Source organism: Silurus meridionalis, chromosome 29, assembly GCF_014805685.1.
Source record: "Silurus meridionalis isolate SWU-2019-XX chromosome 29, ASM1480568v1, whole genome shotgun sequence".
In the NCBI taxonomy this organism is placed as follows: Eukaryota; Metazoa; Chordata; class Actinopteri; order Siluriformes; family Siluridae; genus Silurus; species Silurus meridionalis.
The window spans coordinates 1380308-1452396 of NC_060912.1; the positions used below are offsets into that span (position 1 = coordinate 1380308).

A 72089-nucleotide genomic window follows, 5' to 3' on the forward strand; every position below is an offset into this window, starting at 1 on the left:
TGGGAGTCCCAGTCGGGTGTCACAATACTTTTGAAAGTCCAGCGTGGTTAAGCCTATTATATTATTTTGCATTGATTCATGTACAGTTTATACTACACACGGCTGAGAAGATTAAATACCAAATACAGCCCATTTTATTATTTTGCATTGATGCATTTACAGGTCATAACCAGAAGATATGCATTTCAGTAAATCCCATGAGACTGACGAGATCTTTCGACCATGCTGTACCCCGCTTTCCCACCGATCCCGCCAAACCCAATAAGGATTAATCTGACCTTGGGAATGAAGCAGCGTCAAGTACTCACGACTCAGAATTCAGCTGAGGCAGTCACTGGCGGGCAGGCAGCGTGGAAACTTCACAAATGAATCATTCATCTCATCCAGGGAAAGTTGGAGTGACGTGCGAAGTCTTCGTTTCTGTCACCTGTAGCGAGCACAATGGGCCGTGGAGGCAGTGATTTTTTTTTTTTGTTTGGTATAATTGGAACCAATATGATTGGTTGCTTGGTATTCGACAGGGTTGCTCTTGCGTACGAGACGAGCTCTGGCTCTCTGGAGGGAAACTGGCCTGCAGGAGGTCCAAAATACTTCACACTGAATTCTGACATGACTGCATGAATAATGGGACGAGAGAATAAAACGAGGGAGAGACCTGTCGGTTTCCAGTGATGGAGGAAAATAGGCAGAGGGGATGCATAAATGACTGATTTGATTAAACAAATCACACATAAATATACAAATTTTTCCAATGTTTGAATTTGAAATTGGGCTCATAAACTGTGACTAAACTTTGGATTCATCTTATGATAAGGACTAGAACACAATGGAGTGTGGATGGACCCCAATATTGGCCCATCCAGGAGCAATTTATTCTTCTTCTACAGCAAATTGTACGTTTTCTCAGTCTGGACGTTGTAGAACAACGTCATTACCTTCACGTATCAATTATTAGCTCTTGAAACATCTGTTCAATCGCTAAAAACCCATATTCCAATAACGACTTGAGAATAAACGGAGATGGAACTACATTGTCAGGCGCTGAAAAGCGATGTGGTGTGAGCGCTGAAAATGCTTTCCATTTTTTATAATTCATTCCTCCTCACTTAGAACTTTATTCTGGTCAGGTTTGTGGTTGATCTGTTGCCTATTCTAGGAACACTGCATATAAAACAGTACAGCAGCCCATCACAGGGCATCCATCTCTATTTTCTCTCTCTCTCTCGCTCACACACACATACCTAGGGGGAATTTAGAATAGCCAATCCACCTACTGGCATGTTTTTGAGAGGTGAGATGAAAGTCGGAGAAAAACCCATGCTGACACGATGATAACTTGAAAATCCTCACGAACAGTAAACAAGGCTCAGGATGGTGTACACACCCAAAAGCAATGTTTCACACCACCTTATCTTTTTATCTTGTTTGTTCTCCATTCTCCCGTTCCCATCACATAATACATCATATTGATGCTTCTCTGAATAGGATCTCTCAATTATGAGCCGAGTGCAAATTTCCCATCACCTGAACCACTGTAGGAGATCCAAACCTGTTCCAGCATGACGCGAGGTGAAAGATCTGCTGCTATAGAGCTCTATTGAACACCCGAATCAAGACACCAGGCTCCATCATTGTTTTTTTTTTCTGTTTTACGTTTTTTTTACAAACGTTTCGCAAAGTTCACAAACTTGAAGGCTACTTCTTCCAGCATGACAATGCCTTCATACACAATGCTAGCTCCATGAAGATATACTTTACATGGGTTGGAGTGGAAGATCTCGAATTGTCTGGAGCAATGATCTGAGAGAATGTGAACATTCTGACTGCACCCCAGGCCCACTCACCTTCTCCCCTACATCAGTATCTGAGTTACAAAAATCTGTACAAGCACACTCTAAAAATCCAGTGGAACATCTTCCTAGACGAGTGAAGGTAAAAGCTAATGGGGAGTAAAAGTGGAATGGAATGCTCAAAAAGCACAAATCATGCACAAATTATGCTCAGGTGTCCACGAAATTTTGTATATTTTATATATCATGCATTGAAATGCACTGTTTTGAGTTGTTGAATGAGTTTTGACCTGCATTAACACCTGCTCATGGTTTGAAGGATAAGCTGACCCTGCACTCCATATTCCTAATTGTAATTTGCATAAATAATAAGGAAAACTGGTCCAACCAAGGTCTGGGATGAAGATGCAGCGTCCTCCATGTGAAAAAAAAGCCAGTTGATTATCGTCATAGTTACAACTGATTTTCAGACCGGAATAGTGCTGGAGTTGATGCACAAATTCAGTTTCAAATGACGAACGTTATCACGTGTATGTGAGACGTGATACTGAAGCTCCTTGGCTAACATCTGAATAGTGCATGAGTCTGGAGTTTTGCCTGAAGATCACCTATGTGTCTCTCCAATCAATTCCAATACAACCCCAAGTGGAGTTATATACAAAACCAGACGTCACTTCCGCATAATTCCTTCAAAATCACGTTTATTTGTGGAAATCCAGAAATCTGTGTATATTTGACTTTATTTAGATAAAATATTCGCTTGATATGCACGCTGTGCTTCCAGCTCCCAATGCAGCATTCCATACATTATTCTGCAGAATGTCATCTGAACCCAGATGAACAGATGAAAGCAAGAAAATCCTCTTGTTTTTCAGCATCATAGGGCCTTTTATATTTACGGCTTCTGAAAGCCAGGGGATCTACTCAAAGCTGTGTAAGTTGTTTGAAATCCTGCCGGTCAGCCTGTGTGTGTGTGGGGGTGGGGGTGGGGGAGGAATGACCTTCATCCAGCACAGGTGAAGGTCACTGTGTGTGTGGGGGTGGGGGTGGGGTGGTTTTGGTTAGACATAAGTGAACACCTGCTGTTTGCTTCAGCTGAAAACCAGCGTGTATTCCGAGCGAAAACTAAAACAAACGCTTTGATTTGTTTTTTTGTTTTTTTCGCTCAGCGGTAAAAAGAATACTTTGTATCGGCGACGCGTGATGCCATTGTGCACCTCAGAATAACGGCATTGTTGTCATGCCTTCTGGGAGACACAACATTTCAATATACAGGGAGTGCAGAATTATTAGGCAAATGAGTATTTTGACCACATCATCCTCGTTATGCATGTTGTCTTACTCCAAGCTGTATAGGCTGGAAAGCCTACTACCAATTAAGCATATTAGGTGATGTGCATCTCTGTAATGAGAAGGTGTGGTCTAATGACATCAACACCCTATATCAGGTGTGCATAATTATTAGGCAACTTCCTTTCCTTTGGCAAAATGGGTCAAAAGAAGGACTTGACAGGCTCAGAAAAGTCAAAAATAGTGAGATATATTGCAGAGGATGCAGCAGTCTTAAAATAGCCAAGCTTCTGAGCGTGATCATCGAACAATCAAGCGTTTCATTCAAAATAGTCGACAGGGTCGCAAGAAGCGTGTGGAAAAACCAAGGCGCAAAATAACTGCCCGTGAACTGAGAAAAGTCAAGCGTGCAGCTGCCAAGATGCCACTTGCCACCAGTTTGGCCATATTTCAGAGCTGCAACATCACTGAGTGCCCAAAAGCACAAGGTGTGCAATACTCAGAGACATGGCCAAGGTAAGAAAGGCAGAAAGTCGACCACCACTGAACAAGACACACAAGCTGAAACGTCAAGACTGGGCCAAGAAATATCTCAAGACTGATTTTCTAAGGTTTTATGGACTGATGAAATGAGAGTGAGTCTTGATGGGCCAGATGGATGGGCCCGTGGCTGGATTGGTAAAGGGCAGAGAGCTCCAGTCCGACTCAGACGCCAGCAAGGTGGAGGTGGAGTACTGGTTTGGGCTGGTATCATCAAAGATGAGCTTGTGGGGCCTTTTCGGGTTGAGGATGGAGTCAAGCTGAACTCCCAGTCCTACTGCCAGTTTCTGGAAGACACCTTCTTCAAGCAGTGGTACAGGAAGAAGTCTGCATCCTTCAAGAAAAACATGATTTTCATGCAGGACAATGCTCCATCACACACGCCCAAGTACTCCACAGCGTGGCTGGCAAGAAAGGGTATAAAGAAGAAAATCTAATGATATGGCCTCCTTGTTCACCTGATCTGAACCCCATTGAGAACCTGTGGTCCATCATCAAATGTGCGATTTACAAGGAGGAAAACAGTACACCTCTCTGAACAGTGTCTGGGAGGCTGTGGTTGCTGCTGCACGCAATGTTGATGGTGAACAGATCAAAACACTGACAGAATCCATGGATGGCAGGCTTTTGAGTGTCCTTGCAAAGAAAGGTGGCTATATTGGTCACTGATTTGTTTTGTTTGGTTTTGAATGTCAGACATGTATATTTGTGAATGTTGAGATGTTATATTGGTTTCACTGGTAAAAATAAATAATTGAAATGGGTATGAATTTGTTTTTTGTTAAGTTGCCTAATAATTATGCACAGTAATAGTCACCTGCACACACAGATATCCCCCTAAAATAGCTAAAACTAAAAACTACTTCCAAAAATATTCAGCTTTGATATTAATGAGTTTTTTGTGTTCATTGAGAACATGGTTGTTGTTCAAATTAAATCCTCAAATAAAATTAATCCTCAAAAATACAACTTGCCTAATAATTCTGCACTCCCTGTATATATGTGAATTTTTTCATGAAAATGTCAACAGGTTTGGGTCGGAACGGTTCACGAAAGATTGGCACGTGGCAAAAGTATTGGGACGGCGCAGTAGGTGTGTAACGACGTTAGGTTTCCGTTCGAAAGAAGGTGTTTTACTGAGCGATAATGCGATAAGGCTTGTGTTAAAGTGCGGGCCTGAGATATATGATGTTCTCTGATGATTGTGTCTAATCTCTAATGTTCACATGAACCGACAAATGTGAATTATTCACCAAAATGAACCTTGATAATGTCACATCATGGTTTTATTGGTGGAGCCCGAAGCCCACTGTCCTCTCATTATGTACCGCTGTAGTCACGAAACATTATGCATTCTGTACAGCGCTTATCTGTGAGTCAGACGCTCATAAAGTGAAATGGTCTGAATAATCTCACTCCTGGTGAAAATCAATTCGGAGCCGGCGGAAAGCGGTTTACTTATACAGGGCCGAACATCTATTGTCTTTGTCTTTGTCGTCGTCGTCCTGTTTCACGCTCGGACACAGACGCTATCGATTCATGACGCTTGTCTCAAATGAGTCATGGCATAAAAACAACTAAAAAATGAAACAGTCTAGACTCTAGTCTAGAAGACTGGTAAAAGCTCTTTGTGCTTTGATTATAAGTGCAACTCAACAGCTCACTGAAGGTCTAATTATGTCACTGATGATTAGAACTTTGGCCCATGACTTAAAAGCAGACCTGCTAATATTAAAGTGGCCGTGAATTCACTCGAGAGCTGTCATTAGTATTGTGGGGTGACGTGTTAAAACGACGAGTCGACGTGCCAAAAGGCTCGGAACCAGTCTGACGATGGCGTCTGAATGGTTAAATAAGGTGCAGGGTTACTGTGCAGGGTTTTGCAGCGTCAGTCTGATTGGTACGAGACCATGTGTGATTTATTTTATTTCTGTTTTGATCCTTGTATACACCGCAATTAACAAATTCATTTTATGATCACAATTTTTAATTAGAGTTCAGACAGGCTGAATTTTATTTTTAGATAAGAAGTTTTAGATAGAAGTATTTATAAATCTGCTATTATTTTTTCAGGATCGCTTTTAGCAGATTTTTTTTGTTGTAATGTTTATTTTATTTTATTTTATTTTATTATTATTATTATTATTATTATTATTATTATTATTATTGTTTTGGAATTTTATTTTATATTTTTATGTTTGGAAAGCGCTAGATATATAAAAATATATTATTATTATTATTATTATTATTATTATTCTTTATTAAATTTTATTTCCTATATTTATGCTTGGAAAGCGCTAAAAAAAAAAAAAAAAAATAAAAAATAAAATAATAATAATAATAATAATAATAATTATTATTATTATTATTATTATTATTACTATTATTATATTTCTCTAATTTTATGTCCTATTTCTATGCTTCGAAAGCACTAGATAAACAAAATTATTATTATTATTATTATTATTATTATTATTATTATTATTATTATTATTATTATTATTATTCTTTATTGGATTTTATTTCCTATTTTTTGCTTGGAAAGTGCTAAAAAAATTATCATTATTATTATTATTATTATTATTATATATTATATAATATAATCTTCATTATATTAAAACATAATGTAAAACAATTTATATTATGTTTTAATATAACAAAGATTATTGTAAAGGTGAATATCATTAATAATATTTTTATTTAAAGACATTGTTCTAGACTTTATGAATGAACTCTCCATACAAACCTGTGTAAATTGTTTCATTAATGTATTTCTTCATATATTGTAGACTTTATCTGTTATTGTTTTTTCATTATGCAGTTTGACTTTAGAGCTTATTAGAGAAACAAGATAAGAAACTAACACTATAAACAGATGCACATTCTGGTACACACACAGGGGAAGTCAGACAGGTGGAGAAACGAGACACACAGGCTCAGAGGAATAATATGTAATTAGCTGCCACTTGTCGCTTATTAGCAAAGATTTAGAAGCGAACGTTAATGAGTAAATTACACTTTCGACGTTCGAACTGTTTAAACCATCTATGGATCGTGAATCATACAAACGTTTCGGAACACGTGACTTTTCCAGACATATGCAGTTCTTCTCCAAACATTTAGCACAAAAATGGAAAGAAACTGTTGTGAAATGAAATTTGGCTTTTGCTTGAAATAGGAGACCCACAAAATCAGCTCCTTCAAGATACTAACTAATGGTTACTCCACAAATCTCCATGTATCTAATGGAACATCTTTTCAGAAGAGAAGAGTGGAGCTTATTATGAAGAGCAAACGGAGACTAAACGTGGAAGGTCAAAAAAAAAAAAAGAACATACCAATCTAATGGTCAGCTGTCCACAAACTTTTGGAAATATAATAAATGTCTATGTCTATCTTTTTACCGGAATTTGAGCTCCAGGATATTTTTCTGCTCTATTTATAAAAGTGAATCATAGGAGTGAATATAAACTGTGTACTCACCACCCAGGACATCTGGAACAGCTGTACATTGAAATTCAAACAATGGCAGCCATCATGTTTTTTGTTTTTCGCACCACCCTGTGTGTGTAGAGTGTGTGTAGAGTGAGTGTAGAGTGAGTGTGTGTGTGTGTGTGTGTGTGTGTGTGTGTGTGTGTGTCTGTGCAGAAAGTGTGAACATCCTGGGAGGTTAGTGGTCTCTGAAACACTCACAATTTTGATGTTTGATTTTGGACAAATGGTGAAAAATCCCGACTCTGTATTGTATCTGCATTGTTCTGATTGGCTGAATTGATGGTTGCATTGTAGGAGCTGTTCCTATTAAAGTGGCGAGAGCGTATACGTATAGACCTCCAAGCTGATGGTGATCCTCAGCTGACCTACATCTCTACATCTCATCACCTGGTTTTTTCTTGTTGTATGGGTTCTCCTCCTGGTTCTTGATGGTGTGAAATTTCCAGCCATATGTCGTTCCTCACCAAACTGTTACCCCAAAGTTGGAAGCACACCACTGTATTGGATGTCTTTGGAAGTGGCAGCATTGAATTCTCCCTTTTTCTTGAGCTACGAGACTCAAACTTGTTCCAGCATGACGATGCCATGAAGATCTGCTTTACATGGGTTGGATTGGAAGATCTCCTGCTATAGAGCTCTGATTGCACCCAAAGCCTCCTCACCTCACATACATCAGTACATGACTTTACTAACTAGCTGAATGAGCACACATCGTGGAATAAGATGTTCAGAAAGAGGTGCACACCAACCCACAAACCTTTGGTATAAATATATAGTGTGTATGAGCAGGATATGTCTTATGATTCTGTTTCTTTAACAATATCACACTACTAATAACTGATTTCAAGTTATTACTTTAAACCGGAATGTATTACTTCCTACTTGTAGATTCCTACTGCGGATAATAAAAGAGGAACTTGGCCTAGCAACCAGGAACTGGGTTTTTTTTTTTGTATGACTCACGAGTTTTGTATTGTCATTTATTGCATTATTTTATGTCTTAGTAATAGTTGTGATGAACCTCATAAATATTGTTTCCAGGCTCGACTTCAGGTCCAACACAACCCTACTGAAGATAAAACAACCACCAAAAAGGGTTTGATGAATAATAATGATAGAAATGAAATAAACACCCTTGCAGTTCCTCGAACGTCCACATGGCGGTGACACAACCCTCCGAATCACAGGTTTAATCCGAGCAACTATTCAACCCATTACTCCAGTAACATCCAGTGATTTGAAGATACAGAAGAATCCATGACTTTTACATGATTACGCTTGTCCACAATGTCCCAAACTTCATTCCAAAGTTCCTCCAATCCAGGACACGCATCCATCATATATATTGGGATGAATGTGATCGCTGACTGCACCCCAGAACCTCCTTAACTTCTCACCTCCATCAGTACATGAGTTTACTAACTGAAGCACAAATCTCCAAAAATCTAAACATCTTGAAAGAAGAGAAGAGTGGAGGTTATTATGGGAACGAAATTTGGAACGGGATTTTCAAAAAAAGGCACATGCTAATCTTCTGGTCAGGTGTCTACAAACTTTTGTCCATATAGTGTATGTCCACTAGATCTTCTTCTGATTGGATTTATGGAAGATGCTTGATGGAACTCTCCAGCGTTGTAAAGACACACTATTGTTTCCTCACCTTTCCTCCTTCTGAGCTGTTCTCCTTTCTGTACTCATCATCATCTAAGCCACTGCGGGTTCACCTTTTGCTTGACCTTACACTATTTCGCCAAAAGTTTGCGGACACCTGGTGTTTTTTGAACATAACATTTTATCCCAATTTGCTCTTCTAATTCCCTCCACTCTTCTGGGAAGATTTCGGATTTTGGAGTGTGCTTGTAGACATTTGTGTCCACAAGGGTGTAAAGTCGAGTACTGATGTATGTAAGAAGGTAAGGAGGAGGTGCTGTCAGCGTTTTGCATTCATCACGAAGGTGTTTTTCAGGGCTGAGATTAGAGCTCTATAGCAGGCCACTCGAGACCTTTCTTCAGATCTTCATGACGCTCGATTTGTTCAAGTGAATGCAGTTTCGGAGAAGAACCACATATATCAGAAAAGGTCAAAAGTCCCAATACTTTTGGGGACTCAGGATGGGATTCTTGGTTTAAAAACCCACCAGGGGGCAATTAATTACATTATATGGACAAAATATTGCAAAGTGAACACCTAAGCATGAGACTTGGACATCTAATTCCACATCCAGTCTCCATTTGCTCTTCAGTCAACCAATTTTCTGTCTAGATGTTCCACTAGATGTTTAATAGGGTTTAAAGCTCTACAGACGTGCAATAAAGATCATCCACTCCAACACGTGTAAAGCATATCTTCATGGTTTTGCGGCTTTGTGTACAGGAACATCATCATGTTCAAACAGGTTTGGGTCTCCTAGTTCACGTGAAGGGAACATTTCATTTTATACAGTTGTGTTGGTGTTAACAGCTGCAAGAAGAAGCCTTTACTTTGGACCAGTTGTGTGAATTTCACCATCTGAACCTTTGGAAGGAGTGAGAAAACCTCATGAACCCAGAGGAAACCCACACACACAAACATCAGGGAGAGAATGTGGAACTTCAGTAATCTGAGCTTAGGATCCTGAAGCTGTGATGTGGTTACACTACTCTCAGCACCAGCATGAAGCCCTCAGGCTACAATTACACAGGACCGCTGTGCTGAGACGTCTCTTCCTGGATCGTTCTGTCAGCAGTTTTTTTTTGGTTAAAGAGACGATAATATTCGTTTGAGGGATTTATGTATATATGTACATGCTTTAGGCAGTAAGGAAGTGAACGTATCTGCACTTCACTGAAGCGTTTCCATTCAGTGAGACTTTGACTTTAACTTCATCAAGTCAAATCTCATACTTTTACTACTTTTATGTGAAATCGGTTGTTCCTTTTTATTCAGGAGGATAAAAACATTAAGTTCAGCATCAGTTCAACATCAAGCAGAACATTTACAGAGGAATGAATGATGAAGAAACTCCAGACTCGAACTCACCACGACACACGTGACCTCGTTTACACGAAGCGGTTGAAAAGAAGGTTTTGGGCTCATGATCATCGTAATAGAAATCGATCAGACTCGTTAATATTCTATTAATAGATCAGTGTGCTGAGAGTCACATTCGAGTTTCACCTAAGTTGAGTTGATTAAGTAAAAATCTTGTGTCAGAAATGATAATAGGAACATTATAAAAAAACTTTCTTTTGGCTTCTCCCATTAGGGGGCGCCACAGCGGATCATCCGCATGTTTGATTTGGCACGTTTTTTTATGCTGGATGTCCTTCCTAACGCAACCCTCCCCATTTATCCGGGCTCGGGACCGACACTAAGGCTTGTGCAACTCTAATGGCTGGGGTCGGTTCCTGACTGAGATCGAACCCAGGCCGCAGCGGTGAGAGCGCCGCATCCTAACCACTAGACCACCAGGGAACCTGACAATAGAAACATTATAGTTATAATAAATCGAAGGAGTTTGTAAAAGTAAGCACAATTGCAGGATTTTGTACTTTTCTAACGTTTAAAAGGAGCATTTTCACTTTTACTGGAGTCGAATTCAACTCAAATACATGGGTTGTGTATTTCATCCACCAGGTTTAGGTAAAAAGAAATGGAAAATATGACATGCACATTCTCCACAAAGCCAGGAGTATTTGAGTTAGATTTACGTTTGCCCTGAAAGTTATCACCTAAATCAAAATAATATTGCAGTCGTTGAGGTGTTAAAGTCGAGGTGTTTTAGCGTCCAACAAACGCCTGCCAACAAGTCCTGATTTACTGCACACACTCACATTTGTCTTTCTATCCTTGTAAGGACTTTCCATAAACGTACCTTCAACCTACACCTACGTTTAACCCCGATGCTAACGTCAGAAACCAAATAAAAGCTATCTGATGCACAATTTCCACAAAATATGTTCTACTTTGTGAGGACATTTGGTCCACAACAAGCTATGAAAGCATGACCTACACACAAGGAGCGTACGCATCATCTAAAGCAGGTCGTGACACGTTTCCAGAGTTGTGTGGCGTGAGACGCTGCCTGGCAGCCTCCCAGTAACCATAACGCTACGCTTTAATCTTGATAGCTAATCCCGACCTAATCAGCTGCTCACACAGCCGCAATAGATTTCTGCAGATACCTGACTCCCTGCATCATAAACCAAGCCAAGCGTTCGCTTTCAGTCCCCAAGCGCTTCGAACAGGACAGACTTTCACCTGCCCTTCCTTTGACACCTGATCCAGGTGAGGCCCTGCAGGCGAGCGAGCAAAAAAACTTTGTGTTTTAGTCACAGGATGTCGAAGGATCACCGGCATTTTCACTCTGATCACAGGATGAAGTTGCATCCTGAATTCTTTCATTCAGTAGCAGCGAGATCTGGAACTGAACTCAACTCATGGTGGATGTCAGAAATCAGTCTAAATAAAATGTGGTGATTTTATTTCATTCATTTCATTTCACTGATGTTTGTGCATCACTTTCAGCATCACAGCGCAGATTAAATATGTACATTTTTATAGTCTTTTAGAGTTTATACTCATGTAGGAGTGAGGCAGAGGCCACAGTGGTGAGAAAAGATCCCTCACGAGACAATGAGATTAATAGGAACTTCAAATTAAGGAAAAAAAAGAGGCTAATTTAGTAATAAGAAGAAGAAAAGGAAGAAGGAAATGAGGATCAAGAAAAAGAAAAAAAAAAAGAAGAAACTGAAGATGTTGAAAATAAAATGAATAAGAGGAACAAAATGAAGAAGAAGAAGAAGAAGAAGAAGATAAAGATGAATGAAAATGAAGATAAAATGCGACAAAAAGAAAGAAAAATAGGAAGAAGAGGAAAGAAATGTAGAAAAGGAAAAACAAGAGGGTAAAGAAATTGAAGAAGAAGAAGAAGAAGAAGAAGAAGAGGAACAATAGGAAAGAAATTAAGAAAAGGAAAAAAGATAAAGAAGAGAAAGAAGAAGAAGGAGGAGAAGAAGAAGAAGAAGACGTAGTAGAGGGGAAGAATAGTACAGAAACAAAGAAAAGGAAAAAAATCAATATAAAGAAGAAGAGGAAGAAAAAGAAGATAAAAGGAATGAAAATGAAGAAGATGAAGAAAATGAGAAAAATAATAAAGAAGAATAGGAAGAAGTGGAAGTAAATGAAGAGGAAGAGAAAGAAGAAGAAAACAAAGAAGGGGATGAAAAGGAAGAAGATCAAATGCAAAAGCAGACGAGGAAAATGAAGAAGATAAAGAAGAGGAGGAGGAGGAAGAAGAAAACGATGAAGAAGAAGGGGAGGAGGAGAAAGAAAATGAAGAAAAGGATGAATAGAGGAGGAAGAATTAGAAGGAAAGACTGGAAGGAAGAAGAAGACTATTGAAATGGGTTTAATCCAAACCCTCGACAACACGGGAAACAAATAAAGTGTTCATATACACAAACAGTCGTCATGACAATTCATTCCCAGAAGCTCCACCCACATCACAGACACCATTGTACATTGTACTATTGGGTCGCCATGCCAACGCACAAACCGATACTAGTCACTGGTGTCACTAGTAACAAACTATAACTGGAATTTGATGATCATCAGCACTGTTTTAAATTCCCAATAAAAATGTTTTAATGAATGAATTACTCATTAATGAAGGAATTTCATTACAGTCTCAACTGTTATATTCCGTTGCCAGAAAGTCAAAATATTGCAAGAACAACTTACTCAATGATGCCAATTTTTTCTCCATTTGGCTCCACACATGCATTAATATTTGTGTCTTGATCTTGAGCCAGAAGCCAACAGGGGAACATGGTTCTTTATTAGAACCTAAAAAATGGCTACTTACTTCCTCCTAGACTTAATTGGCTGACTTGTTTTGATCATCATTGTTATGTTTGTTGAGAAATGATCTCCAAGAAACTTTGAGATCTTCCAGGAACAAATGTATTTATAATTAGGTCACATGCAGGTTCACGCCCGATCATGTGATTTATGATAGTAAATGGTTGCGCCAGAGGTAATTTCAGGTGTTCGGAGTGATAGAAAGGGTGAATAGTCACAAACACATAGTCAATTATTTCCCTTTAATTTAATATGTATTTAATATAAAATCTTGATGTGGTATAAAACTAAAGAATTTACTGATTTCCAGATGTGTGTGTGTGTTAAAAAGCTTATTGTCAGAAAAGCCAGATATGAAAAAAGGATTTCTTTATTCATTCTCTTCACACACACACATATATATATATATAAAATGTACATATTTACACTTTTTTTTTGTCTTTCACAAACAGTATTTCGTGGTTTAACCCCGAGGCCGTGTCACGAAATACAGAATTCACAGTGCGATATGAACTTTGTGCACCCGTGTCGCCGCGTCGTTTTTTTTTACAACCTCGCGTTGTTCCGAGCCGGGGCGCTTGGCCTCGGAGCTAACTTACAGTACGACTTCCCGCAACACACAGAGGGGGGAGGAAACATTAGAGCCTCCAAAAATAGGTTCTACCCTTTTAGCAGAGCTATTGTGGGTCTCTTAGTCACCTTGGATTACGATAAAAAAAACAACAAAAACAACAACTAAAAAAAACCCCCACATGTAGTCATAATCCGCTTCCCTGTCAAGACTCCACACGACTTTGTCTGTTGTGCTGAAGTCATTCAAGTAATGTTGCATTTGCGAACAATATGGATACGTCCTTCAGTGTCCTTCAAAAGTCTTGAAAAGACTGTGCAGAATAAATGTGCTTACTGGCTGCAGTTTAACATAACATCACATAACGTAAAGCTTGGGTCAATTAAATATGATTTTTTTTTAAATCCTGTATGGGTGACCTCATCTCAAAGGTCAGAGACTGGCCTTGTTATTTTGTATTTCACTCCTTTGGAGAGTTGTGATGTCACAATTTCGACGTAGATCCTCAAATCTGTGCTCTTTATTTTGCGCCGCTGTTCTTAGCTACTCTTCAGGCTTATGTTTCCTCCCCACTTTGCTCATTTACTTTGAAACGTTAGTCCTCAGGACTCGGAGGAGGTGATCAGCGCCTTGTATTTTCCGCTCACTTCAACATAATAAAGCACCAAAATACCGGACGAGGGCATGCGCTTTAAAAGGGACCGTAAATAATTGTTTAGTATTAAAGCCTCCCTAAGGGCATGTCGAAATTTTGGCCCAAGACTAAAAACCCGTAAGAGCGCATCTTTATCTCGAAGCCAAAGCGATGGCGAGATCTCATCAGCTACTCGTGCCTTTTCTAAATTAAACAACCAGAGTTCAATTTCAACCGTCGGAAAAAAAAAGAGCTGCTCGATTAAAGAAACCTTCAAATGTTGTTCCTAATCAGAGCCTTTCAGAGAGCAAGAGAGCAGGAGCTTTTGTCAGCAGAAGAGATGCTCGTTCAGCTCCATGTGCACCTGAGGCACCCTCTGCTCTGCCGAGCCCACATCGTGTTCGTCGACGTCGTGTTCGTTGGCGCCGTGGAACCATGGGTGGAGGAGAACGTCGGCGGCGCTCAGCCTCTCACTGGGCTCCCTGCGCAGGAGGCTCCGCATGAGGCAGCGTGCCCGGGCTGAGAGGCCCTCGGGCAGGCTGTAGGCACCACGCCGTATCATGGAGAACAGTGTAGCTGGGTCTGAGTCATGGAACGGGTAGCGGCCTGCCAGCATTGTGTAAAGCATGACGCCTAGGCTCCAGGCGTCCGCTCGCTTTCCTGAGTAACTGCCTCCACCGCTCAGGATTTCAGGGCTGACATAAGCAGGGCAGCCGTGCGTGTCCGAAACCGAATCGTCCTCACCAGGCAGGATCTTACAGTCCTCCAGGCCTCCCAGCTTTAAATGAGACCTGTAATAAAACCAATGCAGGTTATTATTAGTGTAGTACTTTTAATATCCCATTCTAACATCCTACCATGGCAAGTGACTGGAAAAAGAATCCATAGAGTTTAAAAGTGCAGTCAACATGACTCAGGAGTTTCTCCTGAGGACCCACTAGAGAGCACTTAGTCAATCCTGCACCAGGAGTTTGTAGCCATCAGCAACAAGTTACATTTCCCAAAATATATGCAAACTAAATAAAACATTAAACTTCCTGCCGAGATTATTAGCATCCATTTAGAACACATAATACGTCCATTCCGAATAACAAATTCCCGGTCGCTCTTTTCACTACAGCATAGGTTCACTGTTTGACCTCTATTTGACTTTGTCTACACTACCTCATCACACAAACCCGTTATCCTGTAAACCCGTTATCCCATATAGTTTATTTTTCAGCACTTTGGTAACGGACAGCAGATCTATTATTAGACATGTGGTGGCTCTGTAGCTAAAGCTTTAGTTATATATATGTATATATATGGAGTCTATATTCACATACGTATACATGTGCTTCTTCACCAAACTGTTCCCAGGCACACAATTGTGCAGGATTGTGCATGGGTTGGACGTTGTGGAAGATCTCCAGCTTTAGAGCTTTAAACCCTGTTAAACAGCTTTAGAATGATTTTTAAAGGTCCCTGACTTTTCTAACTGGTAAAAGAATCTACACAAATGTCCACAAGCATGCCCCAAAATCTAATCTAAATCTAAAGGAACATCTTCCTAGAAGAGTGATTACAACCATATTTTAGATTTTGTGTAACTGTGTTTAAATCAAGGCACCCTGGAACACACCGTTCTCTCAGCAGCCCGAGAAGCAGAACAAGTGCAGGGCAAATCATTGTGCAATTATGGCCTTCTGTTAAACAAAGATGTGCACAACAGCATGCGGAGTGAACATCTCGCTCTGTCACACACACACACACACACACACACACACACACACACACACACACACACACACACACACACACACAGGGTCTCATCAACGCTTAACGATGCTCGGCCCTATTTCCAGTAGCAGAGGCTGGGTTTGATGATTTGTGTCTGCGTTGTAAACGTGTGTATTCGCTCTCCCGCCTGGTGAAAGCCGAGCTGCAGAGCAGTGAATTATGTTTCATCACCGACTGTCAGACGTGCAGTCTGAGGGGTTTGCAGATGACACGAGAGCATAGCGCCAGAGAGGTGGAGAGAGTGACTCATAGCTCTCTCTTTCTGTGTGTGTGTGTGTGTGTGTGTGTGTGTGTGAGGCAGAGAACTGACTGTACAGAACTAACACTGCTGTGTCCTCGGTGCATGCTGCAGCTGGGGCTGTGCTCTCAGCATACATCTGCCTGGGTTTAATTACCTGAGGATATCTGCTGCCAGATCAGTGACGCAGGAACAGCTGGTGTCTTTCTAAGATGCATTCCAAGATGTTGTGTATGCATGCATATGTGTGTGTGTGTGTGTGAGGGGTCATTTCGGTCATCGCCAATTTCAACCTTTCCTGCCTGCTCTTATCACATCTATTTGCTGAGCTACTTGAGGTATGCCAATGTGCATCGCACGTGAACTTTATCAGGAGATAAGAAAAAAAAAGTACAACCAGGTTCCCCAGGTGAAGTAAAGATCCCTCAACAAATGGAACGAGGATCCTTCAGGATCCTGAGTCGCAGATTCTCCTGCTCTTCCTTCTCCTCATCTCCTCTTTGGAACAAAGTAATGACCTATGAATCACGTATCTAAACCTGGTGACGATGGCAGGCGTGACCATTTCTGATTTCTCTGACCGATTTAAAAGGGCTGTGCCTCAAAAAAGTATGTAGGGAATCTGAATTAGTTTTAACTGCAGCTTTAGTGGAGCATCACTGGTGTAGACGTTTCTACGTGTCTACACGTACATGTTTAAACAAATGAGCATTTCAATGGAATTTCCAGGAACAACACTTATTGTTCTGTTTCGTTCGTTTTTTTTATTTTTATTGGATTAGTGTGTGCTGTATAACATCAGGTGTTTTTTCTTATTCCTCCTTTTGTTCTGCATTCCATTCCCACTCGTCTGGTGATTTGTTTCAAATTTGTTTGAGGTTCCTGCAATTAATCGGTTCAGGCAAATCGGATGAATTTGACATATCGGACCATTTTTGGTGTTTTGTGTGCTGACTTCGGGAAGATTCACGTTCCCCGGCGTGAGTCACCGTTCCGATTTGTTTGCACGCTTCCTGTTCTGTAGAAATGTGAGTAAAGCGATCTGCCCGAGAGACTCGGAAGAAGCACCTGAGGCGTGTGACAGAGGGAAGTGAGAGGTGAGTGAAAACAGAACTGACACTATTCTGAATAACAGATCCCACCTGGCCCACCTTGCAGCTTTCCCTCACACACACACACACACACACACACACACACACAGAGTCTCTCGAACACCGCTCACCGATTCTCATCCGCAAACATGAACTTGCGAAGCTTCAGGTCTCCCAGCACTATGCCGTTCTGGTGGCAGTGCGCCACTGCGGATGCGATCTGATAAAAAAGCTTAGAGGCCTGCTTTTCACTCAGACGCTTGCAGCTCTTCACAAACGTGTGCATGTCGCCGTAATCCTTTTCCTGGAACACGTACGCTTTGCGTTCCCCGAGGATAATGTCTTTGATCCGGCCGATATTCCTGTGTCTGGGAAGCACGCTGTAGGCTCGGATCTTCTCTTGGTACTGGCCCAGGTCGAACACCTGCAGGATACAGAACAAAGTTTTTTTTTGTGCTTGCTGATTGAAGCGTCTCTAAATTTGGTTAAAAAAAGGTAAAAAGGTGGTTTATATTTGTCACATGTACATTACAGCAGAGTGAAATCGTTACTTTGCATATCCCAGCAATGCACTAAAGCACAGAGCATTGAGGGCCTTGCTCAGGGGCCCAACAGTGACAGCTTGGTAATAGTGGGGCTTGAACCCAAAACCTTCTGATCAGTAACCCAGAGTCTTAAACCACTGAGTTACAACTTCTCCCTAATGCTTTCACATTTTGCTTGTAATAAAGCTGGGGTCTGACCAGATATGGATGGAGCAGATACGGATAAGTGCCTTGCTCAAGGGCCCAACAGCGGCATCTTTTCAGTACTGGGGCTCGAACCCATGACCTTATGATCAGAAACCAATGAGTTACAACTTCCCCCCCAATGCTTTGGCATTTTGCTCGTTAGTAAGCTGGGGTCAGAGCGGTGGTACGGTGCCCTGGAGCAGATAAGGATAAGTGCCATGCTCAAGGGCCCAACAGCGACATCTTTTCAGTACTAGAGCTTAAACCCATGACCTTATGATCAATAACCCACTAATGTTGTGTTGTGTTGTCTTTCCATCACCAACATTATCATCATCATTTGGGAAAGGGGGAGCTCAGTGGTTAAGACGATGGTCGTGAGTTCAAATCCCAGCAAGTTGCAAGTGTCGGGCCCTCGAGTAAGGTCCTTAACCCTCAAGTGCTCGGATGTATAAATGGGATAATTGTACGTCGCATGGGATAAGAGTGTCTGCTCAATGCTATAAATCTACGTGTACACTACTAACAATTCCGATCTTCACACATTTCATTTCACACACACACACACACACACACACACACATATCTAGGACGACTGATGCCTCTAGGAATATCATCTAGATGCTCGGATTCAGGGAAAAAAAGAAACACTGTCACTGAATAGCCTACAGATCACACATTCATTCAGTCTGACCATCTGACTCACTGACTCAATGCCCTGAAGAACCCAGACACTTTTATTCAGATTAATACTTATTCATCCGCATGGAGGGCTGCAGCCACTTTTCCTTTTTTTTCTCTCCATATCATCCCGGACTGATACTGATACTATAGAAGGCTTCTGTATGCAAATCTGCACAAAGACGTAAATGCTGAAATATTTCTCAGTGTACTCTGACCGTCTTGCTCAATACCAGACGCTCCGGATGAATGTTTCTGCGCTTAGCTTTGATGACTCACATGATTCCCAGGACATGACAAACAAAAACCACAGCAATTCCTCTGAATATTTACTCGTTCAATTCTCTCTTCTTCCCTCTTTTGCTGTTTTTTTGTTTTGTAGGATGCATATGCAAATTGAATGGAAATGACAATTAAAATGTTGCATCTGGATGATGCATATGCAAATTGAAGTGAAAATTAGAATGATGCATGGTTTGCATATCAGGGTTGGGGTCTTTTGTTTTAATTAGGCTACTAATTTATTGACTGCATATAATTAATTGAATTAATTAGCCTCATTCAGTTGTCCTGCTGCAACAGATGATTTAAGGAGTAAAAGCAGGAGACCGGCGGGTCGAGATCGGGTCGTACCTTGCAGACGAGCTCCTCGCCGGTGTCCATATCCCACGCGTTGTGTGCGGCGGACGTGTCCGCGGAGGGCAGGAGCAGGAACTGGCCGATGCGGGACGGCCCCGCGGCCGCGTTCGCACACGCCGGAGCCGCGCTCCCGCTGCGCGCGGGCACCGGCGAGGTGGCGAGAGAGAACGCCGTGTCTCCGCCGGCGCACTCGTTCAGCCTCGGACTTTTGGCCGCGGTCTCGTCGCTGTCCACGCGCTTGTGCCTGCGCCTCGGAGCGCGAGGGCAAGCCACCGGGCTGCTACGGCGCACCAGCATTGCGAGGACAAACACCAACCAAAGAACCCAAACCAAGCAAAAAAAAAAGCGCAAGAGTTTCCACCAACAATCCGTGTTGTATGAGTCTATTCCATGTGTATTCTCACGCGCAAATTCATCCCCGGTCGTTCCACCCCGAATTTGTATTTATTTTTGTATTATTATAATTATTACAATCAATTAAATTTTCAATTCAGTCGTCCATATTTCTCCAGGCTCGGTTGTCACCAGTCCGGGATCTTGGTGTTCCGTGGGGAGTTCGCGTACAGTGCGCACCGGCCAGCTCGTCTGCGCGCAGCTGGCACTGGTTGAAAAGGAAGAAGAAGAAGACGAGGAAGAAAAAAAAAAGTCCCGCTGCTTTTTCTTCCGAGCTTGAGCTTTTGACGCGCCGGGAACGCGCCTTGGAACGCGTCGGGAACGCGCCTGGAACTCCGCCCGCCCCGCGCGCGCGCCCCCGACGCCTACCGAGCAATCAGCGCGCGCCACACGCACCGCGTTTTTGGTCTCTCGTCTCTCCGAGGTGTCAGTGGTGCACATTTACTTTAACACCACCTCACACACACACACACGCACACACACACAGCATCGACCCCAGAACCTGTATCTCCTACATACTGTACCCCAAACAGCCCTGGTCAACATATGCACTGTTTTCTCGGATTGTGCAACCTGGGGAACTTCTGAAAAAAGAAATTGCTTTCGTGCATAGTTTTTATTGCTCTTCATTTAAACGTGAGCCGCTGCCATGCAATGATTACCAAGCTTTATTTCGAAATAAATTGTGTGTGTGTGTGTGTGTGTGTGTGTAGATCTAACACTGCACTCATGTTTGTTATGCATTCTCCAAATCCTTTCTCCACACATGAACGTTCTCCTGATTTACCCATGTTTACACATGAAACCCTGCAGAAGACAAATCAGAATCGGAATCAGAAATGCTGGACAAATCTCCCTAAAAGGGAACGCCTGGGATGAAGCGTGTGTGAAAAAATAGAGGAGAAATATGGTTTACTTTAGAAGACCCAGACGCTTAAAAAAAGACTGAAGATGCTTTCTGTGAAGCATGACATCACGTTGCTCTGAAGGTTCCGAACTGAGCGAATATAATCTACAAGATCAGCCTGAAGAACATGAAGCACATAAACTGATTTCCTTAATGAGGCTTTACACAGTACAATCCTTTAGGTCCTAATAGACACCAAAACATGGAGAAAGGTTCACACCAGGGCTACACAACTGCATGTCATTTTGATGGTCGAAACCTGAGCAAAGGAAAAGTTCCCATGCACACTTTCCCAATAAATACTCTGGAATGTGTCAGGACGGAAAAAGATTTCGGAGTTTCAGCCTCAGCTTCTGAGCAATGACTTCTAACGTGCAGGATTGCTCCACAATAGGTCTGAAAACCCTTCTCGCAGGTCCCCAGGATTCACCAGGACCACCACGACGCATCGTGAGTTCTGCAACCTGCTAAGAAATGAAAAAAGAGTGCTTCTAAAATTGGATCGTACAACAACTGACAGCGCCAGGCTTCCACGAACACTTAGCAGCGCTACGAAACAGCTGGTATGGAAATGAGGCGACAAGTTGAGGCAGGGTGGGAATATTGCCGTGGAAGACGAGTGTATTTTTAGCAAATATGCTTTCTCTTTCATATGGATGAGTCAGAATTTGATCTGTGGGTTAGTCATGCCGTAACGCAGCCACAGGTTTTCCTTTTCCCCCACTTCCTCCTTCTGTGTAAATTTCATGGGCAGTGTCAACTTCCTCTTTCTTTGTTGTGACAAAGAGATTTTGGAAAAAAAAACCCAAAACAAACAAAAAAACACAAAACCTGTATGTGTGTGTGTGTATGTGTGTCTCAGCAAACCTTGCTATTTGAGATAATTTCCATTTGTCCAAGGCTCTATTCCCACTGTAATTAGTTGAGTCACTCGATGCCTCCAGTAATGAGGGCACACTGATCACGCTTTCCACCGAACACCCAAGGCCTCGCGACCATTGGAGCAGGTGTAAGTTATTCTCCGCAGGCAATCGCATGCTGAATGCCAGCTATGACTAATGGCGTAAAAAGCACACTAGCAGATCCGGCCTTGGCGACAACGATGCATCATAATGATAGTGTTGCATTTTATCACGGCCTTCGCTTTTTTCTTCTTTTTTTTCAACTCCCCGAGACAATGAAGAAATGGGGAAGTAATTCAAATAGCGAACATTCCACAGTGTATCATGTGGAACGATAAACATTGCTTTATATCTATGGGAATGTCATGCAGAAGCTCTAAACCTGTCAGGAAGTGTTTATTCTTTTTTTTTTGAGCCAGAACACTTATAGGAGTAAGTAAGTATGGAATAAAACACTTGGGGTTGTATTTATACTTGGATTTGGGCATTGGTATTGGTATTGCTAAATATGGTCTTGGTCTGTCTGTGTAAAAATAATATTTGTGTTGGCTTTCCTTTGCAAGTCGAGATGAATCCTTTTTCTTGAAAACTGTGTAGAGTCTTAATAATAAAGTGATCAATATAACTCCCTGATCATTACAAGACCCTGACACTGGAGACTCCTTCAATGAATATCTTCTTTCGGCTTCTCCCATTAGGGGGCGCCACAGCGGATCCTCCGTCTCTTGTTCTCTACATCTGCCTCTTTCAAACGAACTACCTGCATGTCTTCCTTCACCACATCCATAAACCTCCTCCTTGATCTTTCTCTTTTCCTCCTTCCTGGTGGCTCCATCCTCAGCATTCTTCTACTGATATACCCCAAGTCCCTCCTCTGCACATGTCCAAACCATCTCAATCTCACCTCCCTCACCTTGTCTCCAAAACGTCCTACATGCCCTGTCCCTCTAATAAACTCATTTCTAATCCTGTCCATTGTCGTCACTCCCGACGAACATCTCAACATCTTCAGCTCTGCTACCTCCAGCTCCACCTCCTGTCTTTTACTCCTGTCTCTATACCATACAACATGACTCCTTCAATGAATATACTCTCTCTATATAAAAATCTCACAAAAGCGTCGTCATATCAACCGAGACATCGCATCTGTGTGTTGGATTGCGTGTAGTATTCCATCATGCATTCACAAGTCTCCATGAATGAGTTGTTACTATAGAAACAATACCGTATCAGAACGAGGACACGGATATAAATCTGCGATTTGAAATATGGAAGGCGCTACAGTCAGAGGTACAGGAACGGAAAGATTTATTACCACCTTCAAGTCAAACAGGGCTGAAAATGAAACAGCTCAGTTTTTATATGAATAGACGAACACAAAGATATAGCAGGTCTTGAAGGAACATAAGTTTGGTTTATACGATCGACAGGAGATTACGGTCTATAGAGAATCCCCCTCTACCTCTATTCCCGTTTCTCTTACAGTTAACGCAGACATGCCACAGTGGATTTTCCCCGCGAGATGCCCGACGCCGTCACCAGGAACTGAGCCACAACTGAGAGCTTGCTCTGTCAGAGAAGGACACGGTCGCAGATGTGGCGTCTTCGTGAGTCAATAAACCCACAGTTATTCAGAAAGCTTGGGCTTCGTTACTCACCAACTCCACAATGTGACATCGGTAGAGGAGTGTGGAATGTAGAGCTACTCTCAGAAAGTCAACCTTTGCTTTAGTGAGGTCAAAAAGTGAGCAAAGACCATGGAGAGGCCAAGCATCCGAACCAAACGCTATGACAGAGAGAAATATAATTACGATGGATCAGTGAACAGACAGACAGACAGACAGACAGACAGACAGACAGACAGACAGACGTGCATCTATTTATCCATTCACAAATATTGCTATAGACTTTATACAGATGGATGGATAGATGGATAGATTGATGCATTAATAAACATCTGCCCAAACAGACAGACAGACAGACAGACAGACAGATTAACCAACAGACAGATAGATAGATAGATAGATAGATAGATAGATAGATAGATAGATAGATAGATAGATAGATAGATAGATAGATAGATAGATAGATAGATAGATAGATAGATAGATAGATAGACCAACAGACAGACAGACAGACAGACAGACAGACAGACAGATAGACTGACATACAGACAGACAGACAGTAAGACAGATAGTTAGATAGATAAATAGACAGACAGATAGATAGATAGATAGATAGATAGATAGATAGATAGATAGATAGATAGATAGATAGATAGATAGATAGATAAACTGTTTTTTATACACTTTGTCATGCAGCTCGTTGGATAAATGGACTGATGGATGGATTACATTTGGGCAGAAAGATAGATCTGTCACCTCTACTTTATTCTTTTTCCGCTCTGTTCATGTATAATGAATTGTGATGAATCAAGTGAACACACGCCATCGTGGGCTCTATGTGTCAGAGGGCAGTTGGTGCTGTAAGTTCAGCTGTTCTAATGAAATATATGATTTGACTTTGGAGAAAACTCCTTCTAGCCTTCACCTTCCCTGCTTGGTAGATGTCATGTGATGGGTGAGAGATAACTATCACTGACCTTGTGTTTTATTTTTTATCCTTTTCATATATCTCTTTAAGGTCATGTTGTGCATAAATACAGAAGCACTGAGGCAGCATTTAGGCTTTTATTTTGCTGACACCCAAAACAAACCTGTTATGTAAATACCCCAGTGGGATTGCAACATGCCCGAATAGCCAGCCGTTTTTCCCACAGTGGGAAGAAAATGTGAAACCGAGAATGTTGAACTAGGATCCAGACATTCTTTCATGACGGCATCGTGCACGCTAGCGGTCAGATTTGGTGCTTAGATATGAAATGCACGAGACAAACACTGAATTCATTGACGTGTTCATCCGCTCATCCTCAGTCTAAGATTCATCAATTATTGGAAACACGATTGAGTCAAGTTCCTAGAAAATATGAGTGATGTAACTGAGGAGATCATGAATTCCAACACCAAGACTGTATTTAACATCTGAAACAATGGTTTGAAATCCCAACTATGACATGCATTATGTCTCTGATGCACGTCAGACGCAGAAAAAAATGGCAGACGGTTGTAGCTTCTGTAGCTCATACTGCAATTCCAAAACAGTGTGATTTTAATCATTTATTCATGTAATTTTTAAACCGTAAATCTTCAATCCTACAGCAACAGAAAGATCGTAACCAAGAAACCACGAGACACAACTAAAGTTCTTTAACACAAAACGCGTTTTTAGACGCCGTTTTCAAATGTATCAAGATTAGTGTGGACGCAGCCTTCATTTAATAAAAATAAAAAAAATTCCTAATTTTATATTTTCAAAATACTCAGTGTTCTTTTTCCTCCTGATACTAATCCAGACCTGGAAATCACTCCAATCAAATTCCATACTTTTCCAAAATGGAAATACAGAATGAAATACAGAAACTGGATCTTTTTAGTATTAAACAGATGTGGATAGTAGCTATATTACACCCCTAATAAACTCCTAATATCCCCCCCGAGTGGAATAAGCAGAACAGATCTGATGTCTGGTGACGTACGGTCCAGCTGGCAGCTGCGCAGGTTCCTCTCTTCTGGTCTCTGGGAAGAGCGGTGGCAGAGAAGAGCACCTTGCATGAATTCAAACGCACACTATTTATTATACACACGTTCGGTTTCCTTGCGCACCGCAGGACTGTAACTAAAACAGACAAGCAGCTTGTGTGCTTGTGTTTGATGGGTCGCTCTGGATTCCTCCTGATCGAGGAGACGTTCCTTAAGCCTCGTCTTCTCACTCTTCTCACCTCACACACACACACACACACACACACACAAAAAAGTGCTTAACACAAGCCAGATGACTTTGCTGGAATAAAGACAAGGAAGGAAAATTATCCTGTCGGCTTTTCAGGAGTAAATATTTTCTCCTGGTTTGGAAGGTAACTCAAAACAGCCAGAGCTGGATGAGGAGACAGAGTTCTCCTGCTGTTTTTCTCACTTTTTTTCAGTGAAAAGGAACGTTGGGCTTCTGCGATACTCAGGATGAAAGAATTAAGGATGAAGAAAGGACCACCGGGATTGTCTTGGAACCTGCCTCACCTTTGGAACATCCTTAGCTGGTATAATGCTGTAGGCATGAAACCAAAGAATGCAGAATTCCTGTATCATTTATTATCATCAGTGTGACGATTCATCATCAATCCTCGTTTTACAAAATATCAGTTTCCTGTTTCTTCTTCTGCTCACACAAAAAAAGTTTCACTGCAGTAAACCATTTCAAGTCTGATTCCCTCCAGATGTTCCTTTACATCCTGATTCACCCAAACAAACCCTAAGATTACGGACAGGAGGACACAGAGCAGACCTGCATGCTCTTCATCAGGCTCCTCGACACTCTTCTCATCTTCTTGAGTGCTGGTGCTACAACATGTCCTTTTACATATTTCTCCTGCCCAAACAAGAACTTAAAAGCGATCTCTTCCTTCCGTAAGTCTGGAAGCTCATCTACTGGATGTGCGTCTAACATCTGCTGGCTTTCACATCAGAAACCTCCACAATTGTATCCACATAGTACCGTAATACAATTACTAATTACAATTACAAACTCCATTACGAACCTGAGGGACGAAGCTGAGGTCGAGGAACTGTCTGCATCCCGTACTGATAGTTTAGGCCACGCCCACTTCAGTCTTAAATCCGTATCCGTATCAAGAGACAAATACAGATACGTAGATCTTTTTATACCGGCATTGCGTTATACATGAAGACAATTGGAACCTCACAATCCTGATTTTCTGATTGTAGACACCTGAGCATTGGTTTGACCTCTTTGAACCTATCATTCCAGATTTGGTCCTCATAATAACCTCCAATCCTCTGAGAAGCTGACTGTATGTTGGAGATGTTATTGTGGAGATTTGTGGAGATTCATTCAGCTAGGTCGGAAAATCAGGTACTGATGTATGTGAGGAGTGTGTGCCTTCAACTTTTTGGTAACAGTTTGTAGAAGAACCACATATGGATGGAAAAATCTGGTGTCCTGATACTTTTGCCAGGATTCAGCTAGCGGCCAACTCATCATTGGATCCAACACTTGGGTTGGTTGCTATGTAATTTCACTTGGAACCCTGTTTAATCGCTGCTGTTCACCCACACACACACACACACACACACACACACAAACACACACAGCAACATCAAAACGATTACTCACTGCCATGAAAACAAAAAGATAATTAGACACCTTTAAGTCTTAAGGCGTAAAAACTGAAAGCTTTGTCGATGGCTCGATTGAAGGTGTGCTTGTGATGTCATTAAACCCAGTGAATGACAGTGTGCACGCACACACACACACACACACACACACACTTCAAGCCTTGAAAAAATGTTCAGACCTTTTATATATTTGCAGCTCCGTTCGATGGGACGTCCCCGAGGACGTTAATCAAGATGGCCGACGACAGTGTTAGTGAGTTGCATGGAACAGCGCGTGGTGCTGAAGTTTCTTGTGAAAAAGGCATAAAACAAGCAGATATCTACAGAAGACTTCAAGCACAGTACTGTGATGAGACGTTCAGCCGCAGGAAGACGGAAGACGTTTCGATGGTGCAAACGTTTCACAGATTGCCGTCAGTGACGATCCCGGTCGCGGTGGTTCCCTGGTGAAGAAGTGAAGCAGGATGTCCTGGGGGGGTTTAGGCGTACTGACAAAATCTTTCTTTATCTTTCCAGTCACAAGTTAAACACTTGGATAAGTGTTGAAATGTTGCAGAGGAGTACGTAAAAAAAGAAATTTTCCACCTCTTGAAATTATTTATTTTATTTCTCATTATTTCTTTAATTCAAAAAAGAAAAAAAAAATCGGTTTGAATTAAACGCGACTCGAAATTATTTCATAATAATGGCACAAAATGGTAATAGTGCTAATGATTATACAGTAAACGGTCAAAAACAGGTTTAAATGGTGGTTAAGATGTTCTGATCAAACGCTCACCAATCTGTACACCTTTTGCGATAAAGTCTGTACGAAATCTGCGAATCTAGCAATATATCTATATATCATCTTGCATAAGTGTTGACCCCCTCGAACTGGTCCACATGTTAACGTGCACTATAAGGTTCAGCATTTCTACATTTCCTATTCACGGAAACATCCGGCATGTGCCAGGTATATTATCAACGCTGCCCCGTCCTAATCTGGTCTGTTTACTGGTTCAGCCAATCAGGTGACTGCTGCTCAGCATGGACACTCGGTGAACACGGGATTCCCAGTACTTTCACAATCGGACGCTCGTCCTTATCAGAGTCACATCCCCTAGGGTTCTGATAACACTGAATGTGGCACCCGTCCATGTATATGTGTGTGTGTGTGTGTGTGTGTGTGTGTGTGTGTGTTTGCCCTCAGACATATTGACAAGTATGTAGTGTCGATTGCTTTAGCACTAAGGCGTAATGTTTGTTCGGAGTAATGGCTGTCCTGTGCGAAGGGGTCGCGTTTACTTTTGCTTCCCTTGACAGCCGTTTCCTTTGTCCTTCTGGTCTCAGGTCAGTGTTTCAGCATGAGGGGGTTGTGCCAGCTGAGGATACTCTATAGATGTATACACAAGGATCTAAAGTGTGAACTACTATAAACTGGTTTGTGAATTTAAGTCTCATGACCTTTGTACTTCTGAAGATTTATTCAGCCAAGTAGTAGCAGGACACTCAAGATCTTCCAGTCCAACCCATGGAAAGCATATCTTGTGCACAGGAACACTGTCATGCTGGAACGGGTTCGGGTCCTGGTGTGCCGCCGAGTTTGGAGAAGAAGCACCTATTGCTGGGAATGTCGTCTCCAGTTTTTTTTCTCCCCACGTAGCGCATGAACATGATAACCGTGTATGTTTGCACGCTGCATAAGGCGTTTCTCAATGCTGAGTCGTGTCAAATTCATTTCTTAACAATGATAGAATGAAAACAGTTCTTGGTAACAGACTGTTTGACCTTCTACGTTCCAAGCTGCCATGTACCGTAATACCTCAAATAGAAAAACAAACAAATTACAAAAAGCAAAATATTTTTCCGTCTCCATGTATATATACACATGTATATATTTATATATACATGGAGACAGAAAAATATTTTTGTTTCGTTTTTTTTTTTTATTTATATACATATTTAGATATAAAAAACGTGCAAACTCAGCTAGTGACCTTTTACTCTGATTTTACGGTAATCTGTAGAAAGTAACCTGACCATAAACAGAGCGAAATATTGTGAAGTCAGCTCTACGTCGCGTTGCACAACCAGGCTTTCAAATGAAAGTAAATTGTGCAAGTGAAAGAGATTAAATCCTGTGACATCAGTGGAAAAAAAAAAAAAAACCAAACAAACAGCGAAGCGGCGTTGGTTGTATATGCATCTACATGCTCCCTCACCCCCTTCTCAGAATGCTGCTATTTGCTCTGGGCAAATGAGCCAATTGCACAACTGTTCAAACAGCTTCTCATAACAACCTGCACTAAACAGAGGCACGAAAAATAAAAAAGCAGGACTGATTTACACACTTCCGTTAAAAAAAAATAAATTCTTTTAACTGCATGTTTTGCCAGAGCACCAAATCTTTCCGTGAATCAGTACTGCAAAGTCTACGCAAATTCGATCAGGGAATTTTAGGTTTCATTGCAAATGTTTCCATTCGAATAGTGATATTGCATCACCCAAATCCTTGACTTGTATTTTTTTCTTATCGGTATGCGGTACTTAAAGTGACACTCCTCTCTCTTCATCCGTCTCTCGTTCTCAGTCTCCCGTCTACGAGAATGTCTGGAACTCCCACGCGACCTCTATATACAAAGTTCCTGAAAGTATAAATAGGAGGCTTGTGCATTCCAAATGAGGATCTGGGGCTGAATTATTTCCCCCCCTAAGCAGACGGTTGTTATTTCTCATGGGTGTTGTGTGTGTGTGTGTGGGGGATCGGTGTCTCGGGCCTCGAAAATCTTCAACGCTTTTGGAGCACAAAGACCCTTTATCAGACGTCCTGTGTTGACCGAGGCTGAGCGTCTATAGACGGTAATCCCAGAATGCGTAAACATAAATAGAGGCTGATGGCAAAAGAGCAGGGGTGGTGGTGGGGGGGTGTAGAACGAAGGAGGGGCAACATTGCGTTGTGCAATCAATGGGCTTGGCTAATTACCACAGGATTAAATAAAGGCTCCATGGCAACCTTTTTTTTTAACATTTTCCAAAACAAGACTCCCTTTCGATCCGTGACACGGGCGCTTCTCCTCGGCTGCCAACACGATTAGGCCGCTCTATTTATTCCTGAAGGCCCGTGTTTGGAGCTCTGAACTCGATGACGCTTCACATGCTCCCAGGAGAAAACAAAACACAAAAAAAGCTCTTGACACCGCTAATTTCAGGCGCGTAATGAACGCGCCGGGCACCGAACATTTCACGAGCGTCCTGTCCATCAAAAGATTAATGGAGTGGAAATGTTTGTTCCGGGTTTGAAAGCACGGAAAGTGAGCGTGGCTGCATGTGTGGTCGTTTGAAGTTGTTCTTTGGAGGAATCCTTTGGGATTTTCCCAATTAGAGACCTGTTATTAGCTCCGAGTGAAAGCAACAGGCAGTCAGAAGAAAGCCGGTGGATCCGTTTCCCATCGCAGTGGCGTTTAGCTCTGTTGTTGGGTTTAATCGGGGGCAGGTCCCTAAGGAAATGTCTGTGAGAACCTCTGTGTGTGTAAACACACTCAAACACACACACACACACTAAAAGAACGAGTCGTCTCAAAAAGGGATTCGTTCATTTCATGAGCGAAGCATGGCAAAATCTCCGTAGGTTGCGTACAGGAAACAGAATTGAATCGTTTACCTCTCGACTCTTGAATCTTTTATCACGTGACTCCTATATACGCTACGCAGTGCATTACACAGGAAACAGTATTCAGTCCTCTATTCCGAGTCGTTCGTCCTGTTGTCAAATGACTCCTATAGACTCTATAAAGGTGATTAAATGACTCAAAAAAAAGATTCATTCATTTTGATGAACAAGATTCAAAGAACCAAGTTACTAAAATGACCCGATCTTCCCCTCACTAAAACACAATACTTAATATATTATATTTTCCATAGCAACAACCAGTTCATAGTAATTTGCACGGTAAATGTAGGATCGTATACGTTTTCCGTAGGGACGGTTATTGAAGGAGTCTCCAGTGTCAGTGCTTTGTAAAGGGGAAAGTCTTCAGGATGGAGCACGTACAAAGCCGTAAAAACCCTCGGAATGCAGAAATGACTGCAACAGCTTTTTTTTTTTACCATAAATGGGTCACCTTGTTTTTACTGAGATGTAAAAGCAGAAACGGGGGAGAGACAAAGACGGAGTCTGTTAGCGAACAAACAAACTTTCCACTCGAAATAAACCCTGGCGGTGTTTCTCCCCAAAAAATACCAACAACAAAAAAATTACTCCGTGCACCACAAGTCGAAAGCTTCCGTTCCTTTGTCACTTTTGAAACCTTAAATCTCGCAAATTCGTTTTTTTCCCCCAAATTTAACGCTCCTTGCTCGTTCTGCTTCCTCTGTAAGAAATATTTTGCGTTCGAATGCGTCATACGTGTGATCATTTCTCCAGAGGTTCGGTGAGACTAAGACAAGCATGAGGAATCTGTGGCTTAGACAAACGTTGACACCGATGTCCCATGGAAGCTCCTGAATGTGTTTCAGTCTCACACACACTTGTGAGCTCCTGCTACGGAGGACACGAGGCCACACATTCAGGCGCCTGGTTTGTTAATGACCTCGAGGGCCTCTCTGTCAGATCGCGTCAGATAAGACGCTTACGCAACGCTCTTCGCTGTAGACGGAGTGCGACGGAGGACGATTTCGAAATCGTTAGGCGGAAAAAAAAAATCAGAAAAACCAGCGTTCGCGTGACAACAGGAGCACGAGAACAACTCCGGCTGATGTGGTCACGCTTTTTCATTTGACGAAGTTGCAGAAGTCTCGTCTGGGACGTTTGAGAGAGAAAAAAAAAAAGATAAAAACTCCATTCAGGAATATGATGCAATTTGCAGTTATTGTGACACAATAATAATAATAATGATAATTATAACAACTTGATCTCCTTTTTCTCTTTATACCCATTAGCCTCGCGGTGACTCACGCGGACACACCCTGCTCATGCATCCACTGTTCTTTGAAACCACAAAAACTGTTTCCCATTAAGGCTTGTGTAAAGATGAGTCAGAGGGCGAGGAAGGAATCCCTGCTTTGGACTTTATTGACCTGACTGAAAGCCTGAAAGTGAATGGACCAGACTCATTCACGCAGGTGCATCTCTCACAAAAGACCTTTAAAGTGCTAAAAAAACAGAATGGAATTTTTTTTTTTTTTTTACAGACGTCTGTGTCACTTTAACTATCTTAAAAAACCCAAACAAAAAAAAAAAAACAAACGCCATGCATTGTTTCGGTAACTCCTATTATAAGAGATGAAGATTATTGCATGTGATGATCTCATTCATTCGTAAAGCAGGTGGAACCTGATGGTATGAAGGTCATGGCATTGCCACGGTGTTTTTTTTTTTTTTGGAAAACATTATTACATTTATAATTTTTGTATTTATTGACACTAACTACAATCTGGCTCAAACTCAAGCAACCTGCACAATTGTATAGGATGATGTTGCAGATGTTTTCTTCTTGAACTAGGAGAAGCCCCCCCACCCCCACCCACCCAAACCCCCTGTTTCAGCACGGGTTCTGTGGAAGATCTTGTGCTATAGAGCTCTAAAACATCAACTGAAGACATTATGAACGCTGATTAAACCACAGGCCTCCTCACCTACATCACTACCTGCACTTTTCAAACTGGTTCCTCTCCATAATCTGGTAGAACAATCAGATTTAAAAAGTTGAACTTGTTTTTTTTTGTTTTTTTAAGAACAAATAGAAACTCAATCTCAAATGGGATGTTCAAAAAGAGGCACAAGCAACAAGGAACAGATACAGCGTGATGTGGATGTGGTAGTGGCGTTGAATGTAAACACAGATGATTCAAAAGGTTTTTTTGGTTCTTCCTGGAATTTTTTATTCCATGCAAATTTTTTATTATTTTATTCAATCTCTGGCCGTCTTTAGCGGTTCGTCTCGACCACTGACCACCTGTCTCAGACGTACATACTGCATCCGGTAAAGGCCTGATCGGCTGGGCGAGATGTTATGAGTCACTCAATCAATCTGCATCTCGCTCAGTCTCTCTCTCTCACACACACACACACACACACACACACCATCAATGACTCACGATATCAAAGCCTGGCCTCGCTTTGTCTCCATTTCCTTTCACTGAAATGAGGATTCGGGCATATATTTGAACATGTGACTTGGGAAGAGCTCGCAGCAGCTCTGTGTGCTGAACGTTGCGACGGCAATTGCACGTGATGTCTGCAGTGGCGTGTGTGTGTGTGTGTGTGTGTGTGTGTGTGAGTGAGTGTCAGAGGGAAGGGCAAGAGCTGATCCTCGTTTCACTCCACCTGACTCATGCATGACTGACACAAAAAACATAAAGAATGGTGACACAGAGCTCCGGGTGGGTCCAGGTTCTACTGTGTACACTGATACTATATATATATATATATATATATATATATATATATATATGTGTGTGTGTGTGTGTGTGTGTGTGTGTGTGTGTGTATATAGTACACAAAGCATGTATTTGAGTTAAAGTACTTAAGTATCCAAACTACTATAATTTATTATAACTATAATGTTCCTTCAATCATTTTTATCACAAGACTCATTACTTAATCATCTCAGTTCATGTGTAAAGACTCGAATGTGACTCTCAGCACACTGATCTATTAATAGAATGATATTAATGACTCACTGATTCATTTCTATTACAATGATCATGAGCCCAAAACTCAAAAAAAAAAAACGTGAACACGAGTGTTGTGGCGAGTTCGAGTCTGGAGTTTCTTCATCGTTTATTCCTCTCTAAATGTTCTGCTTGATGTTGAACTGATGCTGAACTGTACGTTGGTGATCAGTAGATGCACCGAGCGCCGATCAGAACACGTGTAAAACAGAGCGTGCGCTCGATCCTGATTGGTGAATCGGTCACCGCAGGATCTCGTGTCCCGATCGGACCGAAATCCTACGCAGTCTTCTGTCTCGAGGAAAGTGTTTCTGAACCCCTCATGTCTCCAGCACACTCTCCTCAGACCTCAGGTATCCACCGTCCCTCCAACTTCCACTCACGGGATGTTTTTTGTTTTTCACGCCATTCTCTATAAACTCGTTTTATACGGGAAAGTCATCAAAGTGTGAAATGAGTAAATCTAATAGGACTTAAGGATTGTCCTTTTATTCCGCTCTGCGCAAGAACCGACACCGTTACGTCATCGTTTAAAAATATCTGGAGTATATTCAAGTCACGTGAATGAATCATATCTGCTTTTTTAACACTGAGCAAAGAATGAAACACTGTTGGCACTAAAAAGAAAAAAAAAACAAAAAAAAAACACTGCACATGCTTTATATAAAACTTAAAAATTAGGCAATAATATCAGAGTTAATAACGACTTCTGGTCGATTAATACACAAGACGTTGAGAGATAAAAAAAAAAAAAGTACCATGGCACAAGCAGACGAATTATTTCTCGTCGTCTGTAACGTCTTCCAAATCGTCATCTTCGTCATCGTCCTCGTCGTCATCCTCCTCCTCCTCCTCATCCTCTTCTTCATCGTCTTCAACCTCTTTCCGCTGTCCTTTTGTCGCCTGGGACTGTTTCAGAAACCAACGATTTAGCGTTGCTGTGTAACTGTAGCAAGACTGACATTTTTGAACAATTTTGCTAAATGGCGAAGTATGGGAGAAATGCGGCGATCGGAACATGGAGCGGATTTCCGTGGAACGCCGTGGGACAATTTTTTTGCCGATTAATTCGCCATTGATAGTTGATTGCTGGAACTATCAGCCGTCGGCAAAAATACAAATAGTTTTTCCGGATTTTGGTCTGCCGACGTTACGAGAGCGGCCTCTAGAGGCGATTCACTGACGCTACGTGCTGAAACTGCGTGCTGCACGGAGAGCGCTGCATTTATTATATATAAATTATTAATGATAAAATTCGATTTATCTGGTCTTGTCTTCACTCCAATATCCTATAAACTCTTTCATAACCTGAACAACCAGCAAGCATGAACATTTGAGTTCATCAGGTAATAACTGATCATATGATAATCAAAAACAGATAACTACTTCAATACCTGTGTGCGGTCATGAAAATATAAAGGTATATCAGTGTAAAAGCTGTAACTATGCCGAATAGGGAAACAGGAAGCTTTCTAGCAAAAAACAACAAACATCGAGTGATTTATGAGAAGCAATCCGGTAATAAAGTAGGCGTGATCAACAACAAAGCAATAGAATTCGACGGAGACGTTTACGACGCTCACCTGCAAGGTCCCTGATTTACTCATGGACGCGCTGGTGTGATTTAAGGACGTTTTGGAGTTAGCACGGACGATCTCTATGCGGGACTGATAGTCAGAGGGATGCAGGGTGCTCCGGAAAACCTGACAAAAAAAAAACATTTGGATTATTTTTCTGTGAAAAGCTACAAAACTCATCTCATAATGATATAGAAGTAGGAGGAGAATTGATCAGCTTTAGTACGGAACAGTCATTAAAATATTTTTGTAAATACAAGAACAGTCTTATAAATCCACATACACTGGTGCGGAAAACAAAAAACATCCTGCAGGCGGGAGTATATACTGCTTTGTTGATGAGAATAGGAGGAGAATGAACACGACACTCTGCTGAGCAGATAAACATCTAAACATGCACAAGTAAAGCCACAAGAACCGTCACCTCTCCATCACCAGGGGCTCCATCACCCCTCTGTTGTAGGTGAGATCGTGGGACAGAGGAGATGTTGATCTCTTGATCTAAGTGATCTGGATGAGTTATGGGTTATTTAAAGCAGGCAGTGAAGTCAGGTACTGATGTAGGTGAGGAACTGAGGAGGCCTGGGGTGCAGTCAGCTCTATAGCAGGAGATCTTCCACTCCAACCCATGTAAAGAATCCTAGTCAGGTGAAGATTTAATGCTACCAAATCCATCCTGTGTGCCTTCAGATTTGGGAAAGAATCACCCCAGGCAGGTGTTTTCCGATACTTTAGCCTAAACAGCGTACGTACAGAACGGTGAATTAGAGAGCGCGTGACCTATTTTTTGTATCTTAGAAAAAAAAATGCGTTCCAATAAAGAGATAACCGCAGCTGGATGAGAAGTCGGGTGAAGATAGCGCTAAACAATACACGCCTCGCGTGATCTTCAAGATTGAGCAATCGCTGATTCGGGTTTTCTGCAGCCGTTGCGACACCGTCGACTGGTTTTTGACTCATGTTACAAAAATCCTCATACCGGAGCCATTATTCTTCGGTTCAGTTTCAGTGCCAAAAACAGCAGGACGAACTCGATCCCTGGCACAGAGATACCGTCGAACCGCCATTCGTCACCTGCCCGTACGATTGGTATGTGGTTTTTCAACATCGCGTTCCACCTTTAGTCTCCGGTTTGCTCTTATGATATTCTCCGCTCTTCCGATGAAGATGTTTCACTAGACATGTGTGCGCGTTCAGGAATTTAGTAAAGTCAGGTGAATCGATTCACATTCATCCCGACGGTGCTTCATAGGGTTTATAACAAATTATTAGAGATCTTCCACTCCGTTCCTGCATATAGCAGATCTTTTGTCTATGCACAGTAAATCTTTATGGAGCACAGAGCTTTGTGCATGTCTTATGCTGGAACATGGTCACGTGAAGGGACAATTTCGTGTCCGAACACAAGTGTGTGCCTCTGAATTTTTTTTTTTGAGTGAAAGGAGAATGTATGGCGTAAACATCTCGTGATACAGAGCGAGTTTTACGTGTACAGGGCAATCACAGTAGGTTATACCCCGCACGTGCACGTGTGTCGAGACTGAGGAGTCTTTGCCCTTCTGCTCTGATAAACGACACGACGGTTAAAAAAAACAGCCATAAGGAAGTTTAGTGTCATTAAGCCTCTGGACTTCTTGATATAAACGACAGGGCAAAAAGGTTCATCATAGTGTGGAGGTTGTTACATTCAATTACTGAGTTGTTTCACCTCTAAATCGGCTTCTTCATCCACGTTCTGGATGTGCTGATAGGCGGTGGTGTAGACCTCCAGCGCTTTGGCGTGAAATGCCATCTCGACCGTCACAAACTCCCCGAAGATTTTCTTGTGGGAAAAAAAAGATAAAATATAATGCAGCTGTGTTCTTATTATATCTGCGATTTACACAATTTGTTGATTTCTGAAGTGAAAATACATGAAGACCATCTTTTTTAAAATCTTATATATTTGGCGGAAAAAAATGTCAATCGAACGATTATAATAATAATAATAATAATAATAATAATAATAATAATTTTATTCTCTCTCCCTCTGGAGATCCTGAGGTACCAGTGATCCGTTTGCCTGTACCGCGGATCTGCCTGGATGGAGATCTTTTGGATCGGAAGCCGCTCCGTGCAGCTTTGAGAGCGGATTTGGACTGGAAATGAATAACGGCATTGGACATTTGGTGATGAGGACGGGTTGCCTTTTTTCGCAATCCATCTCCCCTCGTGCCAACGTTCTTTCCACCAAAAGCTACTCCTTAGATCTCCAAAACACCTGAGATGTTTACTTTATACATTGTGTTTCATTGTATTTTAGATGTTTTTTTCTTCTGTTCTTATAGAAATTAAAAAACTATTTCCAAAGACTCTACTGATCAGAAGAGCCCATGGTTGCCAGGTTTTTAAAAAAAGGGTCGCTTTTTCTTTATTCCGCTGATATAATTATTATTTAACTAGTTTTCACTTCAAAACCAACAAACATCATGCACTACGATGTCACGTTGGCTTTGCCTACATATACACTATACGGACAAAAGTTTGTGGACGCCTAATCCTTTTGGACTTCCCATTTCACATGGAGTTCACATTTTCTTTTATAATAATCTCAACATGAGGTGCTGTAGGTGATGTGAGAAGACCTGGCGTGGCTCTATAGCAGGCCAATCGAGATGTTCCACTCCAACTCATGTAAACCATGTCTGCTGGATTTGTGCATGGGGAATTTGTCATGATTTGCCAGATTCGGATCTTCTAGTTCAAGTGAAGGGAAAGTTTCATGCCTCGACCTCATGTTAAGAAGCACACAAGGCAGGAAAGGGTCATCGAAATACTTTTGTCCGTATAGTGGAATTTTTAGATCCCTAATTCAGTAAAGCTTCTAAAAATAAATACATTTATGAATTAAACGATCTCGTGTATTTCTGCATAGTGCATTTGATCAAATCTACAACAGGTCCAGTTCTCGCTAGACGTTCAGATCCTGCTGTAACAACTCGGGAAGTGATGCAACGCTTTTCACCCGACAGACAGAAAATTGTGCAATCGTGGTAACCTTGATATCTCGGATCTTCTGCCTTTCAAACAGGTCTATTGTCTCCTCGAGCTGGCGAGTCGTGCGCGTGGCGTCCATCGTGGCTCGCTGCAGCTCGCTCTCAGCCTGTCACGACACAACCGACAGTCACGATGCAGGAATAAACCGTTCACACGTGCGGTCTGTTCGCGGAAATCGGTTCCGGAACAGAGCTGTGATTCGGTAAATCTGTGATGCTCTATGTTCGTTTTTAAATGTGAAAACCCACCTGTGACTGTGAAAGAGAAAAAAAACGCTGTTAAGGAGAATAGAAGAATAAAACATTCACTAGTGTCTAAAAACCATCCACACTTTTTCGATCGTTTCCCAAAAATCGCTTATCTACGCCTCTTTTCACGCGCTTTTCGAAAAGCTACGTTCCCGTTGTGACGGACGGCGAAAGGCGGAGAGAAAAATAAACTAAAACGCATCGGTGTGGACGAAGGTTGCAAAGGGGTGGAAACTTTCCGGAAACTTTCCACGGGGACCTCATCTGGGGAATTTGGGAACTATTCCAAAATGGAAACGTACCAGGAATTTATGCAAATTTATTCGAAATTTGGGGGAAATTTAGACAAACTGTGCAGGATTCAAGAAATGATGTGTGTTATGTGATTGAGGGATGCGCAGTGCATGTAGGGGGTGTGGCCTCAGTGGCCCTGCAGTAAGAATGCAGTGTGCAGGAGAGAAATTCAATTGAAAAGGCCTTCAATCTGGGTGTTTTAACCAAAACTGTCCTGCGAGATTGTTTTTTTTCAACTACGTTTATGTTTCCTGTTAACCTCTGCGTTTGTGTTCATTCCCATGGGAAGTTTCCGTTCTTGAAAATTCCTGGAATGTTGCAACCCTAGTGCGGGTTAAAAATAAATGAATGAAGGAAACGAAGGCCTGCGGTATGCAGCGCTCGGGTCGACGACGCCGCTTCCCTCTCGAGGCTACGCGAGTTTCGCGGCAGCGAGAGAGAAGTAAAATGTCGAAATGTTGAAACTGGGGGGTTTCGATGGACGAGGCGTTTATGTAAAACGAAAGTGTTTGGGGCTGCACCGCTTCTTCAGCTCCTGCACGAAAAATGACCTCGAATGTGAGTAGTCTCATATGACATACGGCAGCAGACTACAGGGTTAAGGGCCTTACTCAGGGGCCCAGAAGTGGCAGCTGGGATTTGAAATCATGGTCAAAGTCCGATGCCTTAACCATATAGCTACCACCTCCCCAGTTCAGATTTATGCTAATGCAATTCCTATGTATCTCGAGAATATTTAAATTTATTACAATGACATTCAGTAGAAATTTGAATGCATTCATTAATATTCCAATTCATTTAAATTTAACCGATTTCTTCGCTGGAGAGGATCGAATGTTTTTCCACGCCTGCTTTACACTGTAGACTCTACACACTGCCTGTTTACTCCTAATGGACCTCCTCACCTTTGATGAGTGACACAAGTCTGAACCTGCAGCGTTTGTTCATGTGCACTGAGCGGGTTTAAAGAAGAAAGAAGCAGGAAGGAAGGATACAATGATCTGTCTGTCAGAGGGGTTCCTCTGTCTCGTTCTCTCCAGCTGTTGCATCTGCTTCGCCTCTCGATTCCTGGCACTCTGGGTAAGTTTCAGGTCCTCCTGCGAGTTCGAGGAAAACGTCAGGACTTTTTGCAGGCAAAGAAAAATGCAGAAAAGGGGAATAAAATCTTTTTAAAACAAAGAAAAGTGCTGAAAAGATAATATGCACTCTTCTTTTTTAATTTTTTTCTACGCTAGCCGCTTATCGAGCGATTGATTCACAAAACATACAGATAGTTTATGAGTAGGGGGCGGAGCTACCGGGGTGGCAATGATCTTTCTTAAGGAGGCAGTTGCCACCCCGGTAGCTCCGCCCCCTACTTGTGAACTATCTGTACATTTTGTGAAACAATTGCTCGATAACCAGCCATCTGAACTTCATATCTCAGGTCTGTCAAACTGGGTTTGATGCCGAACCTACAAGAACTTGCCGGGTGAAAAAAATGACATCAGATCACAAAACAAATTCAGCATCACCCAGGTGACTTGGAGCAGTGGATAATAATATTGGAGATGTAAGATTTTCACGAGTTGATCATGAGTAGTGGGCGTATCCACTGGGGTGGCAACTGCCACCTTAAGAACAAGCATTGCCACCCCATCTGCCACCCCAGCACTGGTATCTGAACGTAATAAATATAAAAGCCGAACGTCGATCCTCCTGGGCCCTTGAGCAACACTCAGAACCCTCGACAACTCGAACCAAAACCCTTTTCAGACATTGTTGAGGTTGAAGCTCGATAACCACTGGGTCATTGTCAGCTTCCTCCATGAAGAACCTCCAAGATGGGGCACCAGTAGTTGACAAGAAGACGTATGAAGAGAAGGATGACCAGTTACAAGAGGACGATTGATGGTATGTTGAGGTAAATCCGCTCACTAAGCGCAATACTCTGAAGGATCAATGCTTGTGGAGGAGCCGAGCAGTGAGGAACAATAGAAGGAACTGTTTTCTGAAGTAAAACGATGACGCACAACCTGTGCTGCTTCAGCTTCATTAATCTCTCTTTATCAAAACACAGAAGGCAGAATGAGGGAGCAGAAAAGTCGTCTCTGGTTTGTCTAAACGATGGAAAAAACGACTCGGACAGATCCCTCGTTCCAGAAGATATTCACAACGCCGTGCTGTGGGCCTCGGGAGAACGAAGATTAATCACCAGGGAATATCAGAACATCCAGGGTAGAGGTCTTCATGATGCATGTTTGAGAGTCATGAAGATGAGACTCTCACGTCGTATACACACACACACACACACACACACACACACACACATACAATATTGTCAAAGGTTTGTGGACCTGGCCGTAAGGTACATATGTGATTTTAAAAGAGTGGAGGTTATTATAACAGCAAATGAAGACTAGCTGTGGAATCAGATGTTTAAAAAGCACTAAGTTATGGTCAGGTGTCCACAAATTGTATATGGTTCATTACTTTCTATTAAAATCATTTCTTAATAATTTAATCCAAACCATCAGCTTTATTTCTTCACTGTATCACATGTGACCGTTAATTTCACTGAATTCCACCTGCTTCAATAAACAGAAGAACGTGTTTCATTACAGGAATAATGTAATGCTGCCCTCATGTGATCACTCTGAGTAAGAGACGAGGCGTCTGGTGTCTAGACGGAACCAGAAACATACCCTTTTCAGCTTCACAATCGAACCGTACGCTTTCAGAGGCTCCACCACTCGGGCATCGAGTCTTTCAACCTGAATAAAGAATAAATCAATCAATTAAATAATTTGACAGTGGAATTATTTTCTTTATCAATATGCAAATGAATGCATAATAATTTGCATCCTTATAATAAACAAAAATAATGATTATTATTAGATCACACTCTCACACTGTATCTGTTTCTTCTTTATATATATATATATATATATATATATATATATATATATATATTTATTCTCTTGTTATGTTTCACTGGGAAGAATAAAGTGATCTACCCATCAATCAATTAATTAATAAATTAATCAATTAACCAATCAGGTAAACTGTTTCTTTATGCATACATCTGGAAAAAATCTCCTCCCCCTCTCTCTTTCTCTCTCTCTCTCCACTCACCCATCCATCCCACCATCCCTGTGTCTATGGATTGACAAATGCATGCACATATCTATCCATGATTAAATGTTTATTCATTCATCCAACCATCTCTCCATCCACCCATATGGTAAGATGCATAGCAATGCTCTCCATCTATCCTGCATAATATTCATCCAACTCTGCTGCATGTATAGATGAAGAAATGCATCTATCTATCTATCTATCTATCTATCTATCTATCTATCTATCTATCTATCTATCTATCTATCTATCTATCTATCATCCATCCATCATTTCTTTAAAACAAAAAAAATATAATTACACCAAATTTTTATAAGACAGCAGAAACAATTGTAGGCGTATCTTAAAAACTCCTCGAATCAGAAATTCCAGATTCTCAGAAGGATCTTCTGCAATCACAGCTTTCGGGTTTTAACACATTTTCAAACCGTGATGTCAGACATCTCATTTCTTTACCTTGTTTCACTGCATTTGATCGATTTGTAGATCCATTACATGACACAGAGTTGAAAACAATTCAGGACTTCTATCAAGAGTTAATACAGATCTCATGAACCCACCTGGGCTTGTCTGTAGTCCTGAATCTTGGAGAGCTGATCAGCAAAATGCTTCAGTCCGTTTTTCAGATTGGGCGTCTCTACGTCTGCGTAGACACCGATCTCTCGGACCAGCAGGTCAGCCTTGTCTCTGAGCCGGGCCGTTTTACGTACATACCCTGCGAGAAGCTGGCACATCTCCCCAAAATGTTTCTCCACATGGCTGATGCTGTCATGGATCTGCTTGGTCTGGGTGTCTCTATATGGATACAAATATTTGAGCCACATGGTTTTGTTTACTGTGTTTACATATTTACTATATGGGCAAAAGTATGTGGACTCCTGGGCATAGGATTATGTTCTTTTTGAGGATCTCACTCCACATTTAGTCTCCATATGCTCCTATAATAAGCTCCACTCCTCTGGGAAGATGTTCCACTGGGTTTTTGGAGTGTGCTGGTGGAGAATTCGAAGAGAAGGAGAAGGAGGGTGTCCGAATACTTTTGGCCACACAGCGTTCATAAACATATTGAGACGTGTTATTTTGGTACACTTAGCCAGCTAGCTAACTTACAGGCTAACTAGCTAGCCTAGCAGTCTTTAGCCACCTAGCTAAACCAGCTCTGTTTACCTCGCTCGTGCGTCCGGTGTGCGACTCATCATGACGAGACTCCAAACTACAAATACTTTCAACACAAATACTTGGTTTTCTTCTTACTATATAACGCAGATTTTCTCTTCTTTCTTTTTTTCTTTCTCGAACTAGCTAACATTAGCTAAGCGCATATTCGAAAAAGGCGTGCGCTGTTTCCATGGAGCCGCGCGACCACTTCCGGGTAAACCGGATGTTTATATTATATTTATATATTTATTTTCTTCCCCAAATTGAGTTTTTTCATTTAAAATCGACTCATTATTTAAAATAATATAAAAAATATATATCTTATTAAACCGATTTTTTAAAATTTAAAATAGCTTATTTTTTAATAAAAACAATTTTAAAAATATTATTTTTAAAATATGAAATGGACTTTCTTTTATTTAAAATGGACTTTTAATTTTTAAAGTTTTTATTAAAGATGAACTCTTTTATTTTAAATTGTTTAGAAAAAAACTAATAGTTTTTTAAAACGTATTTAAAATGAACTCTTTTCCAAATTGACTTTTTAATTAAAAAATCGTCTCTTTTATTATTTCTTTTTTTTTTAACTAAAAACATACTTTATTTTTAATTGACTTTTTATTTAAAAATTATTTAAACATTTTTTTTTTACTTAAAATAGACAATTTTTTTCATGAATCCTTTTCTTTATTTAAAATTGACTTTTTTTCCTTTAATATTGACTTTTTTTCCCCAAATAGTCTGTTTCATTAACCTTAGACTCTTTTTGTATAAAAAAAAAATCACTTTTTTTGTATTAATTCACTTTTTTATTTAACGAATATAGATTTCTTATATTATATTATATAGATCTACAAGGACTAAAAGGGGACCAGAATACAGAATTTAACCTGAAAAAACATCCCTCAGTGTGTCTATTTATTATTGCCATCTCGATTTCAGACATTTCACTGAGCAATTTGTGGTCTAATTTATATTAGCCTGCTAATGTCCCCTGTCTGATCAGCTGCCAAAGCTGAGACCGAGCTGCTCAGGCTGGTGGACACCATGGTGTGCCATCTGGCAAGTTATTTTCTAGTTTGCTTTATCATTTTTTTTAAAACTGACCAATAAATATATTTGAGATTTCTGATTCTTGGCCTTCATGCCACAGTAGTATTTAAACACACATATCTTTCTGACATTGTTAACCACACCTGCATACACACCACAAACGTGTACACAATATATACTGAGTCTGTTTTGTGGCTCGGTTATACGTTTTTTCATCATTTTGTTCATCTTTTCTGCCACTTTTCCAGTCTTTTATGTAACGTCGCCAGAACACGTTGACATTAATGGGAATTCACTGTGACGCTCTGTTTCAAATGCATGAATGTCACCAGCTGCTCTGTCTGTCTCTGTGGAGGATGTCCAAAAACCTTAATTATCCTGCTTAATCATCCATGGAATTGAAACAGGGGAGATTCCTCTGCAGCAGATTGTGTCAAAAAACACAGCTTTCTGGAATCCCATCGATGGCAGGAATTTGCACAGACGATAAATACAGATTTATTTTCATAGCCGTTTAATAATAATAATAATAATAATAATAATAATAATAATAATAATAATGATGATGATGTTCATGTCCGGAGCATGTGCGAAACTGACGTTAAGAATGAAATACTAAAATGCATCATTTGAGTTGGCGACTTCAGCAAGGGGTTCAAGTCGAATGATAGGAATTGCTTGATTTTTGGGTGCAGCATAAAAAATAAAAAAAAGGAAAAAAAATAAAAAATATATATATATATATATATATATATATATATATATATATATATATATATATATATATATATAATAATGTTGGTGTGCTGTGGAATGAAACACCACTGGGTGGCAATCTGCCTCTTTCTTTGAGATCTATATCTTTGGATTTTCACTGAAGTAAATAAATAGTGAAAATCGCACATTATTGTGTGGTTGGTTTTGTATATAAATCAGAAATAAGAGATTTTATATAGAAATATTGCAGAAAGTCTTATAATAAAACATATGTAAAAAGAGTTATTAGTGTGCACTTCAAAAGGATAAAAATGTATTTTTTAAAGTCCTATACTTTCCATACATTTGCATATTGTATAATTCTATGACTATAGTGTACCACAGTGTGTATAATTTCCTCTTGCATTTTTCCTTCTCGCTGCTGCATTGTTTGTCTGGTGCATAAATTTATCCTGCGTCTTCCTGCAGTCTGAATTTCTTAAAGAACAGATGGTGTTATTACAAAAACACCAATTAGCAGGAAGCGGCGGCTCTTCGGAGCTCTGTGCTGCTGGTCCGCATGCGCCTTCGCTGTCAGATTTCGTCTCTCGCAGAACAGATCGGGAGTGACATATGTCAGCAGGTCCGGTGAGAGCTACCGAGGCCTGGGAGCATCTCCCCCCTCGCCTGCAGGTGAAAAACCTCATCAGTGTCGTAGCCCAGGAGGACCTCCGGACCATCTCCTGCTCGGAAGTGGCAGCTCAGCGATTTGGGTTCTGTCCTCAGGACTAAAAGGTTGTGAGTTTAAATCCCAAACCTGTCAACCACTGAAGGGGCCTTCAGCAAGGTTTCAGCTATTGTATTGTTCCTCCTGCACTCAGGCTAAAATACGTCTTACGAGAAAACAAAAGAAAACTTATTATCTTCCTCTTCTTCATAATAATACTATTATTTGAATCATTATACTGGTGTGTATTGAGCATCACTATTTACACTATATGGACATGTTTAAAGACCCTTTTTGAACATCCTGTTCCACATTTATTCTCCATTTCCTCTTGATAATGACCTCCGCTCTTCTCGAAAGATGTTCCGCTCGATTTTTTAAGTTTAGAGCTCTATAGAAGGAGATCTTCCACATCTTCCAACCCATGGAAAACAAATCTTCATGGAGCTGGCTTTGTGATGGAACAGATTTTGGGTCTCGTAATTCAATCGAAGGAAAGATTTAATACAAAGACTAAAGGTCGTGGACCTGCAAGTTTGTGGCTTGGAGAAGAAGCACATATGACTGGAAAAGTCGGGGTGTCCCAATACTTTTGTCCGTAGAGTGTATGGTTTCTCTCACAAACATCAATACAGTTAATAAATGAATAAATCTTTTCAGACAATAGATGTGTGTGTGTGCAATCTGAAGTCATCTACAGTCTACAGTGTGTGTGTGTGTGTGTGTGTGTGTGTGTGTGTGTGTGTGTGTGTGTGTGAGATGCTGGATGAGGTCCAGAACAGTCTTTCAGGGGAAGCAATAGATGTTGTGGGGTTAATGTGCATTAAAGATGTACTCAGATGGTTCTGTGTGTGTGTGTGTGTGTGTGTGTGTGTGTGTGTGTGTGTGTGTGTGTGTGTGTGTGGGTAATAGCTGCCTGGCAACGTTTCCCACTCGGAGATGCATTAAAAGGGTAACTACACCGACACGACACGGGGAACAGGCGGAGTGCAGTTACCGCGTTTAATAATAAATAATTAATTAACGATGAATAATTGAAGGAATCTGAAGGAAGGTCATGAGGTGGATGATACAAATAAACATCACGGTTTTAATCGGTTCATTCTTCATCGTCCATTGCAAATAGCTGAAGGCCTCGGTTTTATTTATATGGATTTATCATGGAACAGATCGGAGATTTCGACTTCATAATCAACCACAACACACTTCACTATATGGATAAAAATATTGGGACACCCAACTTTTCAACTCATCGGTGCTTCTTCTCCAATCCACAAAGTTGGGATGAAAATTTCTCTTCATTTGAACAAGGAGACGCAAAATGTTCCAGCATGACAGCACGCTCAGCTCCATAAAGATCATTAATGAAAAGATTATAGAATAATGTCCTATTTATTAATAAAAAAATAAAAAAGTACTGTTCATTAATAATGTTTGTTAATAAAAAACACAATAAAATGTATTATTTGTTAATAAAAAATAAATAATTACAAAAATACTGACTGTAATTGAAAATAATTAAAAAATACTGTACATTAATAAACAATCCAAAATACAATTTCTTGAAAATACTCATTAAATATGTACTTTTTTAAATGATCAATACTGTTACGGTGGCGTTGTGGATTATTTGGCTGAAATGCCCAATTTTGTACATTTTTTATTTCAGTACACAAATATAAAAACCTCTTAATATTAATAATAACAATAAATACATTAATTAATAAAAAAAAAAAAAAAAAATTTGAGATGGCTGAGCTGATGGACCATCCACTGCTGCATGTTAGGGAGGGGGCGTGCATCTGTGTGTGTGTGTGTGTGTGTGTGTGTGTGTGTGTGTGTGTGTGTGTAAGTAGCAATGTGGGTGTAAAATTGCTAAAGGAACGTGTTTTATTTATTTACTTTCTTAAATTGAAGCTGTAATTTCTCCAACGTTTCACCATCACTTTGCAAGAGCTGTCCCTATGTCATCAATATGCAAAGAAGCCAAAAAAAAAAAAAAACGACCCCTCCAGGATCCCTGAAGTGCATTCATTAGAAACTGTTAGCATAATTGATTCCCAGGCCTGCAGTCAAAAAAAAAAAAGGCTTATTTTATGAGTTGCTCAAATCATATGAGAATGCACCGGGAGGTCACTAATAAAACAGAATAAATCACTGAGTAGCTCCATTGGCCTGATGCATGGCGTTTTTTCCCCTGAGACACACACACACACACACACACACTGCACACTCTCTCCCACATCAATATTCTGACGTGTGTCGTAATGCAACAGCAAAAAAATTGCAACCTCGGATCTTTACATAGCAAGTTCACTTTTTTCCTCACTTCCTGTATTTCCATATTAGGTTTCGTTTCTTTGTTTTGTTTTGTTAGTCTTTTTTTCCTAATTATTAATGTGATAATTATATAAATATCAGACCAAAGTAATCAGATTACAGCATTTAAGACAACAGTATAATGAAGGACATATAAACTCTCCACCGATTGGACAATTGTTTTATGATTTCCCACAGAAACATTGACATAATATGGGTGAAGATTTAATACCTGGGTACACGATTCTGTGCTTTCTGAGCATCCAGATTCCACTTTCAGTCCCCATTTGCTCGTAATCTTCTGAGAAGATGTTCCACTAGGGCCAGGTAGTAAAATCAGGAACTGATGAAGGGGACGTGAGGAGGCCTGGGATACTTTTGGGATTTCAATTCATTTCAGTGGGGTTAAAGCTCTATAGCAGGGCACTGAAGATCTTCCACCCCATGCCATATCTTCATATCTTCATGGAGATAACTATAGGAGCATTTTCAAGCTGGAATCAGTTTGGATCTCCTAATTCAAACAACTGAGAGATGAACCACAAACCCCTGGGCAAGGTAGGTGTCCTAATACTTTTGCCCATATAGTGGACAAAAAAGCAGTTGAATATAAGGGGGTTTGCTCCCGGCTTCAGAAGGGGTGATGCTGGGATTTAAACTCATGACCTTCTGATTTCAGACACAGCTACAGTCCCATTGGCCTTCGTATATTCCATAATTAGGCAATATTGTCAAATTTTTTTGCATTTATTCCCCCAAAAAAGATACAGCAGACAATATAAAGTGCACGTAGTCCACGTCTCTTTCCGTCCCGTCTCCCCCCATCGACCCCTTAGATGTCTCCCTAACCCTGAGGTTGTCATGAAATAATTAATCAAGGCTGCTGTAGAGTCTGAAAGCACTTTGAAAAAAATAAAAATCTATATCCATCTACTCCACGCTCATTAAATAGCCATTATATTTAAGAACACATGTTTAACTTGTTCACGAGCGCTTTCTTAATGCGAGGCTCTCAGAGAACCTCGTAAAAAAGAAACAACAAAAAAACTAATCCAGATGTTAGAGCAGGGTGCGGTCGATTTTCTTACTAAAAGCGTACTGGGATTAGATTTGGTCTGCGTCTTGAATAAAGCGTGTGTGTGTGTGTGACGTGACGTGTGTATCCTCGTCACTCGTTATAATCGATCCTGCAGTATAGAAATACAAATCGTGCAGATGTGTGTGTTTTTTTGGGGGGGGGGTGTTGTGGCCTCTGAGAGCAAGTGCAAGAAGGTGTATATGTGTGTGGAGGAAGAGTGGATAATAAGAAGGGGGCAGGAGGAGGGAGGGAGGGGGGTGCGGTTGTCCTACTGAAGCCCATCCTTTATTTTCTAATTAATCCTCCAGTTTCTTCGCAGGCCGGAGAGGGAAATTCATGATGTATTGCTGCTTCGCAGAATAAAAACGGATCCATCAACCTCCACCAGCCATAACCCAGATGGCCAGAAAATTGGCTTTGCGTAGAGCCGTGGATTCAGGCATGAATATTAATAGAAGACAGATGTAAACGCATATTAATGCCCCCCCCCCCCACCTTTTTTTTGCTTTTAGCTCTGCCTGGAAATTAGAATGCAGCCACTTAGGAGAAACCATTCACCTCTAACAAGACGACAACTTATTGCCTTTTGTGTGTGTCCATGTGTGTGTGTGTGTGTCACCTTCGCAGCATCTCACAGGTTCTACACTCACAAGGACGAATGTAAAAATCACCCGGCATCGCCCGAAAAGCAGATGTGGAGAACATCGTTTTTGGCTTCTGCATCACAGATTTGTATTTCGTATTTGAATCACGCTTTCGCGTTTCCGAACCCTGCATGCCTGCAGTTAATTAACCAACTCAACACGTGTGAAATTGCTGCGAGGCACCCAGGTTCCTCAAGTGATCGACTCCGGAAACAAAAGGGTGCAATATTACATAGAATGAACTAATCCATGTTCATGAAGAACAAAAAAACATACACGTACACCCCAGTTTGTTTGTAGACACTGACACTGTTATACGCTGCTCCACAAGGTGGCGCTTCAGTTCTTTTTCCGGGGGGAAAAGCTCATGCTTTACCGCAGGAGGGTTTTCTGGTGCAGTTTGGATCGCTCTTGTGAGCGCCATATGTTTCAATTTGGTTTTTACGGCACGGGATTATCCTAGCGATTAGGATTGATTCATTTCGATTTTTCAGTTGTATTTTTTTAATAGTCCTGTGACAAATATGGGTTTCAAACAAATACAGTTTGGTTGCGATGTAAAGATCGGATCGTTTGAGTGACTTGGTTCTTTGAATCTCTATGGGAGTCACGTGATTAAAAAAACAACTGACTCGGACTAGAAGAGTCGAGACATGAACGACATGTTTCCTGTACAGAGATTTTGCAACGATTTTGCTTCTTTAAGAAGACTCGTTCTTTTGAGTCACATTAAAGAGTTGTTCAAAATGAACGAATCGTTCATAAATGACTCATCACTATTTGACTGTAATCTTAAATTCTATTGTGTGTGTGTCTTGTGTCTAAGCATTCAGTCGTAATCCTGGTCCATACCGTACGAGTCTTTGGCCAGGTTTCAACTAGGAGACCCAAACCTGTTCCAGCTCCATGAAAATATGCTGTAATGGGTTGGAGTGGAAGATCTCCTTCTATAGAGCTCTGAACCTCAACCCTATTGGGATAAATGTCAACACTGACTGCACTCCAGCCCTCCTCAGCTCCTCACCTTCAAATCTCACAAAATCTAGTGAAACATCAGAAGAATGGAGCTTATATTATTATATAAGAGCAAATGGATTAAATGTGGAATGAGATGCTCAAAAAGAAAACATTTGTTTAGTGCATCGTAGTGTTATAAGGTCGAGATCAGAGCTCTATCAGACCTTCCACAACTTCCAACCCATTGAAAGCATATCTTCATGGAGCTGGATTTGTGCACAGGAGCATTGGCATTGCTCGATCAGGGATTGGGTTCAAGTGAAGAATTTATTTGTGAATAGTAATATCCTAAAAGAATAAAATCCCAGGTCACTTTGGATTAAAAAGTATCTGACACTCACTGAAATTGAGGAATGTCTGTGTCGGGCATTTTTTCATAACCATGATGCCACCACATTATTAAAATGTCCCTGTAATTCCCTCCCCCTGTAAAACAGAGTGTGTGCTTCAGAGCTGCCGAACTGGAACACATCACCTCTCTGCGCTGGTGTATCAGTGATGAAGCGAAGGGCTTTCATAAAGATGGGTGCTAAATCAAGCCCCCATAAAAGTCCTCGGGCTCAGCCACGATGGGCGAAGCTGCCGATCGGACTAAATTATCATGTTAATTTAATTGCCACCCCCAAATGAACTAGAAGGCCCAATAAAGGTCAATTAACCAACTAGCCTCCCATTTCTTTAGCGGTTTTATGACCATATCTACATTAGGACTCTCATGCAATTAATGGGGTTCCAGAAATAATCCTTTGGAGTGGATAGAGGCAGGGGTTGGGGGGGGGAGGCGGGGTGTTGGGAATCTGTGAGTTAATCATATGCATAACAGTAATGAATTTATTTCCAGTGGAACAAAGGCATCTGTACTGGGGATGTGCGATTCATATACATCATATTCATATCGCTTTTATTTCTTTGTTTCAGACAAACAGCAAATCAATAGTTTACACAAATTTTCCTGTTCTGTCTACAGAAAGATGCAGCTCTGCCTCTGCCATGTTAATCTGTATATTATGTGACTCGCAGGACTCGCCTCGGTCGGTGAACTCGGTTGTGAAGCGTCGTATTTACGTAGTGGCAGCGGTGCTGAGAGAACGCGCTCGAGAAATTGAGGAGAAATCAATCTACATATCTAATATTGGTCACAATTGATTGATCACTTTCGTTGTTTTTTTATTTAACAGATGCAAATGTATTTAAAAAAATCTCATCGCGATACAAAAATGCCCACTTGTATCTGATGCACGCTTCAAGATTCTGGGATCCCAGTTTCAGACAAATGCAAAGCAGCCTCAAAGCATCATCAAACCTCCACCATGTTTAACAGTAGCTATCGTCTTCTCCTCTTCGGAAAGCTTCAGTTACATATACAGATGATGTACCTTACCTACAAACTCCTTCTGTCCCCCTCAGTCCAAAGGGCATTGGTGGAAGTGGTAGCTCAGTGTTAAGGGCCCCTGAGCAAGGCCCTTAACCCTTAAAATGCTCACTACATAGTCAATATCAATACAACGTATACATTTTATCTTGTGTCTTTTACTCAGTAATGTATATTTCACGCCCATAATTCATTTGTTGTATTTACATATGTATGTTTGTATAATAATATATTTAAATTAGATGTATTTATGTAAATTGCTCTTTGCACTTCTGGTTAGATGCTAACTTCCTTTCACTAGCCTTGTACCTGTACTCTGAACAATGACAGTAAAGTTGAATCTAATCTAATCTAATCTAATCTAATCTAATCTAATGTGCAGAATTATGTTCTGAGAGTTTTATTTATTGTATTACATGGTATTTGATTGGAGATTAGATTAGAAGTGTACTCGAGGGATTATCAGAGTCTAGTTGAAGTGCTATAGCTATTTTCTTCTCTCTTTCTTGTGACCCTACTATAATTTTTTTCAGCCCATTTCCAGCAGGTATGGCTGTTCCTGAATGTGCCCCTTGAGGAGACTAGATATCTATTGATTTTGCGATGTCCCGCTGCTGCTCCATTCGCGTATCGACGGCTCGGCGGTTCATGAATAATACATCGGTAGCCGTCAGCGAAATCGAGATAAATTCATTGAAAGATTTAATTAGCGCTGACCCTTTCGATCTGTATCCTGCAATCTGGTTGTTATTGGAGATATCACCCTTTGTAATCCGTACCTTGTAAAAAAATTTACATTTGCTACTACAATTATCTCAAAGTAGTATCAGTGTCACGCTGCGGATTTGGATCCACTCCTCTGGGAAGATGTTCCATCAGATTTCCGAGTGTGTTAATGGAGATTTGTGGAGATTCATTCAGACAGGTAGTAAAATCACATACTGATGTAGGTGAGAAGGTGAGGAGGTCTGGGGTGCAGAAGGCTTTCACATTTATCCCTTCAATAGGGTTCGTAGCTCTATAGCATCTCAGATCTTTCACTCCAACTTATGTACATTAGATCTTCATGGATGCAAATAAGAACCACATGTGCCTGGAAAATCAGGTGCCCCAATACGTCTGTACTTATATTGTTCATTGTAATGGTCTTGCTGTAACTCCAGTTTTTTTAGCTTTGTTATACAGTACGCCAGTTTTTTCTTATGCATCACTTACTAGCAGACAAATAGCTGTGGCGGTGAGATTGCATCCTTGCGCACACTAAAATCTGTCACAGCTGGACAACGTCTGGATAAATTACATGACTGAATGGGTCACTGACCCACATTTTCTCACGACTTCTTTCTTTTTTTTCCCAGAAAGAAAAAATGGAGGAATACGACAGAACAGATGTTCCAGGAGCAGATGTTCCAAAGCCAGAATGATGAAAAGTTGAATTGCAAGCTGACAGCACAAATACACACACACCAAAAAAAAGAGAAGATCTATCTTTTCCCAGGCCCTTTGCTGTACTTTTATGCTTCTGAAGGTATCATTGACACAAACACCCACACATTCACATTCACAAAATTGCCTTTGGTCTTTAATACTCCAGATTGCAGACATTAATGACTGAATGGCCTGCCATGCCACTGGCCAAATACTGGGCATGCACAGTAGCGCTAGCCAGTGACCAGACTGGCACAGGCATCAGCAAAGATGGCTTGCTCATAAAGGCAATCTGTCTCAGGCTCCCATAATGACCATCTGTCATTCCCGAGAATCAATAGAAATGACAAACGAGGAGCAGAAGCCCTGCTGACAGGTGGAGTGTGTATCCCTGAACCACGTTTTCCATGGCCAGTCAGTGTGTATGGCAAAATAGCATGTAAAGTTATTTAGGAGGATTATAATGCAATCTGGTCGAATGCTTATACACTGGGTGTATTTCGCTTTTAACAATAGACATGATCACAAAGCAGCAAATTAATTAGTACATATACAATATGTTCATCCCTAATTTATCAAACCAGAGGTGATGATGGTGAGGGAAAACCTCCCTGAGACTTGGACGTGTGGAAGAAACTTTCACTCAAACCAGACTCAAATGGGAATTCATCTTCATCCCCATCCTCAGCACTTTCACATCCATAGGTGGTTCTTCTCCACTAACTTAGAGGCACACAGTTGCATGAAATGTTGCCTTCTCTTGCTCTACTATATGAAAGCCAGATCTCTCCAAGTGTGACGATCCTCTGTGTGCAAAGCCAGATCCATGAAGATCTGCTTTACTCGGGATGGAGTGGAAGATCTCTTGATATAGAGTTTTAAACCCTATTGAACGCCTTTGACATGAATGTGGATATTGACTGCACCCCTCAGCTCAGAGAAGGTGAGTAGGTCTCCTCATGTTCTCACCTACATTAATACCTGACTTTACTAACTGGCTGAATGAGTCTCCACAAATCTCCACAAATCAAGTGAAATATCTTCCCAGAAAAGTGGAAGATATTATGAGAGCAAATATGAACTAAATGAGAGATGAGATGTTCAGAAAGCACATGGATAGATGGATGAATGGATGGATAGATAGATGTCTGTTGTGAAAAGCGCTATAGAAATAAACTTGAATTGACTTGACTTGATATACAGTGAGGAAAATAAGTATTTGAACACCCTGCTATTTTGCAAGTTCTCCCACTTAGAAATCATGGAGGGGTCTGAAATTGTCATCGTAGGTGCATGTCCACTGTGAGAGACATAATCTAAAAAAAAAAACCCAGAAATCACAATGTATGATTTTTAAACTATTTATTTGTATGATACAGCTGCAAATAAGTATTTGAACACCTGTCTATCAGCTAGAATTCTGACCCTCAAAGACCTGTTAGTCTGCCTTTAAAATGTCCACCTCCACTACATTTATTATCCTAAATTAGATGCACCTGTTTGAGGTCGTTAGCTGCATAAAGACACCTGTCCACCCCATACAATCAGTAAGAATCCAACTACTAACATGGCTAAGACCAAAGAGCTGTCCAAAGACACTAGAGACAAAATTGTACACCTCCACAAGGCTGGAAAGGGCTACGGGAAATTGCCAAGCAGCTTGGTGAAAAAGGTCCACTGTTGGAGCAATCATTAGAAAATGGAAGAAGCTAAACATGACTGTCAATCTCCTCGGACTGGGGCTCCATGCAAGATCTCACCTCGTGGGGTCTCAATGATCCTAAGGAAGGTGAGAAATCAGCCCAGAACTACACGGGAGGAGCTGGTCAATGACCTGAAAAGAGCTGGGACCACCGTTTCCAAGGTTACTGTTGGTAATACACTAATACGTCATGGTTTGAAATCATGCATGGCACGGAAGGTTCCCCTGCTTAAACCAGCACATGTCCAGGCACGTCTTAAGTTTGCCAATGACCATTTGGATGATCCAGAGGAGTCATGGGAGAAAGTCATGTGGTCAGATGAGACCAAAATAGAACTTTTGGGTCATAATTCCACTAAACGTGTTTGGAGGAAGAAGAATGATGAGTACCATCCCAAGAACACCATCCCTACTGTGAAGCATGGGGGTGGTAGCATCATGCTTTGGGGGTGTTTTTCTGCACATGGGACAGGGCAACTGCACTGTTTCAAGGAGAGGATGACCGGGGTCATGTATTGCGAGATTTTGGGGAACAACCTCCTTCCCTCAGTTAGAGCATTGAAGATGGGTCGAGGCTGGGTCTTCCAACATGACAATGACCCGAAGCACACAGCCAGGATAACCAAGGAGTGGCTCTGTAAGAAGCATATCAAGGTTGGCCTAGCCAGTCTCCAAACCTAAACCCAATAGAGAATCTTTGGAGGGAGCTCAAAATCCGTGTTTCTCGGCGACAGGCCAGAAACTTGACTGATCTAGAGAAGATCTGTGTGGAGGAGTGGGCCAAAATCCCTCCTGCAGTGTGTGCAAACCTGGTGAAAAACTACAGGAAACGTTTGACCTCTGTAATTGCAAACAAAGGCTACTGTACCAAATATTAACATTGACTTTCTCAGGTGTTCAAATACTTATTTGCAGCTGTATCATACAAATAAATAGTTAAAAAATCATATATTGTGATTTCGGATTTTTTTTAGATTATGTCTCTCACAGTGGACATGCACCTACGATGACAATTTCAGACCCTCCATGATTTCTAAATGGGAGAACTTGCAAAATAGCAGGATGTTCAAATACTTATTTTCCTCACTATATATATATATATATATATATATATATATATATATATATATATATATATATATAGAGAGAGAGAGAGAGAGAGAGAGAGAGAGAGAGAGAGAGAGGGACGGACAGACAGACAGACAGACAGACAGACAGACAGACAGACAGATAGATAGATAGATAGATAGATAGATAGATAGATAGATAGATAGATAGATAGATAGATGGATGATAAATAGATGGATGGATGGATGGATGGATGGATCCAGGGTCATAATCCTGCCAATGGTACACTTTCACAAGCACCTGACATGGTTATGTGAGAATATCATGTTACCAAACCATATTAAATGCAGCAATTAAAAATAATTTAGATTAATTTTATTGGTATCCAATCTGTAGATGTAAACTACGGCACGTTCACAACGGACAGTAATATCGCATTCCATTCGGAGAAAAAAACTGAAGATTTCTGAAAGCACGAATGAAACAGCTTCAGAATGAAGCTCCAAATATCTTTGAATGAAGAATTCATGAAAGCGTTCTCTGTGAGGATTTTTAATAATGTTCACTGACTGGCTGTAGCCGATAGACATCCACTGTAAGTCATCTATTAACACACACACACTCGCAAAATGTGCTGAAATTCATCTCTGTAGCAATCACACGTACGCTCCAGATGCCTGCAGACAGAGATTACATATGAACAAATGTCATAATGATTCCTTTCATTATTCGATTTAGAAACAGCTGGAATATTTACTCGTTTATCCAAACAAAAAGTGATGATGTAATGTTTTTCTTGGATTATTTCCCCCTATAGAGTTAGTTCTATCTATCTATCTATCTATCTATCTATCTATCTATCTATCTATCTATCTATCTATCTATCTATCTATCTGTCTGTCTGTCTGTCTGTCTGTCTGTCTGTCTGTCCGTCCGTCCGTCCGTCCGTCCGTCCGTCTGTCCGTCTGTCTGTCTGTCTGTCCGTCCATCCGTCTGTCCGTTCGAATTCTGTGTGTACTCACAACGCTGACTCACAATCATGAGAGGATTTTCCAAGTGCAACCTGGAAGACTGTGAGATTAGGGAACGGAGCGTGCTCAGGGATCCGGAACACCGCTGACGTGCACTGCTGAGAAACAAGGCAAGTCCGATCCCCTGTTTATCAACCACGACATCGAAAAGATCGCGCGCGAGGAATGACATCGATCATGTCACGCGTATCACGATCCTTAATTCGTTATTCGGATTTTTTAATTTAATAATGAAAAAAAATATCTGGATTTTTGTTTTTTTTGGTGTACAGAACAATATTTAACTACTTTCAGTTATACACCTGAGCAATGGATGATTTATTAAAGGCCTTTCTCAAGGGCCCAGCAGTAAAATTTGAACCCATGACCTTTTGATCAGAAAGCCAACATCATCCTTTTTTTAACATACGATTCATTTCTTTTCATTTGATTTATTCCCCAGTGTGATTTTAAAATCCTTTTTTTAAAGTTAAATATTACTCACGAGCCTCAACACTGAAGGGTGCCAATACATACGCTGTAAAATCAATAGAAGTTTACCCAAAGCCTTATTCTAGGTCAGATCTGAAGAATATGTGACTATTGTTCACCTTTTGTAAAGGACTGCGTACACACACACACACACACACACACACACACACACACACACACACACACACACACACACACGTACGTTTACACAAACACACCTGTGCGTAGCGCACACGCCCACGCTCTGTGCAACAGACATCCGGACGAATGCCCCCGCACCTCTGTGAGAAAACACACACACACACACACACGCGGTGGGATTGTGATTGCTTGAAAACAGCACCTGCTCCTCCATTTGAAAACTATTTAGGGAGGCATCAAACTCTATCAGAGCAGGTCTGATTGCGGCCAGCTCTTCACAATCCTCCAATCACTCAGGGAGTCAATTAGCCCCCAGACTGCAGGCCCTCCTCAGCTGTGCGCTCGCAGCGCGAGAGGGAATCCATTCAGCACCGCCGAGCAACACCTGAGTCCCCCCCTAGCCTTCCTCCCCCCTTCTCCTCCTCCTCCTCATCCTCATCCTGCCTAAACAGCTAATGGTAGAGCTTCAAGGGCAAACAGTACTTGAAGGCATTCAATTCACCCCCATTGTCCTCCTTTACACCAGTCCACCAGGAAAAAGCGTCATGAAAAGCCATTTAGTCAAAAAATACACACCAGCTGAGTGGAGGAGAAGCTTGAGTACTCCTTGTGATATTGTTAATACGTCCATGGGTTTGCTGTATTGGTACACTTGTGCACGGGATTGTGCACGCGTGTGTGTGTGTATGTGTGTTGTCTGAATTGGAAAGAGAGCGAGACCTTCTACAATTTGCCGTTTCTTTGGGTGAGCCCGGGCGTGCAATCAGTTATTTATTCAGGCCTCTTTTGAAATAATCGAGTTGACACATCTGTCAGACGGCAGCAGGAGGAATGCTAAAAGGTCACGGCGAAAGATACCACCTGCTCCAGACGAACCTTTCCTGCCTCCAAATAGCACAGTCATTACGCCCCAACAGATGGGGTCCTGAAGTTTTTTTTTTTTTCCAGGTGTAGGGAGGAAAAAAAAAAGGGACTAGAAAGAGGTCAGCTCGAGTTGTCCTACTCACCCACAGGCCGATTCGCAGGCTGCAATCGAAGGATAAAAGCGGCGTGCGTGGAGCGAGGCTAATTAGCGTATTAGCGTATTAGCGTTTATGCCTCATAAACAGTCAGGTCCAGGATTGAATCCAAGAATCAGAGCGTTTTGGTTGAAGAAATAATTGGATAAAGTGCTGGGAAACAGGGAGCCGTGTAGCTGGTGACATATGAAAGTATGAAAGACATTTAGCAAATGCCTTAGGCTGTGCCTTCGGACATGGATTTAAAGATCACATGAAGATCATTAGGAGAAAGAAAGAAATGCATCTTTGATATGATTTGGCGAGGTAAAACGTGATTATCTTATTTATATATTTAAAAAAAGCTTTATGTTTGTAGACACCTGACCATACGTTCTTTTTTGAACATCTCAGTCCACATGTTGTCCCCATTTCCTCTTATAATATCCTCCAGTCTTCTGGGAAGATGTTCCAATAGATTTGTGGAGATTTCTCAGGACCTGATGTAGGTGAGGAGGCTTGGAGTGCAATCATCATTCACATCTATCAAAAGGTGTTCAATGGGTTTTTGAGGTCTCTAGCAGGAGATATTCCACTCCAACCCATGTATCTTCACTTTTGTGCACAGGAACATTATCATTCTGGAACAGACTTGGGGTCCAAGTGAAGGCAAAATTCCATGCGCCATATCCGAAGACATGGAGTTGGTGTGGTCTGGAGGAGTTGGTGTTAAATCGATAATGATTTCAGACGTTGAGCTAATTTATGAGGTTGCTCAGGGTTCCACAACTCCAACTGACTGTAGAAATTAAAAGACATAAAAAAAAACCGCTGTAGAAATGAAATGTATTCGAATCCTATAAAATCGAGTTCAAGGGAGAAAAACGTACGGCTTGGAAAAGGCGGGTGTCCCGATACTTTTGGTCGAACGCTTTCCTTTGGCGTGTAAAAGCAGATGTAAAAAACAAATGAATGAATAAATAAAATGTCAAAAACAATTTATCGGTCAATACAACACACCGGTCGTAATCGTCCTTAATGGAAGGAAGGCAAAACGATGATGAATTATTCATAATGCTTTATGCATATTTTAAAATATCAGAGCAATGCGTGCTTTTGACTTCTAATATATCGTACCCTTAGAGAATAAAGGAAGCTCTTATCTCCACTTGGGCTTATCCGGGACTTCATTTGTCACACATATGCGATCCATTAACATAAATAGCGCTGGTATTAGTGCTCATGTGCTATTAGAGCTTGAGGCTTTGTGTTTTTCGGCTGCAGCCTGTCTGTCGTTGGAGACACACACACACACACACACACTCACACACAATTAAGTGTACAAGTTCAACACCTTTCCATCCTCATGGTCTCAGTTTTTACCCAAAAATGATAAGAAATGAATGAATGAATTAAGAGTAGGTTTAGATGTAATATAAAGAGTTGCTATGGAAACAGCGTGTAAAACAACACGCATAGGGATCATCCGAGTGCCAAATTAGAAACCGAGGTCATGTGACAGGGACACGAACTTGCCTTTCCTTCTCATAGTTCAAATGCTAGTCATTAGAAAAAGCGTCTCCTACACGTTCATGTTATTACGACTCGAATGTGGGCTGCATCTTAATCAGCTGTCTCGCGCTGGTTAGGCTTGATGGTGAAATATGTCTACTTTGAGATGGAATAGAACAAAGAATAAAATGGAGGTTATTATAATGATGAATGATATTAATGAGTCATTTGATTTCTATTAAAACGTGCAAATAAGACCTGTTTTTTCCATCATGCATTCCTCTCTAAATGTTCTGCTTGCTTTTACCACCAAGATACCGCCAATCAAAACAAGTTGAAAACAGAGAACGCGCTCGTCCCTGATTGGTGGCTTCCTGCGTGATTGACAAGTTTTTTTATCCACTCATAAATATAAAGGAACAAATTTTCACTCAAGTTAAAGTAGAGAAGTTTGGGCTCTGACACGTTCTTCAGTAAAAAGTAGTGATTATTACTACCTGTTTTAGTGTCACACTGGAAACTGAACCTCACGTCATAATAATATATTAATATAAAACAATTTAAAAGGTTCTTCAATGAATGTATTCAGGCTGAAGATCCACCATATAGAACACAAACAGAGAAATGATGATGATCTGGAATGTCTCTGTTCTCAGTCATGATTCCATCACTGACTCCCTCTGTCTCATTCACGTTAACCCCAGACTTCTTACTGCCTTCTGCCTGCTCACTGTGAGCTTTAGAACTAGTCTACGTCTGTGGTGTGTGAGAGATTTTACAACGAATGAGCCAGGGTTCTAACCAGTGTCTCAAATCATCTACAACATATCCTGTTTCTCCATCTAGGAAGCTCAGGAGATGATCTAGATAAGCATAATTTCGTATCATTTTCAAAATAGGTTTTAATCACAATTCTGAGATATGCATATAAATAAAAAATCAGCACTGCAACCGGACAGCTCCAGCGTCCTCTATGGTATTTTTGTTTGGTTCTCCGTGTGGGTTTCCTTTAGGTTCTCTGTTTTTCTCAGTCCAGGAACATCCTTGGAGGTGACTTTTTCTACTCTAAATCACCACAAGATGTGATTGTGAGATATCGAATGTAATTATAATAGGATTATTATAAATCGGATCTTCATAGAAAGTCATTGATTCTTCAGGTCCGTTTTCTCCATATCAGGATTACATCCTGGATCTGTGAGATACACACACACATATGCACGTACACTGTATGTAAGTACACTAAGTACAGACCGGGGTGGTGGTATGCCAGAGGCTCCCATCACCTCTGAGACAGAGCACTAAGCAGAAACACATCCAGCAGCCTGTTTTACGATCCGAGTCACGGGTCATGCCGGCTTGCAGATTTATGACGCTTTACGTATTAGCTGCGAGCTGGAAGTGGATGGGATAATGAACATGACGAACAAAGCAGCTGGCAGCAAAGAGAGAGAGAGAGAGAGAGAGAGAGAGAGAGAGAGAGAGAGAGAGAGAGAGAGAGAAAAGCGCTGTGTTTGCTGCATTAATGGAATTAACAGACCAGAAAATGGTTTTTGGATTCAATGAACAGTTGAAGGCACATTTACTATCAGCTGATATAGAACAGGAGCTCACTGGACGTCCAGAAGAAGTAGACAGGTTCATCTATACATTTATATATAGGAAAAATGTTACAGAATTGAAGAACCTCCAAAAATACATCATATGCACCAAAGTATTGGTGGTTCCTCCTTAAAACTTGGAAGTCGGACGTCTTTGGATGTGGGATGAAATCTTCCCTTCACTTGAACTAGAAGATCCGAACGTTCCAGCATAACAATGCCCCTGTCCAAAAAAAAAACAACTCCATGAAGATCTGCACTGCATGGGTTGAAAGATAAGGATCGGGCATCTCCAACCCTATTGAACACCTTCGAGATAAATTGGAAGACACTCCAAGCCTCTTCAATTTGCCTACGAGGTGGTACAGTCAAAAGGTTTCGAGACTAGTTTTGTAAAATGCCAGTACAAGGTGGCATGCACAGTCACGGGGAGCACCGACCCTTTTAAACGTAGATAAATAATGTAGTTTCTTGTAAACAGAGCTAGTCCTCACATACATCAGTTCCTGACTTTCGTAGTTGATCGAATGAATCACCACAAGCACACTTCAAAATCTAGTAGAACATCTTCTTGGAAATGTGGAGCTTTTTATAAGAGCAAATGTGGAAATGTTTATAAACAAATCTTATTGCCATTTAGTGTGTATCTATAACCACTTTATTCCTCTCTGCTTTTTTCTGTATTTCTGCTTGAAGTTTTCTTGCTAATTGTTTTATTTTTGACAAAAAAAAAACTGCTATTATTTCTGTTCAATCCATTTTGGATTATCACTCTTCGGTCTTTTTTAACATTTCAGCACCAGACAGTTTCAAAATCTACACAACAGACGAAGCAGCATTCGGCTAATACAGTACAACCCGAATATGTAATTCAATACATTTGAGAAAATTAGCAAGAAAGCCGATGCTAATTAGCCTTCGAGAGTTCCTAATCGCTCCAGTGTTGGCTAGATGTGGGCGATTAGTTTATACAATATGATCAAGGCTCCGAGATTAGCAATAATGCTAATATGACGACTGATTTGATCACGAGGGACTGTGTGTGATTTGTAAAGTTTTTTTTTTCTCTCTCTCGTGAATGTTGCTTGCACTTCTTTGTGGATGATTAAATTGTTGTGTTGTTGATGTTAAATTACGAGAGCTAGTTTTCGAGCCCCTCCTCCGTCGCATGTCGTTTCGTATCCGAGTGGCCTGCAGATGAATAGATGTGTTTTGGCAGATATTAGATGAGCGTGCCCTCGGTTATAAGCCGTGATCACAACTGCTTAAAGTTTTAAACTTGTCACTCCATCAGTCCCCTGGAACACTGTTTGTTTTCGCCCCTAACTCCAGCGCTGTCCATCTTTCTCTCTCTTCCCTGACCTACTGATCGCATCTGACAGTCCTGAACTTCTGGAATCAGCTTTTAATGCATTTTAAAAAAGGGTTTACTGCAGCAACAGTAGTGTGCATGATGTGACCGAATGATTGAGAAGGTCTCTGGCCTCGTGTCACACACTTTTATTACAGCTTGGCCCCGGATTGTTTATGACCTCGTTCCTGAGCTCTGCTCTCCCTCGCCACTGGCAGTGATCTGACAGGGTTCCTCATTGCTCGGGTTCTACAACGAAGTCATAAATCTTTCCTTGTCGACGAGCACAGAAAAATAGCTCTGAACAGTGTGCGGTTACCTGTGTGTGTGTGTGTGTGTGTGTGTGTGTGTGTGTGTGTGTGTGTGTGTCTCCACCACGCTACCTCCATCCTCTACCTCTGTACCACCATCTCTCCATCATCTACCGCTGCACTGGGTTCCTGCCATCCTTCATTATTTACCACTCTACCATGCCCCTTAAATTGTCTACAACTCCACCATGTTCCCTCCATCATCTACAGCTCCACCACACTTTTCCACCCTCCATCATCTACAACTCCACATGCTCTCTAAATTGTCTACAACTCCACCATCTTCCCTTCATCTTCTACCAATCTACTATGCTTCTTCTGATCCTATACCTATGCTCTACTGGTCCCATCATCTCTCAGGCTACCAGGAAGACAAGCTCCAAGACTCTTCTCCGTCCTGGCAACAAGATGGTGAACCAAACTCCCCTCTGATGTCCGAAGAGCTGAGTTCATAATGATATTTGATACTCAAGTAAAAGCAAGAAGGAAATGGAGAGAAAGAAGTGCATGTGTAATGTGATTGGATTTTCATAAATATTTGTTTTACACATTTATGACAATAAAAATTAAAAATGCAATTATGGGTATTTTTTAAAATGCCACATGAAGTCCTTAGCGTGTGAGACAGCAGTGAAAGAAAGAGAGAATCTTGCTGAAAGAAAAGCAGCAGGGGAGCAAATAGCCAGAGGCGAATGATGAAGGAAAGGATGGAGAATGAACAGAGGAGGGAGGGATGGATGGACAAGAATGTAAGGCAGGGTGTGTGTGTGTGTGTGTGTGTGTGTGTGTGTGTTGGGGTGGGGGTGGGGGCTGGGGGGCAGTGTGTTTAGAGGGTTGAGGGGCAGTTGTTTCACAGCAGGCTTGTTTAGGGGAAGAGGGTCACCATATGGACACTGCCAGAGTTTGGGTTTGTGCAGACAGGGTAAGAGTGAGGGGGGTGGTGTGGGGGGGACAGACTGGTGTCTGACATGCAGTGCAGGGCAGCTTGGGACTGGGCACTGAGACCTACTGCTATTCAGGGTTTTTGATTTGGACCCAATTTCCCAGAAGGAACATAAGGATAGTTTTAATTGAAAAAAAAGAGAAAGTGTGTGTGAGAGAGAGAGTGAGAGAGAGAGAGAGAGAGAGAGATGCTCAATGTGATGCTCTCTCTATCATTTAATGATGATCCCTATGCTGCCACTCGCACTGCACCGTACACAGAAATAGAATAATTTCCTTTTTTTAATTTTTATTATTAACAGGAGACACACACTCGGACGAACATACACACATTCAAACGTTCATTGAAATGTTTTTTTTTTTTTCAAGAATTATTTTATTAATGCAACATGCAGGGTTTCAGGATTCAAAATCAGCTTTGCAATAATAATAATAATAATAATAATAATAATAATAATAATAATAATAAACAGATAGACAGACAGACAGACAGACAGACAGACAGACAGACAGACAGACAGACAGATAGATAGATAGATAGATAGATAGATAGATAGATAGATAGATAGATAGATAGATAGATAGCTCTAGACTGAAGGAGAAGATTGGATGTTTTTGCGTAAACTCACTGATTTCTATATGCAGGATACGAATATAAAAACTAGTCAGGCCTAAAGTTTAATCAATTGAACTCATGATTATGACAAATTACTTTTACAAAAGCACATGCAAATTTTTTCCATTCTTTGCACATCAATAATATGTAAATGTTCAGTATAAAATGGCGAACATAAAAAAGAAAAAAGAAACAAAAAGAGAATGATATTCCCCTCCCTTAAAAATACTAAAGAAAAAATAAAGTATGGATGCTAATTAAAGCATAAGTGGTTTAATTACACAAGATTAGAAGACTTTTTGAATTCGAACATGTGAGCGAGTTGAACGGGATTTTTGATCATCCTGGAGATGTGAAAAACGCTCGAATGATCGACGGCTGAACAGCCAGACCCAAACGGACGCTTTATACCTTTCATCGTTACGTGCAAGTTCATTTTTGAAGTCTCTAATTAAAAAAAAAAAACAGGGCTCCTCGATTATACCATGTGTCATTAACATATGCTAATTAGGATCGTATTAATTATCTGTAAATTGGGTAATTAGCCGATCTCAATTAAGGCATTGTTCATTACACTAAATGCACGGAATAGGTGTTTGAAGATTTTTTTTCTTCTTCTGCCTACGCTACAACGTGGCGTGTGCTGGAATGTGTGTGTATGTGCACGCACGCGCACGTGTGTGTGTGTGTGTGTGTGTGTGTGTATCCAAGCTTTCCTGGGCTTGCTGCCACAGCCGAGTCAGGCCTCAGTGGCACAGTGCATTTAATAATTTAGCTGTCCCACATTATATAAGGGATGCACCCACAGCTTTCAGGATTACCAAGCATATGGTTCGGTAATGAAGCTGCTGCTTGTGAAATAGTAATGAGAGAATAAAAGTAAAAGAGAGAAAGAGAGAGAGAGAGACAGATGTGTTATTCAGGCCTGCTTTGGCTTTTCAATGTGTAAGGATAAATATATATATATATATATATATATATATATATATATATATATATATATATATATATATATATATATATATATATATACTCCATACTGATGGAGGTGAGAAGGTGAGAGGAGGCCTGATGTGCACTCAGCATTCCATCCCACTCCAAAAGTGTTCAATAGGGTTTAGAGCTTTATAGCAGGAGATCTTCTACTCCAACCCATGTAAAGCAGATCTTTATTTCATTTCATTTGCCATAGAGTGTAGCTATTGAAGGAAAGATGCAAAGTCTGAGAACATTATGACGTCTTTTATCGTGTAAAAATGTTAGAAAAACTCTGAATCTTTGACCACGCTTCATCGTTCAATTTCGTATCTCCAGTAGGGGGCGCTGTGGTATACCTTTAAGTGTGTGTAAACGCTATTGTGTGTTGCATTATGTTTAAAACACTATCAAAATGATGGATCTGGATGCTGCCAGCAAAAAGACTGCATTGTCCTGCTGTTTCGTTCTTTCTTACCACACACACACACACACACACACACACACACACACACACACACACACACACACACACACACATATATTTATTCACATCACTGACATCTTTTCAGTTCATCCAGAGAGACGTTCTGTCACGATCACACCTCATTATTTTCTTCTCTTGACACTGGAAGACAAAACCCTCCCCTTGATTTGCTGATCATTGCTTACAAACCGTTCCTTTGTTTTATTCTGTGTGTTTTATCCTTATGATCCGTCGCTTCCTTGTCTTGTGAAGTGTTTCCAAGTTCGCTTGAATCGTAGATTTCTTTTTTTTGGGAGGATGGAGAGATAAAAAAAAGGAACGGTGATGTTAAGCTATTGTAGGATTGTATTATGGGATGTGCAAGAAGATATTAGAGTGAAGGAAAAATATTAAGTACATATTTAGAGATTCCTTTTTATAGTTAAAGGAGTAAAGAATGTCAAAATTTTCCCTCCACCTGAAGACACCAGATTTATTGCATTCGGTGTATTATTTTTTTTTTGCAATCACATGTTCCTATGAGACAAATTATGACCATACAAACTAGAATTATAAAGATGTTGAGACAGACAATAAAAAGCTGTATTCATTTAACTAGCCCCTCCCCCATTTTTTTTCTTTTCACCCTTTACTGGGAATAATCCATTTCCTGATCTGGATTAAATTTGATTCAATTCAACCCAATGATAACAATGAATATTGTCACATCCGGCCCTAAAACACATGCCGCAGACTTGTTTCAGAAAGTTCACAGCAAAACCTAAATAATTCGATTAAATTGATAATCCTGAACATCCAAATCCACCGTTTTTTAATGCCGTACATGAAACCTTCAGCTTGAACTTAAAACATGACGGCTTTCAGGACACTGTTTCTCCTACTGGTAACTTTTTGGCTGAAATACAGCATTAATGTGCACAAAAAATTGTCTAAAACATTTAAATTTCCCTGTCAATATATAAAAATCAATATATAAAATACCACTTTTTACTAACTTACTTCTGTATTGTTCCGATATTACTTTATTATTTATTTTTCTTACTAAAAAATGTGCAATAACTATTTATTTATTTATTTATTTATTTATTTATTTATTTATTTATTTATTTATCAATTACTTTTTATTTAAATGTGCAACTGAAAGCTTTTGTCACCAAAACACATTTCTTGTAAGTGTAAACATACTTGGCAATAAAACTCTGTCTGATTCGGATTCTAATTTATTTAGAAACTGTTATTTAATGCTGCTGTACATGAACTGAGTGGGTTTTTGTCGAAACCTAAACAAAGCAATAAGATCGTGACTTAAATCCGCACTGAGCATCGACGCTTATTTTTCACTAGTCTCTGATTTACATTGTATTCACTCTAACTTTTTTGTCTAATATGGACCAGATTCTAATGTCTTCTTGTTAAACAACTAAATTAAATTTAATTTCTATATAAATTTTCACAATAGACATCGTGTCAAAGCAGCTTCACAGAATGTACGAATTACAGAATAAAATGATATGAATTTATTCGAGCTTTATTTATCGTTTCCAAACGATCGCCTTCTGGAACGTGTCCCGGAAGTCTCATTTTCGAAAGCACCTTCTGCGGATCTCCGCAACGGTGTCAAGGCGGCAAGCTGGATCTCCATCTTCAGGAAGAGGGTGAAGTCCAAATCTGGTGAATAGTGTGTGTGCGGAAGTGAGTACGTTTTGTTTCCTGTGAGAAACATACGTCTTCCGGCGCACAGGCTAATGAAGGTCGGTGCTTCCTGTGACTGTGCGTGCAGCCTTGTTCTGCCATCTGTTGGCTTTTTGATACCACTTTATTTTTAAATTGTGTGTATTCATCCCTAAGCAAGCCCGTGGCAAGGACATTGGTGGAAAGAAGTAATCCTGTTAGTGATACTGGTAATATCCATTTTCAAACTTTTCAGATTTAGAGGGGTTTTTTTGACGATTGTACCCTTCTTCATGATTAATACGTGCAGTGTGTTCCTCTGCATGCATTATCGAGCTTAAAACCATTTTCCTGGCGTATTCTATCATTTCCACCTGCAAATCGTCCATTAATAAGGTAATACATCACATTAAAAGGAAGGGGGAAAGACGTGATGGTCCATGGAATCGTCGTGATCCACTGGACTCCATAATGGAAGGCGTGATGAAGCAATACCTGTGCAGGGATTTCATCTCGGATGGCGTGCACGATATGGAAACGAACGATGCGAACGGCGTTTTTTTATCATACGTACAGTAGATTTCAGCACCTTGGACTAACCATCGTGACCACCGAAGCGCACCGTGTGATGTCGCGTCGGCACTTTTGCTCATTTCGCAGACGGCGGGTGCTTTTCGCAGACGGCTGTGTGTGTGTGTGTGTGTGTGTGTGTGTGTGTGTGTGTGTGTGTGCGCATTGCGTTTGTTATCGGCGCTCGCCCGCAGACCCCAGCGCCAGTCCCACTGTGTCTGCCTGTCTGCGGACGCGCCTTATTTTGCACGGCAACTCGCAAGCCACACTTCATAGGGACTTTATAATAACACCCCCCGCCGAGGTGACAGCCTGATTGGATTTCTGAAGGAGTCACTCGCATGTATTTGCATACTAATTGACAAATGTGTTTTTCTTTTCTTCCCTGTTCCTCCCTCATCCGCAACCACCACCTCCATCACCACCACCACCACCACCACCAATACCCCGAACTCCCATTTCTTTATGCTTCCCATTTCTTTAACTTTTTTCCAACCCTGGAGACTTCAGCAAGAAGTGTCTGTGTTTGTGTGTTTATAAGTTTTTATTACATCTTTGTGTTATAGAAACAGGTCACATTTATTTGTGTTGTATTTTTGTATAGCATGCATGTCAAACACAGAGAGTTGCATATTTATATAATGAAGACACACATATTGACACACACACACACACACACCTAGACAGTACATGTCACCAGATGTCGCTTTCTTTCTTTCTTTCTTTCTTTCTTTCTTTCTTTCTTTCTTTCTTTCTTTCTTTCTTTTTACTCCTACAGTCGTGCAGCTTTGCAACCATTTTAATTATATGGTATAAACGGGACTCATAGTCTCGGCTGGAGGCAGCTGATTGGAAAGAAAGCACGCAGGATTGTTTGCTGAAGTGCCAGCATTATATACAAATGGCCCACTGTGCCAAGTGCCAGAGAATAGCAGGACTGGTGGAGTGCCAATGTCTTTCATAGCGTTAGTTTATGAAATAGCGTGGCTTGAGTCAGGTGCGCGGCCCTGCAAGAGATTAACTTCTTTTAACTCCGACACAGAGTTTTTTTTCTGGGAAAATAAAAAGGCCTGTGTGACAAATAGCTTGATTTAGGCGTTTAGTTCGTTTAGCGGACCAGCTATGGGGCTCACTAATCATCTACAGGATTGCTACACACACACACACACACACACACACACACACACACACACACACACACACACACACACACACACGCACACACAGTCCCAGGGTGGACAGTATAAATAATTCCTGGTTTGTGAAGTCAGTGCACTGCATTACCAATGAATAGGCTGCTTCTAAAGGAATAGGTTCAAAGAGCTCCTGAAATGTTCATGAGCAAAGCGGATATCAAACCTCCCCCCCCCACCCACATTTTCTTGCATGTCATGGATTACCTTGAGAGCACCAACCAATCCACACACACACAAAAACACACACATACTGTATTTTCTTTATTTTCATGACTATGAAAATTGTAGATTCACACTGAAGGCATCAAAACTATGAATTAACACATGTGGAATTATATATGGAATTATATACATAACAAAAAAGTGTGAAACAACTGAAAAATGTCATATTCTAGGTTCTTCTTTGCACACTCTTGGCATTCTCTTGATGAGCTTCAAGAGGTAGTCACCTGAAATGGTCTTCCAACAGTCTTGAAGGAGTTCCCGAGAGATGCTTGGCACTTGTGGCCCTTTGCCTTCACTCTGCGGTCCAGCTCACCCCTAAACCATCTCGATTGGGTTCAGGTCCGGTGACTGTGGAGGCCAGGTCATCTGGCGCAGCACCCCATCACTCTCCTTCTTGGTCAAATAGCCCTTGATGCCTTCAGTGTGACTCTACAATTGTCATAGTCATGAAAATAAAGAAAACTCTTTAAATGAGAAGGTGTGTCCAAACGTTTGGTCTGTACTGTATATATATATATATATATATATATATATATATATATATATATATATATATATATATATATATATATATAGCATCGCATCACATCAAAAGCTGCTTCAGATGTATCTTTAATGCATCGTATCATTGGCTATGCATCGAGATGCGAATTGGCAGTTATACATATACACATCAGTGGTGGGCTGCATTTGGTACCTGGGCCTTCAGTGGGGACGTAACCGACTTACCCGAATCCACCTCTTAATACAACCACTATCACGTCGCAATTATAGAAACCATCAATACTATACAAAAACGCAGTATAACAACGCTCATCACATCTTACACTGCACCACGCTGTCTGAGATCCTCCAGCACTGCTCGACTGGTACCACCTTCTCTCAGAATGAGAGGTAAGTACACGTCAAGGCTCTTCTCTGTTCTGGCACCGAGGTGGTGGAATGAACTTTCTTTAGATGTCCCTGATTATCTTCAAGCAACCTCTTCCTAAAACACTTAAATGAGCACTTTCCAAGTTTGCCTTGTAAAATTCAAGAGTTATATTTGTATTAAGTTTGTAATATTGGGTACCAGTGTAGATTTATTCATTACTAGAGACTCAAAGCACTTTTGTACGCCGCTCTGGATAAGGGCGTCTGCTAAATGACGCAAATGTAAATGTAAATGCATTACAGAGAGAGACGCATTTCACATATGGAGGGTGAAGACTATTTTACTAAAACAAGAAAACCAGTTAAGACTCCAAACCTCTACACTACATCCACAACTGTGCACCTACAACATCTGGAGCAGTTCAGAATCAATATTTGTCTAATAATATGACAAAACAAAAAATGTAAATAAAATACAACCTAATCACCAGAGATGCAGACTCATAATGTATACTCATATAATTCGCAGCGCTCCTCAGAGGCTGTAAGCCAGTGGTACCGCTCGTAGGTCTGCAATGGCAAACAAACCCTTTCTCCGGGCTGAGACAAGCTAGCTAGCTTCAGGGTTGGCCGACCTCCTCACGATGTCTAGCTTTTCTGGAAAGTCCACCTTGAAAATTTGGACTTTCAAGTCCAAGACCAAATTAATTTCTATTCATCCATCAGCCATTGTGGGAGTAAAATATTCTAACTCAGATGTATTAATGTGTGTAGAGTGCTACAGACGTGTTTTGCTAGTTGAACTTGGCTGTAACAGTCAACCAATCAGAGGACGGAAAAATGCTAACGCTAATCGTTCTTCAAGGCTTTTTCAGACACCTTTTTTTCTCCAATACCCATAACAATAGTCGAATGCCCTTCACTTGTTTGTCTCAGAAAAAATGGAGACAAGCAGCAAACCTGAAGTCTCTCCAGAGAATAGTTGTGCTTGTTATGTTCGGGGGGTTGAGTTGTAACATTGACAGTGATAGTCCTTCGCGTTCATTCTTTCGTGGAGAAAAAAAAAACGGAGGTGATGGATTCTAATGGAGCACTATTCCCTCGTTTACCCACCACTCTACCACCCACTGAAAGTTCCCGGCCGCTGCCTGCACATGAATA

The 72089-nt window shown here is 40.9% G+C and overlaps 2 protein-coding genes across 3 annotated transcripts; both read right to left on the reverse strand.

The window, feature by feature from the left end:
* Positions 1 to 13309: 13309 nt before the first annotated feature.
* On the reverse strand, positions 13310 to 21720 carry trib1 (tribbles pseudokinase 1). Its single transcript, XM_046843869.1, has 3 exons — positions 19316 to 21720; positions 17402 to 17694; positions 13310 to 14953 (listed from the first exon to the last, which is right to left on the reverse strand). The coding sequence occupies exons 1-3, from the start codon at positions 19616 to 19618 to the stop codon at positions 14491 to 14493; spliced, it is 1059 nt and encodes a 352-aa protein (XP_046699825.1). The 5' UTR covers positions 19619 to 21720; the 3' UTR covers positions 13310 to 14490.
* cibar1 (CBY1 interacting BAR domain containing 1) lies at positions 17559 to 43061 on the reverse strand. 2 transcript variants are annotated; one of them, XM_046843871.1, is made up of 10 exons: positions 42863 to 43061; positions 42256 to 42490; positions 41263 to 41331; positions 39574 to 39675; positions 38285 to 38290; positions 38038 to 38142; positions 36709 to 36822; positions 35007 to 35126; positions 34182 to 34332; positions 17559 to 17694 (listed from the first exon to the last, which is right to left on the reverse strand). In XM_046843871.1, the coding sequence occupies exons 1-9, from the start codon at positions 42892 to 42894 to the stop codon at positions 34201 to 34203; spliced, it is 915 nt and encodes a 304-aa protein (XP_046699827.1). In that variant the 5' UTR covers positions 42895 to 43061; the 3' UTR covers positions 17559 to 17694; positions 34182 to 34200. The 2 variants fall into 2 exon arrangements, with proteins under 2 accessions (XP_046699827.1, XP_046699826.1); XM_046843870.1 differs by lacking the exon at positions 17559 to 17694 and having other exon boundaries at positions 33897 to 34332.
* Between the last annotated feature and the right edge of the window lie 29028 nt (positions 43062 to 72089).

Excerpts from the sequence above, each read along its gene's own strand:
- cibar1 (XM_046843871.1), bottom strand. The coding sequence starts at position 42,894 with ATGATGAGTCGCACACCGGACGCACGAGCGAG. Across the intron at positions 39,676-41,262 it reads CGATTGTGAAGCTGAAAAGG|GAGGACCTGAAACTTACCCA; the intron begins GTATGTTTCTGG and ends TCGAACTCGCAG. Across the intron at positions 36,823-38,037 it reads AGAAGATCCGAGATATCAAG|AAAATCTTCGGGGAGTTTGT; the intron begins GTTACCACGATT and ends TTTTCCCACAAG.
- trib1 (XM_046843869.1), bottom strand. The coding sequence starts at position 19,618 with ATGCTGGTGCGCCGTAGCAGCCCGGTGGCTTGCCCTCGCGCTCCGAGG. Across the intron at positions 17,695-19,315 it reads GCGAGGAGCTCGTCTGCAAG|GTGTTCGACCTGGGCCAGTA; the intron begins GTACGACCCGAT and ends TGTATCCTGCAG. Across the intron at positions 14,954-17,401 it reads ATGTTTGCGGATGAGAATCG|GTCTCATTTAAAGCTGGGAG; the intron begins GTGAGCGGTGTT and ends GTTTTATTACAG.